Source organism: Apis cerana, linkage group LG1, assembly GCF_029169275.1.
Source record: "Apis cerana isolate GH-2021 linkage group LG1, AcerK_1.0, whole genome shotgun sequence".
Lineage (NCBI taxonomy): Eukaryota > Metazoa > Arthropoda > Insecta > Hymenoptera > Apidae > Apis > Apis cerana.
This window is the reverse complement of record NC_083852.1, coordinates 12,687,362-12,759,450: the sequence shown is the minus strand read 5'-3', so window position 1 is coordinate 12,759,450 and position 72,089 is coordinate 12,687,362. Positions and strand designations below refer to the sequence as shown.

The 72,089-nt window shown below is 20.5% G+C and overlaps 8 protein-coding genes and 1 long non-coding RNA gene across 10 annotated transcripts in view; 6 read left to right on the top strand and 3 right to left on the bottom strand.

Annotated features, from left to right (window-relative positions):
- The first annotated feature begins 10,952 nt into the window (after window positions 1-10,952).
- Window positions 10,953-12,318, top strand: LOC107999827 (uncharacterized). Its single transcript, XM_017059854.3, has 2 exons — window positions 10,953-11,070; window positions 11,582-12,318. The coding sequence occupies exons 1-2, from the start codon at window positions 11,068-11,070 to the stop codon at window positions 12,227-12,229; spliced, it is 651 nt and encodes a 216-aa protein (XP_016915343.1). The 5' UTR covers window positions 10,953-11,067; the 3' UTR covers window positions 12,230-12,318.
- Window positions 12,319-30,480: 18,162 nt separating this feature from the next.
- LOC107999825 (protein G12-like) lies at window positions 30,481-31,571 on the top strand. Its single transcript, XM_017059852.3, has 2 exons — window positions 30,481-30,603; window positions 30,840-31,571. The coding sequence occupies exons 1-2, from the start codon at window positions 30,601-30,603 to the stop codon at window positions 31,482-31,484; spliced, it is 648 nt and encodes a 215-aa protein (XP_016915341.3). The 5' UTR covers window positions 30,481-30,600; the 3' UTR covers window positions 31,485-31,571.
- Window positions 31,572-36,944: 5,373 nt separating this feature from the next.
- On the top strand, window positions 36,945-38,774 carry LOC133665988 (uncharacterized). The gene is made up of 2 exons (XM_062073768.1): window positions 36,945-37,068; window positions 37,405-38,774. Exons 1-2 carry the CDS (start codon window positions 37,060-37,062, stop codon window positions 38,656-38,658), a joined length of 1,263 nt encoding a protein of 420 aa, XP_061929752.1. The 5' UTR covers window positions 36,945-37,059; the 3' UTR covers window positions 38,659-38,774.
- A 6,806-nt stretch (window positions 38,775-45,580) lies between these two features.
- Window positions 45,581-47,401, top strand: LOC107999826 (protein G12-like). The gene is made up of 2 exons (XM_017059853.3): window positions 45,581-45,720; window positions 46,506-47,401. Exon 2 carries the CDS (start codon window positions 46,506-46,508, stop codon window positions 47,163-47,165), a length of 660 nt encoding a protein of 219 aa, XP_016915342.1. The 5' UTR covers window positions 45,581-45,720; the 3' UTR covers window positions 47,166-47,401.
- Window positions 47,402-52,385: 4,984 nt separating this feature from the next.
- On the top strand, window positions 52,386-53,267 carry LOC107999812 (uncharacterized). The gene has a single exon (XM_017059836.3). It carries the CDS (start codon window positions 52,566-52,568, stop codon window positions 53,265-53,267), a length of 702 nt encoding a protein of 233 aa, XP_016915325.1. The 5' UTR covers window positions 52,386-52,565.
- A 1,331-nt stretch (window positions 53,268-54,598) lies between these two features.
- Window positions 54,599-56,370, bottom strand: LOC107999811 (uncharacterized). Its single transcript, XM_017059835.3, has 2 exons — window positions 56,257-56,370; window positions 54,599-55,330 (listed from the first exon to the last, which is right to left on the bottom strand). Exon 2 carries the CDS (start codon window positions 55,328-55,330, stop codon window positions 54,668-54,670), a length of 663 nt encoding a protein of 220 aa, XP_016915324.1. The 5' UTR covers window positions 56,257-56,370; the 3' UTR covers window positions 54,599-54,667.
- Window positions 56,371-59,373: 3,003 nt separating this feature from the next.
- LOC133666002 (uncharacterized) lies at window positions 59,374-60,657 on the bottom strand. Its single transcript, XM_062073875.1, has 2 exons — window positions 60,530-60,657; window positions 59,374-60,152 (listed from the first exon to the last, which is right to left on the bottom strand). Exons 1-2 carry the CDS (start codon window positions 60,554-60,556, stop codon window positions 59,484-59,486), a joined length of 696 nt encoding a protein of 231 aa, XP_061929859.1. The 5' UTR covers window positions 60,557-60,657; the 3' UTR covers window positions 59,374-59,483.
- A 3,062-nt stretch (window positions 60,658-63,719) lies between these two features.
- Window positions 63,720-65,097, bottom strand: LOC107999817 (uncharacterized). Of its 2 annotated transcripts, none has more exons than XM_028667653.2 (2): window positions 64,941-65,097; window positions 63,720-64,502 (listed from the first exon to the last, which is right to left on the bottom strand). In XM_028667653.2, the coding sequence occupies exons 1-2, from the start codon at window positions 64,998-65,000 to the stop codon at window positions 63,834-63,836; spliced, it is 729 nt and encodes a 242-aa protein (XP_028523454.2). In that variant the 5' UTR covers window positions 65,001-65,097; the 3' UTR covers window positions 63,720-63,833. The 2 variants fall into 2 exon arrangements, with proteins under 2 accessions (XP_028523454.2, XP_061929848.1); XM_062073864.1 differs by having other exon boundaries at window positions 64,863-64,989.
- Window positions 65,098-68,655: 3,558 nt separating this feature from the next.
- Window positions 68,656-72,089, top strand: part of LOC133666029 (uncharacterized) — a 7,622-nt gene continuing 4,188 nt past the window's right edge. Inside the window, exons 1-2 of the long non-coding RNA XR_009829547.1 lie at window positions 68,656-68,877; window positions 69,862-70,655. This is a non-coding gene — a long non-coding RNA (uncharacterized LOC133666029). The remainder of the gene's footprint in view (window positions 68,878-69,861; window positions 70,656-72,089) is intronic.

The window sequence follows — 72,089 nt, the reverse complement described above, 5'->3', positions numbered from 1 at the left end:
ATTTATGTTATTGAATCATAATTTCAAGATTTTTAAAGTATTAGAACTATCAATTAAGAAAATCAAAAACAAAATGTACGAATAAAATTTTTTTATTCGAAATTTTTAATAGCAAAGAAATTATCTTTTATAGCAATATTTAAGCTAATAAAATTTGATTTAGAATAACAAGAATTCATACAGAATAATTTGTGATATATATATATTAAATAACATATATTTATAATATAAATAACATTCATTATATGTATAAAATAACTTAAAGTAAAAAATCAAGTAAAGTGAAAAACTATAATCACTTAAAATTGTTTTTCTGGTTCAGTTTCTTTATTGATAATTTTTTCTAACTTCAAAATTTATCTGTTTTCATTTGATAATATTTATTTTTCTATTTAAATTTTTTAAAATATTTTACTTTTATAATCATTTTATTTTTCTTAATTATCTTATCTTGAAGAATAATAACGCAATTTTTAGTTCGCATTAGAAATATTTAGGAATATTTAATAATTAGAAATAGGAATATTTGTATTTTATGGAATTTACTATAATTTAATTTTTCTTTTTAATAAATAATGTTTTTTGTTATGCAAAAATAATATCAAATAAAAAAATTTAAATTAAATTATATAGATGTGGAATAAATTAAAAAAAATTATTAAAAAAATGATTAGGATTTTTTAATTTGCTTATTTATATTATAAATATAAATAATTTTATATTTTCATTTCTCATACTTATTTTAAAATATTAATAAATCTATTAAATATTAAATTAATGAATAATATTATACTTGTTAATATAATAAAAATAACATAAAATAAAAAAAATTTCTTTTTGATTTAAAAAAAAACAAAACATTTAACTTTCAACAATTACTTTTACATGATTTCTAAAAATTAAATTTATAGTAAATTATTCTTAATGAATGATAAACATTGATAATTTATCTTTATTCTTTAGCTTATTTAAATAAAAGAATTTATCTTAAACAGAATATATATGTTTAATATATAAATAATGAATGTGTAATGTATAATAATAAGTATATGTAGTGAATAATTTTTCAATTATGAAAAATTCACTATATGAAGTAAAAATCAAACAGAAATTATTTTATTTCCTTTTAAATAAATCGAATAATTTTGAATCGAAAAAAAATTTGAAAAGAGTTCGAATATACAATAAACTGTTGTTCTCTATTCATAGGGAAATTTTTGAATTCGGATCAATTAATTAGAATGCAAAAGTCTCGTAAATTAGTTGGCCTTAATTTCTTAATTGATAGTTGATACAAATTTCGTGTGTAGGTTTTTTGTTCCGTCTTCTATCTGATGTAAAAAGATCTTGAATTCTCTTATAAATTAGTAATCTCAGATTGAATTAAAATAAATAAAATAATAAATATTTATTTTTCACTTCGTGTCATTTATAAAATTATTCTTAATATTTATTATTGTTAATTATTAATTATTAATTATTTATAGATATCTATAATCTCATTCTTTTTTAATTATTTTTTTTTAATATAAGATCGAATTGATTTCAATATTTCATATATAAATATAAATATATCTTTTTTATCTTATAAAATCAAAATAAACATAAGAAATTAATTCTATCAAAAATACATTTTAATAAAAGTTATTTAACTTTAATGAAGAACTATTTTTAATGAAGAACTATTAATTTTAATAGTTTTCAATAGATTAACATATGATGAACAGATCATTTAGATCAACTTTAATTTTTTAAATAGAATTATAATTTTTATTGTATTAATGGACGTAGACCTTATTTATTAAAAAAATATATTAACTATTTATATTGAAAAATTTTTAATTTAAAAGATATTTTAATTTATAATTTAAATCATAAAAAAAATGTTTTCATATCTTTTGATATTTTATATTTAATAATTAAAAAATATTTAAAAAATATTTAGAACATAGATAATATAGATAATTCAAAAAATAAACATCTAAAATATTTTAATATTTGGAAATTATTTAATATTTAGAAACTCAAAGTATAATGGAATAGAAAAATTAAAACTGTATTTTCTAATAATAAAAATAATGTGAATAATACATATGTATTAAAGTAATTTACATATTGTGTATTTATTGGTGTCAGATCAAATTTGTCAAATTTCTTGACAAAAATGCTATAACTGTTATATAATATTTTATAATATTATATTTTATATAATGCTATATATTATAATTTATACAATCAGTTAGTTAATCAAAACACATAGTTAAGTAAAACAATAATTTAAACATAAAGATAAAATAAAAAATTATATGAACGCTTATACGTTAATCTTTCAGATTTCGTAAAAAATAATTTAAAATTTGTGTAAAAATTATAATATTAAGGTTAAATATTATATTTAATATATGTAAAAATTATTTTAAAATTTATATTATGAATTTATTCATATTTTAAAATAAATATATAAAACAATGTACTCAATGCAAATAAACGAATTATGAATTCTTGAAAATGATTTTAATTTTTTTTAATCTATGCCAAATTACAAATTTCTTTATTCAAAATTACTTAAATATAAAAAAAAAGATCAATGAAAACAATAATTTCTAAATATTTTATGAACGATATGTCAAATAATTTTTTTTTCAATCAAATTCAGATTTTAATAGCTTATATTTCGGTAAAAAAAATAACTTTCGTTCGCTATTTGAAATTATAGATAGCAATAGCAAAAAATGAAAAAGATACTACTTTCCAATCAATATATTAAAGTATTGAATAGTAACTAATTGACGTTTTTATTTGATTGTTTATTAACGTTGTTTATTAACAAATTCTAATTCTTCTGTTTAAAATAATTTTAGATTAGATAAGATTTTTTTTTTTAAATTAATAATCTGATCTAATCTAAATCAAATATAAATCTTGAAAACAGAAATTAAATAAATGTTTGTTTAATATCAATTAATTTATATTAATTTTAAATTTAATTTTATCTCAAATTAAAATTAAATAAAAATTCATTTAATCGATTTAATAATTTGCATTGAGTTTAGATTAATTCTTTTAATTTAACTACCACGAAGAGACTGGCTATTAATTATCTAATGCAATAAACACGATTAAAACTAATTAAAAATAAGAAAAATTTTTTAATAACTTTTTAATGAACAACGATTGCTAATTAGAATCTTCACAACATGATTAAAAATGATGATTTTAACTATATGTTAAAAAATCATCAAAATTGGAGAGTATTTCTTTTTGTAAATAATTATGAAAAATTATTATTTGTTCCATTCAATTATGTATATCTATTTCAGGTTCCATTAAAATCTTCGAAACTATCGATAAGAGTATCAATGTCATTGCGTTAGTCTTCTAGTTTCATGCTTGTTCCAGTTCCAGTTTAACATATACCAATATGTTTCGTGACTATATACACGTATATACGGGATTGTTTCGTACATGTTCGACTATTCCCGATTTGTATAACAGGTGGTTGTTTATAGATTCGCGAATATTTACTTACTTCTCTTTCATAAACAGGTATAAGTATTACAAAGGATATAATAAATAATAAATTACGTAATAACACATTTTGATCAAATCTCATTTCAAATTAATTTAATCTAGTTTCGTATTGATTCATATCGATGATATAAAATGGATTTGATAATATAGGAATCAAGTCTGAAGAATAATATAAGATAAAGTTTGAAGAATTTGCATTTTGAATGAATAAAACTATAGTCTATAATCTATATCTATAATAATATAGTCTATAGTCTATATCTAATGAAACTAGACAATAAATATGATCAATGAATGAATAAGGTAAAATCAATCGATTTCGGATTCTTGAAATAACTATGGTATGTTTTGCTACTAATACTTAGTACATAGATGCTTTATGATTTAACAATTACTATATATATAATAGCTCTTAAAAATAATTTTTTTTTTAATTTTATTAAATTATTTAAATTTTATAACAATTTGTTTACAAAAAAAATTATTTTTTCAAATAATTTTGCAATTTATCAGAATTATAAAAAAAATAAAATTTATGATAAAATTTTTAAATGTATAATTTCCTCATGAATTTTAATGATTTTATAAAATTTTTTATATCTTATTTGATAAGTAAATTTTTCTTGTATTTAAGAAAAATAAAAAAATTTAAATTGTTTAATTTTAAAGAAGTTATTTAGTTTTAAAGAGGATCTTTTAAGAAGATATCAATATTTTTAACAAATGCTAGAAATCATAGAATAACAATATTAGAGGATAAACAAGTGAAACTCAATAGCTGCAACTACACAATCGAACATTTTAATTTATGCCTTGTTCGACAAACTATAAGTATAATATAGTATATAAAATAAGTATAATACATATATAAAATTATAAGTATATATATTTAAGTTGAGCATTATGATATAATGAGATCGAAAAATCAAATTTATAAAAAAAGTAACGTAAGTATTGGATAGAATGTAATGTTTTGATAAGTGTAAAGATTTTAAATTACAAAAATGTAAAGAAAAAAATAATACGTGCAACATTTACATCGCATTTTCTAATGATTTATCTTCAATATCATTTTCTAATGATTTAATTTATGATTTCGTTATAATATGATCGTTATGATTTGTATTATACTTATGTTTTATCATCATTTTGCTTTTCTTAATTAAAATATTCTATTTATCATTAGTATGTTCTAAAAAACTAAAAAATTTGAGAAATCTGAGATTATAATTTTCTTTATAAGAAGATAATTTTTATATTACTCGTTTCTGTTTAAATAGAAAAAAAAGTTATATAAATCATCTGTATATTGTTTTACTAGCAGACGATTTATATGGCGTCAAATAACTCTTGATGGCGCCATCCGTTTTTCTTGCATATAGATTTGAGGATAAAAGAAACGAAAATAGAAGATGCGATCTTAATTAAATGTTAATGGTACAAATTATTTTGGATAAGAAAAACTTTCGATTGATTTACGAATTTGATTTTTGAAGTAATCATCATAATTAAACTAATAATTTTTATGAATTGAGATTCCATTTTATTTGAAAATTATTGACTCTGAGTAAATATTATAATATTTTATGATCTAAAGTAAAATACAAAAATACAATATTATCATATAATGTAAATTCTTGTGCTATCATGTTGCATATGAAATCCATTGGAATTATTACTTATTATACGAAAGTAAATTTATGAGAATAGAAATTTTGATAATTGTTCTGTAGAAATAATTTTTGCAAGTAGATATTGTATTGAGAATGGCTGATAAAAAATCTGATAAAAACTTTCATTATTAATGCAATATTTATTTATGAAAAATAACTTTTGAAAGCAATTCTTCAATATTATAAATTTTTCATATGATAATATGATAGTGGACTTATATGAAATGATAGTAATATATTTTTATTTTTAGAATAATAGTTATAATAATAATTTACTAAAATTTTTATAATTTAATTAATTTATTTCCTTTCTTTTTGATTATTATACTACTATACTATACTATACTATACTATAAACTATAACATACAAATTCAAATGTATATAATAAAATTTAATAATATATATATATAATATATATAAGATATTAATATACTAGGATATAATATATCGTGAAACATTTTTTGAAAAATCGATTTAAGAAGCTAAACCAAATACGAAAATTATACAGAAATGTCGAATAAAAATTATTTATTAAATTATAAATAATTATAATAAGTGAAACAAAACATAGATTTTATTGCATTATTGTTTCGCTTTGTCTCCATTCTATTTTATTTAACGCATTTAAATTGTTTATAATTTAAATAATCTTTAATTGACATTTTTTATATCAATTTTTGTATTTGTTTTGATCTAATTATTATATTAAATTAAATTATTATATTATATTAGAATTCTCCAAAAGTTTCATAAAAATATTAAGATTATATATATATATATATGTATATGTATAGAGAGAGAGAGAGAGAGAGAGAGAGAGAAGAGAGAGAGAAAGAGAAAAGTTATTCATGTTTCTGACAACATTATTAAAATCAATGTATCTTTTTATAAAATCTTTTTATAAATAATTCTTATTTATTCTTATTTTATTTTATTGTTCTTATTTTATTATTATATAGTATATATATAAATAATTCTCTTTTATTTATTTGTTTATTATTCATTTATTTTTTAAAATATATATTTATTTAAAAATTAATATTTAGATAATAAATAATTATTAAGTGTTAAATGTTTCAAAAATTAAATAATTAATTACTATGTATTGTACACATAGATTTTTTATCAAAATATAATTTTATGTACAATCTTCTCAAATGAATATCTCATCACTTGTAACATTTTTCCTTTGAAATTCTCATTTAGCATTATTGACTCTTATCTATGATCATTTCATAAAGTTTTTTAAATTTATATAATTGAAATATCTTAATGAAAAGATATTTAATCGAAAGTTTCTTCTAAATATGAAAGCTATGTTATATATATACACGATATGATATACATTACATGTATTTCGTTCATAAATATATCGTTGAAAGAATTAGTCTCTCAGGAACAGAGAATATCTTGAATTTTTAGTTTTATTACTATGCTCAGTAGAAACAATGAACAATCAATCTCTATACTTATTACATACATATTATGCTATATTTCTATCTAAGATTAAAAAACAATTCGCACCGCGAAATTTCACAAGAAGATTCTTCACGTAATATCAAAGATTAAAATTTTATATATCAATTACGGTTTCAGTATAAAACTTCTAGGAAAATTCTATTATATTCTACGAAATTATATTCCTATGTTGATCTAAGAATTTAAGATGATTTTTTAATTTATAAACAGATCATAAGGTTATAATCAAATTTAAATTAGAAATAAATAAGGATATGAAATTATCTGAAGTGTTCAAATGTTGAAACATAATTAAGCTTTTGAAGTGATTAAATATGAAATTTATCAGGGACAGTTTGATTTTTTAATTATAATTCTATAGTTTATAATAGTAATATAATTTATAATAAAATTTAGGTTATAAATTTCTTATCATATGTATAATTTAATGAAGATTATATTATTATTATATTATTTATTATATTACTATTAATTATCACTTTCTTATTAAAAATAAATGATATTTGAAATAACTAAGATTGTATATACTTGAAATTAGAAATCAATTAGAAATCATAAGTAGATAACATGGATATTTATATTATATTTGTATAATAATTTACAATTATAAACTATATACTTATTCATACTTATTCATTTTTATTTTAATTAATCTATATTAATTTGATTATATCATTTACATTAATATATATAAAATAAAATATAAGATATAAAAATAAAATAATATTAAGAATTTTTATTCTTTAAATATAAAAAGTAAGATAAATTTAATTTAATTTAATTTAATAATATGTCTATATTATATGTCTATATAATAAAAATAATGTCTAATAAAATAATGTCTATTCAACTACACAAATAATTTTATAAGAAATATTTTGTGATTAAAATCTTAAAATAAATAAATTGCGATTGAAAATAAATGGAATAATTATATGATTGAAGGATTTCATAATAAACTTGGAAAAAATAACATTCATGATATATAATAATATTTCAGAACTATTTCAAACAGCAGTTACGTTAAACTAATTCGAAAGAAGCGAAATTGGTAAATAACAAAATAGTTGCAATTCTAATCGATGATCGAAACTACTATCAAAAAGAATCATCGTTAGAATATGAGGATTCCTTTCAAGAAATCGAAAACATGTTTTGATCAAGTTTTCGAAAAGTATAGACCAATGAAGTATTTGTTTCCAAATAGTGTCTTCCAAGTTAGTTGTTCATCGATATTGATAGCTTTACTATATTTTTGATGTTGAAACAACGATGATAAAGTAATTTTCCAATAGTCATAACTTGAAGAAAAATATCACAAAATTAATTTTTATTTAATACTATCTTTAAAATAAGAATTATTAAAAACTCAAATTGTATAAAAAAAATTTTTTTATTAGTTTTAAAAAAATTACAATATTATTTTTATTTTTGTATAAACTAAAAAGTCTTCAAGAAAATATTCTTTTTATTCTTAAATTTTAAAATTTTAAAATTAAATTTTAAAATTTAGTAAATTTGAAAGTATAAAATATTCTTTGTATTTTGTAATTTATAATATAATGATTTACAAAATTGTTATATATTAAACATTATTTTTGGAAAAAAATTTTTATTTTTATATTTATAATATAATCAAACATGTAAAATTCAGTTACAGAAATAGATTTTAAAATATTTAAGTTCATTACATTAGTTAGAAAATTTAACATATATAATAATATAATAATATAATATTATTTTTTCAATAACCAAAATACCTTAATTAGCAATTTTAAATAAACATCTATATCTATAAATCATAATATAAAAATATAATAATGCATGAATTTTTTTCATTTTATTTCAAATTTTTTCAAGTCAAAATGATGGTACATTAAAATTTATTAATAATTATGAAATTATTCATAATTATGATTATTTATGAATTTATTCTATGAATTAATTTTATACCATTTCTTGAAAAATAATAATTAAAAAACATAAATCTTTTAATTAAAGTATAATTTCTTATTAATTTTTTATTTATTATATTTAACTGATTTTAAAATTATATTTAACTGATTTTTTAGGAAAATTTTTTAGGAAATTTAATAACTTACAAAATATTTGATATCTTACAAAATAGAGTTTGGATTCAATCCATTATTATTTTTTTTGATAAAAGGAATTTTTGCAAATTAATTGCAACATATATTAACAGCAATTATAGTTTTCAGTTAATTCAATTAAATCTTCAAAGAAATTAAACATATTTCAACGAAATTGCAATCTGAAAACATGGTAAATAGAAACAAATTTTTTGTAATGCATTATTTTTTTATTAATCTAAAAAATTTTTGTTTATTTTAAAAATTTAAAATTATTAAAAAATGACAAAACATTATCATAAATTTATATACATTTTAAATACAGATTAATATATAATGGAAACTGAAAATTAAAAATTCTGATTTTGACAAAAAAAATAAAAAAAGTAAATTAAATAAATAAATAATATAATAAATAATAAAATAAATAAAAAATGATTGTATAATGTAATAATGTAATTATTTTTTTGAATTGAATAACTCAATGTTAAGTTTATTACATTTTAAAATATTTAATATATTTAATATTAAAAAATTCAAAATATTTAATTTATATTTACATATAAATATATAGCAATAGATTTTTCGTTGCAAATCATTTATTTATAAGTTAGTTGTAGTAGAACTATAAATTTTGTCATGAAATCGATTATTACCGAATTGTAAGTTGTTATTATGAAATAATTTCAAATATAAATACAATAATCTATCGAATAGTTTCAAATTCTATTAATAATAATAATAATAATAATAATAATAATAGTTTAATAATTTTTTAGTAATTTATTAAAAATAATCTAATGATAATAATTATAATCTAATCCAATAATAATTTATAATTATTTAAATTATTAATAAAATAAAATAAAATAAAAAAATAAAAATAAAAAAATATGAAAGAATAAAATAAAGTTTATAAGAAAAGATAAATTTTAGAATTTCTAGATGATTAGAATAACAGAAATAATTTATATATTTATAATGAAGGCAAGCTATCATCATGTTAATCTTCATCGATATATATAATTTGTAGGAATATTGTGTTCATTGACTTATTACGTTATATTTTCTACTGCAACATATTTTTAAATATAATGATTAATAAATATCAATTATTAGCGTTAGTTTTTTTATACTTATGAATAAATCAAAATAAAATACAAATATATAATCGAATCATATTTTTTTTTTATAATTGACTAAACTCATCATATTTATTAATTAGTATCAATATTATATAATATATATGCCAGTATGTTATTTGATGAAGCAAATGGTTTACTGCCTGTACCTTCTAGATGCCAATTTATCAGGAACACATCTTTTATAGATCTTTATCTTACACATATTAGATCTTATGTAAAATTTCAGATTCATTTTTGCAGATAAAATGAATGATAAAATAGTGTAATCAACGATCAAAGTGGATGAATCATTAATAATTAAAAGCATAACATCAACTATTTTTATTTTAAAAATATAACATCTTATCTTCAAATCTTTTAATTCCAATCTCTCCTATCGAATTAATAATGAAACAATATATATTATTATACTGTCAAAAAAAAAAATAATACATATCTGCAAATATTAATATAAAAAGTTAAAACATAGATAAATTATTTAATAACGAACTTTTATGAACGATTTTATAGGCATTTCTTTTTATATTTACTTTATCTATAATTATATTTTATAATTTACATTATTTTTTTTCTTAGATTTAAGATTACATTTATTTTTTATGTAATTTTACATTTTTTATTGAGCCTAATATATATTTCATCATATAACATATTTCATTTATTTATAATCTTTTTTTAATAGAAATAAAATTTTAATCCATCAAAAGAAGATTACTGAAATATAATATCAATTAATTATAAAAATTATTATTTAATTATTATATTATTTATAAATTAAAATGTAAATAAGATATAATAATTTTTAGAAGAATTTTATAAGTTTTTATTTCTAAAAAAGAAAATAAAAAATATGCATATTAAAATAAAAATGTATATTAAATATATATTATTATATACATACTAAAAATATAAATTTTTTTTTCCTTTACTGATATTTTCTATATTTATTTCTTTATTTTTTTAATTGATATTATATCTATGATATAATATCTATTACATTAAATTAATGATAATAAAGTGATAAAATGCTTAACTTGATTAAAAAAATTCATATTGGGATTTATATAAATGAATCGATTGGTAATATGATATCATAGTGATCTTGTAGTCTATTCAATTATTTTGTATTCAAAGCAAACATTGGCAATATGGTGAGTAGAACAATTAACAATTATCATTTATTTTAAATTACTTTTCAAGGAAATCTTACAAATATTGTACAGATTCCATATATTATACCATCTATAAATGATAAAATAAATTATAATTTATTATTATTTACATTAATATTTGATTTTAAAAATTAACTTAGATTAACTTGAATATAATTAATATTAAAAATATTTTTAAATTTCCATATTTTTAAAAATCTTAATCATTGTTCACATGGAATAATTCAGTATTAATATTCAATATTTAGAAAGCTAACTTTATTTATTTAAGATATTTTAGATGTGAATTTATGAATTTCTATATTTTTTATCTTAACATCGTTTATATTCAGTATTGACTTAATACATTCGAAAACTTAAATTTATCTATATTTAAAATATTTTATAAATTAATAAAAAAATTAACAAAATTTCAAATTAAAGAAATATGAAATTTAAAAACCCTTCGATTTTTTAAATATTTTAATATTATCATTATCTATATTCACAGATGAAATTCGCTTTGGTAATTTTGGTCGCCTTGGCTGTATCTAATCCTTTGGAGGCCTACAAAGTCCCAAGCATTGGAAGTGGTGCCCTTGCTAATGAATTGCAAAAATTCATTGATCTTATTCCCTTAGAGAAAATTAACGCAATCATCAGCGTTTACAAAAAAGAAGATGCTGAATTCCAAGAATTGCTCAAATACCTTCAATCATCAGAATTTAAACTTTTAGTTGCTGAGATAGAAGGTTTTCCTGAATTCATTGATATACTGAATTATGAACAACGTGCCGGTCTTGATGCATACTATTTAGTCAATGAAGTCAATGAATATTTACATTTGTCGAAGCTCACACCACCATTCTCCCGTGCCAAAACATCTGGAATCCGTGGTTTTCTCGATGAAGTAGAAGCTTTGATACCTTTGGACAAGCTTAAGAATCTATACCAGGACAGATTAAAGAACTCCGCCGTGTTCGCTGAATTTATCAACAAATTGAAATCGCCCACTGCTCAATCACTTCTCAACAAACTTTGCGCTAGCAAGAATTTCAATAACTTTTTGTCGAAAGCCAAGAGTCACGGTGTTCATCTCGATGTTGTAAAGAAACACTTAAAAAATGTTTTAGGCCTTAATGCCCCCTGCATCAACTAAATGTTAATATCTTTTTCTTTTGTTTTTATGTTTTCTTATGTAAAAATATATAACTATTAATTTTAATAAGTATATATAACTAAAATATATATATTGTTTATCATTATTTCTTTTATACACCCTTCCTATCAACTTTGCATTCTTAGAAAATTTCATGATTAACTGGATTAAATAGACTATTAATTTCCATTTGATATCATAGAATAAAAATGAATTTTTATCAAGATTTCTACTTTTTTTTAAAATTATATCAATGAATTTCATTTTGTACAAAAACTTACATTGAAAATTGATTGAGAAATATTTTAATTTAGATTTTTTAAAACTTATAAAAAAGAGAAATATGAATGATGATTTGGATTTTGTTATAAATTTTAGATGTTAATAATTGTTAGTAGATATTCTCAATGATTTCATGTAGATTCCTTAATTAATTGTATGTAACTACATGAGACAATCATCGTGATAGTTGTGTACTACATATTATGTCATACTATTTTATTTATATATATATATCACACTATTATTATTAGTCACTACTATTATTTCTTACATGTATACAAAATTAGCAAAAAATAGCAATGTAATCAAACATTTTATGGTATTGATAATGAATTTAAAATGAAATAGAATTCTTTTTTGCTATAGAAATAAATAACTTTCATTTAAGAAAGAAAATCATTTTAAATATAATTATAATAATTGATCATAAATTTATTTCATTATGAATTGAATAATTCGATATCATAGTATGATTCGTGAAAAATAAAAGTTTTATAAGTAGATATTCTGAAATACGATCATACTGTGAAAGCAGCAATACGAGATGTAGAATGAAAATAAATATAATAATATAAATAAATATAAATATATATAATAATATATAATAATATAAATAATATAAATAAATATAATATATAAAATAAAAATAAATTATAAAGAATATATAATAAATAATATCAAAATAAAATACATTGAATTCAATTGATATATGAAATCAGAATATCTATTGACATATGGACGATAAAATAGAGAACGATAAATAAAAAAATACGAGAAAGTCGTAATTTAAAATAGATAAACAAAAAATTAGCAAGAAAAAGAGAAAAAAAGGAAGAAGTTAAAAAATATATGTAGAGAAAGCAAGCAAAGAGAGAAAAGCAAAAGCCTCGAGGAGAGATTCAAAACCTTAATTTCCTAATTAGCTTATTTCCGTGAGTCACACCTTTTGTGCCCTGCCCAAGTTGCTGGATTAAAGCATTGTCGTTGCTGGTTATTATATCACAAGATATGAATGAGTAGTGTACATACGAATGAGCAAAATACACAATGTGGTTCCATGCAGATAAATTGCGCTCTCCAAAATAATCTTATAAAAGGACTGACCGGAGTCTCTCAGGATTGCCATAAAGATATATGAAAACTTGCTTGAACGACAATTATTATTCTCAGTTGATAATTTTCAGTCTAGAGAATTAATGAATATTGTTTGCTTAGAAAATGTTCTTCGAAACGAATTTTTGTAAAGTCTTTTTCAAATATTTATATAAATATTTTAATTATTATTAATTTTACTTATTGAACTACAACATACAAATAATTGTCTAAATTTATCAAAAAATGAATTCTAAATATTCGTATTAATATAAGTTCTTGATAAATGTATAATATCATGAAACATCTATTTATGATATATGATTTGTATAACGATATATTAACATAAGATAATGATAGATAAAAAAAGACACGAAAATATTTGATCAGTATCTTGAAATAATTTATTTTCCATCGACGTTCTATAGATGATGTTGAATATAAATAATTCATCTTAGAATATTTTAAAAAATATAAATATCATTCATTTATTGCAACGTAAGAACATGATTATAAAATTATTTTAAAGAAGATAAGTCTAAATATTTTATATATAATGCACTTACACTTAATTACAAATAAATTTACAAATAAATTTTCATTTATCTTCAATTTCAACAAATTGTTGATTTTATGTAAATAAATTATATTCAAATACGAACTCGTCGCGATCATAAACGAATTTTCACATAATTTAAAAATAGCATAGATGAATTATTTTTATGTATTAGAACGATCTTTTAATGTATAAGAATGACGATGAAAAAATTATAATTATAGCTATAAGTTTTATCATATTAAAAAAAAACGAATAAAAAAAGGAAAATAAAAAAATATTAATGAACAAATTGATTACAGAAGCGAATGTAAAATATTTATATATATATATACATATATTATTCACATTATTTTATTCTATGTTTAATATGCAATAAATATAAGGCAAATATTTATTTAAAATAGAGTATTGTTGTACATTTGTTCGGAAATATTAACTACAATTCCGATAATAGGTGATGCAGTCTATTATTATTGAATTGTCATCATATGTTTTGCCAAATTATATTTTTATATTGAAAACAAAAATGATTTTTTAATTTCTCTTGATTTTTCCTTAGTAAAAAAATTTGCTTAATCACATAATATAGTTATATCTTCTTCTATTTTATATCTATAATCTTTTATATCTATGAATCTTTATTTTTTGAAATAAATTGAAATATATAAATAAAAATGAATATCTTTTTAGCATCTTTTTAATTTTAATCAATATTAAATATTTGTAATTTAATACTTACTTATTTGGGAAAATTGACAAAATTATTTCGTGTCAAGAGCAATTGAATAGTAATTAATATATTAAAACATATTTATAATTAAAAAATTTCAAAATTTTTTTAAATTTATTTTTAAAAAACTTGTATTCTATGTATTCTATGAGAAAATAGTTTGAAAATCTTTTAAAAATCTTTAAAAAATTAAAATCGTAATATACTTATATATTCTATTGGAAAAATATTGAAAAATCGAAAAAAAAAAATTAAAATTATTATCAAACAGCGTAAAATTCATGTTCAAATAAATAGATTCAATTGATAATCAAATTTATTTTTCAAAAATGTAATAGTTACGTTCTTATTTTTAATAATAGATAGATAGATTTTCATGTAATTGAAATAATATTTAATGCTGGTTAGATAATAGATAATAGCTTAACCAGACATTTGCAAAAATTTTGTTTCAAAAAAAAAAATAAATAAATATATTCAAATAAATAGAATATTATAATATCATATCGCATTATATATTTTTCTTAAAAATAAAGAAACTTGATTTATTATATTTAAAAACAAACAAATTATTTAAATAATCTATTCTTGATGATTCATTCTATATATAGCAGGTTTAGTAATATCTATTTATATTTCATCGCAAAGCAGAAAAGATACGCAGAAGAATCGCGCGTGATACGTGGTCGGCTATGGTGGATCGATCGAAATTTCATTTCGTCGCCAAAGACCTGAGAAGACTTTCGACCTTGTACTGAGGAAGTGGCGTGCACTGGCTTCTTGCGAACCCGTTCAAACTTTAATGCATGCGAGAAGGTCTGCTTGTTTGCTCTCGAGAAAATTGCTCCCGTAGAAGCGGATGTATCGAAGTAAAATGTGATTTTGCCCGGTGACCCAAGGGATTTCCATTTCCTCTTTCCATTGACTGCTGCGTTGGACGCCTTGTCGAAAAAGCGACTCACCTGTGTGCATATCCCGTTAAATTCGGCAAAGATCGCACTCCATAACTTATAGTTTTATTGTCTTTGAATAATATGATCGAAAGCAAAAATTTTTCTCGGTTTTTTCATATAATTGATATATATATATATTGATATTGATATTACAATATCGAAAATTAAAAAGTTTTAATTAATTGAAAATAGAAATATGTAGTAGATATTACTAGCATTTTATAATGATCTTTCGTGCGGAATCTGCGATTTCAGTTATGCGACCGTCTATAGAAAAAAATGAATCATGTAATGTGATCGAATCGCCATATTAATAAAATAAAAAGATAAGTTCATTAAGAGATATAAATAATAAATATACAAATAAAATATAAACTATGTTTATTAATAATATTATAACTAACTATATTTTTATTAATTACATAAGAAATGAATTTTTTTTTATAAAATATTTATTGTAAATATATATATAATGTATCACATTTATTTTTTGAATTACAAAAATATTCTTACAATTTATGATAAAATAACTAAAATTAAAATTTGTTATAAAAGTTAAGTTTTGATTTTGATATTTTTTGGAATTTAAATTTTTAGAATTTATAATATATTTTAAAACATAAAATTATTATTTGACAATAATTCCATTTTTATTGATAAATATCATCACTTTTTTTTTGTGTGTATTATTATTTTTTATGTTTATGTAATTATATGAAATTCATCAAATTAATTTCATATTTTTGTTTCGCAATGCCTTTGCATTTTTAATTAAAAATTTGTCTTTCTTCGGTTTATCTTATAATACTTATCTTATAATACAATAAATCAGTAGATTTTTATATTTGTTATCTATATTTTTTATTATAATATGTTTTTATAATAAATATAAATAACCAAAAAAATGAAAAATTTATTAATTTATGTCTGAGTAATCTAAAATAAATCAAAGAAAAATAAATTTTAATTAATAAGAACATTCACATTATAAATTTACTTGATCAGATTAATATGAATTTTGTATAATTATATGAATTCTTATATATATGAATTCTTATTAAATTGGATCAAATTGGATCAAAATACATACTAAAGAAAAGTAATATAAATATGTTCAAAATTGGAATAAAATATAAAATATATTATTAAATGTATTATTAATACATGAAACATTCTATATTGTTTAAAATGTATTACGAAACTAACAACAGAAAATATCAAAACCAAAATTCAATTTTTACAAAAAAGTGCTATTATTTATTTTATTACAAATTTTTAAAGTGTGAAATTTTTTGTCCGTGAAAAATAATTATAATTTAATTTTTATCATATAATATCATTTTCAATATTAAGTCAATTAAATAAGTTGTATACTTTGTAAATAAATATATAAAAATAATATAAAAATATATATGTTATTATAAAATTATTGATTAATTGATTGATTATATAATTTTATAATTTTCTACGAAAATATTAAATTATTATTATATTATTATAAAATAACGAAAATATAAATCATTAAGTATATATTATTCAAATATTATTCAAATATTTTTATAATATTCTTAAAATTTTTTATTATAATACTATTGTATATAAATATATTTCAATTAAATTTATGTTAATTTTTCATAATACTTTATAATCTATTGCTTTGAAAACGGAATTTTTGAAAAAATTCTTTTTTGTTTTTATAAAAATTATAACATTAGGATTTGGAAAGTTCTAAAAAGATGATTGATCGAAATTGAATTCGTATTTAAAAATATATCAAATGTTAACATATAATAACATTTGATAATATTCATATCGATTATCACTTCATCTTATATTCTTTAAGATTTTTTTTTTAAAAAAAAAAAGAATCAAGTCTTAGAAAGCTTCTCGTAAGCAGCAGACGAGTTTTCATCATGACCGCAGCCAACGTTAATTAATGTAACTCGACGAAGTATACGAACATAATTACTTTGCTCGAGTGGCTCGACTGAAAAGTTTGCTCATTATCACGGGATGCGTAAGTACACGCACATGATACAAACATACATCTAACGTGGCATTGACAGTAAGAATTATTATATTATTGAGTATTATTTCACGTTATCTTATATTATAAGCAGCGGAATTTTTTTTCAATTTTAACTGTTAAGATATCGAGATGCAAAGATATTTAGAATAAATAATTAAACATATATAAACAATTAATCATGCTTTAAGTTAGAGAGATAGAGAGATTTTTAACGGAATAATAACGGAATAATTGCGTAACATTTTAATTAAAATAATATATATTAAATTTTATTTAGATAAATACAGATTGTGATAATATCACAAAAAAATTAAAGTATTATATTAACAGTCCGATTGTGTTCAATAATTATACTATCAATTATAATTTATAAATTTTAATTTACAAATAAATTGTAAATATGGATCTAAATTATGTCTAATTATGTCTAAATAATCTAAAGATGTAGTAATTTACTTAATAATAAGATTTTATATATAATATATATCAATAAGATTTTTTATATTTTATTTCATAATATCTAAATAGTAAAATTTAGCATAAATTTATATAACCTAACCACTTTTGTTCCCCAATTATTAATATTATTTTTGAAGTTATAAATATAAAATAATAACATAATTTAATACTAAATATATCATAAGTAAGGATTAATATTCTATTAAATTATGAAATATTTTTATTCGCATAAAATTAAAAATTTTTTAAAAAAATTCTACTGGATATATTAAACATAATATAAATATTACTCACAAAAATAAAAAAAAATGTAATGAATAGAATAATATTTTATCAAAATATGAAATATTTTTATTCATAGAATTTTTTAAAATTTTAAACACATATTAATAGAAATAAAACGTTATAATTACATTTTATTTTTTGAATTTTATCAAAATCATTTAATCAAACGAATATAATGTTTCATGATACAAATTCAATACAAATTTTCTTATATTTCTTGTTTATTTCTTATTTATTTTTACTTTTTTTTTATTAACAAGAAATTCAAATTTACGTGTATATATTTGTAAGATAGTTTCATACATTTCGTTAGAATCTAATTTCAACAACAATTCCATTTTGTTGTACATTTCCATCCTAAACAATTCCTTTGATCTTCTCAAAATCTTTCTTCTTCAATACAATTTGACATATTCTTCATCTCTGAAAGAAAGCCGCAAATATTTCAAAACGCTTCGATTTTCGATATCACGTAAAAGATACGAAAAATATCGATTTCTCGTCCTCCATACACATGATTGAAACATATATTTGTTCTTAACCAAACCGATAAGTTTAAGAATAAAAAAATTTGAAAGTATACATCGTTTCGAAAAATAATAAATATTTTCAATGCTATATTAAATAGAATTCGAAACTAGATGTACAATTGGCGAATAACTTGCATTTTTCTGTTTTCTGTATTTAAATTTCTCTAAAGTCTTTGAAATGGACACGGTTAATATTTAAAGGAAAATCATGTTAGGATATAGCGTTTCTAAATATTGCACATAGTATCATTTGATTTTACGATAATTTACTATAAATGAAATAACAAAAAATATTTATAAACAATAAAAATAATAATATTATTATTTTATTAACATTCATATTAATAAAATAATATTATATAATAAAAATAACAAAAAATATACATGTAGATTAAGTAAAAATAAAAATATTAGACTTACATTTTGAAAATTCCATAATAATTATTATAAAGAATGAGATATATTATTATGGACTAAAAGTTTATAGAAGTTTATAGTTTCTTGTTTTCTGATATTAACAATATGATAATATTGTTAATTTATTATATAACTAATAATGTAAATAATTAATTATTGATTCAATTTTATGATCATATTTTATAGTTTGTATATAATGAAAATTTTAATGGATATTTGTTTCTAATCGTCATTACAAGTGAAATAACGTTTTATTATGAAGGAATAATGGCATAATAATATGTATATAATACATAAAAATATAAAAAAAATAAAAAAATATTACAATTGAAAACATTTAAAATCTGGTAATTGATACTAGCAGTATAGTCTTCCATGATGTTCTCAAAGTCCTCTGAACTTTCTATATTGAATTACATTTTTCTGAAATTGTATTCTCTATCAATTGTTAATATCTTTAGATTTCGATTCAGAGATTTTTCAAATGTTTATATTAGATTTCAGAGTTTTTATGAATTACAGATAAATTTTACTTATAATTGATACTAATTATTCCAAATTTTGTATGAATATCATATCTATCATAAATTGAATTTTACAATGACGAATATGAAGTTATTCATATTATTTATTTATTGCAACAATAATATAATCAAAAATTGTATTTTTATATTTTTCTACTTTCAAAAATATAATCTTGTAAATGAATTTGAGCGAAATGTATATTTTCAATAGATATTGTTTTTATGCATTTTTATAATAATTCGAAATATTCATGATTCAATATTCCCTAAAAACATAATTTTTTATTTATTTATTAATTATTACAATTATTTATTTTATTAATTATTTATTGTTATCACAATAAATGAGAATTATGAAAATTTATAATAACATTATCGAAAAAAAATAGTTTAAAGATATTTTGATTGAAATCGTTTATTAATTGAAATCGATAATTCATATATCTATTTTTGTATTTATTTATTCTTTGTGCACATCAATTAATGTTATCTAAAATGTACAAGTAAAATATCACTCGTCAACAAATGTATCAAGATATCGATTATATATCGTATATATTTTTTGTTATTCAATTTTGTTATCATTTTTTGATCTGACATCGTTGACAAATCTGAAGACTTTTCAAAGGTTTTTTTCAAAGAAATCAATTTTTTTAAATAGTTAAAATTTGCTTTCGATAAATTGAAAATGAAAATTAAATAATATAAATAATTAATTGACAAAATGAATTATCATTTGATTTAAATGAATTATGAATGATGATTTGAGATGATTTAAGTAATTTTTATTAATCCAGAAAATATATTGATAGAAAATAAGAAATAAAACATTAAATTATATAATAATATTATATAATTATCTAATATACGATAATTAGTATAATGAAAATGATATTTAATATGCAATAAATCAAAAGCAGAAACAATCCATTATTCCGAAATCATCGATCGTTTTATTCAATTATCAAAATATATTAATTTCAATTCAATTATTGTTACACAATTCAACTTAATATCAAAAAATTTTGAAGAATTTCATAGAATATGCTGTAATATAATATAATAAAATGCTATGGACTTTATGTATTTTTTGATTTTTTGAAATTTCAATTATTATAATATAACTTACATTTTCTGTTTTTTAAAAATCAAAATAAACTAAATTAAATTTTACTTTAATAAAAAATATTATTTTAAACATTTATTAGAATAATCAATTATTAGAATAATTTATTCAATTATTAGAATAATCAAAACGTAAAATGTCTATTAAACAAAAGAAATATAACTATTAATATAAATTCCAGAAGAATGTTTTAATAATATTTGAAAATATACAATCAAAATTATTAATATTATATCAAAATGTTGCTGTCTATTTTCACTCTTTTCTTCATATCAAAGCAAATAACATTTACTATACAACAATCGAAATAAGAAACAATCCATTTTTCCAAAATTATGGATCGTTCTACTTAAAAAAATATATATATATCAATTTAATTTATATATTCAAATTCATCATATCATATATATGTCATTCAGATTCTTAAATATTTCATAAGGTATAAATTTATGCCAAAGAATATAACAATTATTATACAATAATCTAAAATTATAATGATCTACTTCAAAATCTTTGATTTAATTAGTATTTATTCAATTAAAATTAATTATTTATTCAGTTAAAAAGTTCCCGATTCATTACCATTATTCAATTTATGAATTCGGTATCGAGATTCGAAATCTTCGTTCGTTTTTTTCGAATATTTTATCATGTCATTACTTGCAAGATTTTCATGTACAAGAAATCAATCATCTAACTATCTAGTGAACGTGGATTACCAAGAAAAAAAAATGAAAACAAACCTCTCGGAATAGGAATGAAACGGTAGAAGAGAGGATCAAGGGATAGAACAGGAAGATCTCGCGCTTTGGTAGAGAACTGGCAAGGAATCCAATCGCAATAGAGTTAAGTGTTTGAGAGTAAAACCTGGCCAAGACACGACCTCGATTACTCGCCGAGGATTTGTTACGGCCACCTTTTCCGCCACGTTTCCTTCCCTCGATCCCTTCGAATCATCCAGGACTTTTTCTTCGTTTTCGATTCGTCTGAAAGCCGCACGGCCGTTCCTCGTACCAACCAAGGAGGACCAGTTCCGTCTCTTTTCCGTATCAAACCGATTCCATCCGTTCTTTTTTTCGATCATCAAACCAAGGAGATTTCCAATTGGCTGTCGCGTTTGCTTCACTATCTATCCTTCTCGTCGAATTACACCTGTTCGAACTGATTTCTTTTTGAGCCCTCTTGACCAGTTTTTTCGAAATATTAGGTTGATGGAAATATTTTGCCAAAAATGTTTTCGATTTAATTTGACAAACAAATTTATTTATTTTGAAATTTATTGATTTATTTAATAAGGAGAATTATAATTATAAGTATGAAAAGAAAAATATACATTTGTTTGTAAAAGTTAAGAATCAAAATATCTAAAATATAATTTTTGAAGATTGAAAAAATGAAAAAGAGAATCATATAATATTAATTGTAAGACAATATAAATTTTCAATTTGTATTAAAAATTATCTGAAATATTGATCAGTATATGAAATATACAAATTATTATTATCAATTATTTATTAATTATTTATCAAGAAAGAAATAATATTATCAGCAAAGATTTAAAATATATATAAACTGTTTAACAACGAATCTAATATTTAATGAAGAATACAAATTGCGTAAATTTATTTTTTTGCGTTTATCATAGTACACATTCAGTGCCATTTAACGTACTTTTTTTAATTTTGATGTTTAGAATCTTCATTTTGATAAAGAAAAAATCTTAATCTATCAAAAAAAAATTAAGATGTAATATTAATTTAAATAAAAATCATTCTTTCATAAAAAATAGCAAAGACATAGAATAAATTGAATAATATACTTTTTTATTTTCTTCCTTTCTTCTTGAAAATAAGATTTTAATCGTTCTAAATCTTCTTAATTTTTAATATCAAAGATTAAAAATATTAATTCTAAAAAAAAATTAAAAAAAATATATTATATATATATATATATATATATATATATATATATATATAATATATTTTTTATTTTATATATATATTTTATATATATTATTTAGTTTAATATTCTGTCTAGTTTTTAATATTTTCTAGGAAAAATAATTTAAATATTAAATATTATATAATAATATTATATAAATAATTAAATATTAAATATAATATTATAATTTCTTATAATTTATATATTTATATATTTAATTGATATTACAGGTATAATTGATATTATACCTATCATATAATATTATTATATCTAATAATAACCTAATAAAAAATGCGAGAACTCGATTAAAAAAAATCATTAAATACATAATATGAGTTGAATAATATCTTATTATAATTTTGTGATCTATTCAGTGATTTTGTATTCAAAGATAACATTAATAGAGGCAATATAATAGAGCAATAATATTTATTTTAAACTGCCTTGAATATTAAAAAAATGTTATAGATATTCAGGCTTGATGACAAGAAATTACAATTTAATTACTACAAACAAATTATTATTTCACAAAATTATTAAAATCAAATTGAATGTATCTTCTTTATAAAAGAATATAATATATAATTCAAATAAAAGATAATTCAAATGAAAAATGGCATAATAAAATACTAAGAGAAATTTTAAGCATAATAAATTCATATATATATAGTACAGACTTTTAGTACAGACAGAATTAAAAGTTTCAAGTTTTGAAAATAAGTAAAAAATAAGTAAAAAGATAAAAAATAAATTAAATAAATAATATAATAATTATAATATAAAATATTATAACATAATATAAAAAATTTTTTATTTGAGTAACACAATATTAAATTTATTAATTATTATTTTAAAGTTTTAAATATATCTAATATTAAAATATTTATTTATATATAATGTAATAGATTTTTCATAGCAAGTCATTTATTTATATATATTGTATATTATATATATATAAATAAATGACTTGCTATGAAAAATAAATATATATATATATATATTGACTGAAACAGAACAACTAACTCCATCATGAATGAAACTAGTTCTTATCCTGTTGGGATAAATTATGAAAAATAAAAATAGAATTTTAATGAAATGAAATACAATTTTATTGACAATACACATCTTTTAAGCTTCAAATCTACAAAAACATATTACTTAAAAAAAAACAAAATAATATAGTAATCATAAACATTAAATATAAAAACAATAATCTATTGATTAACTTGAAATTTTATTAATAATAATTTAATAATTCTTTAATAATATATTTCTATTTCTAATAGTCTATTAAAAATAATATAATGGTAATAATAATAATCTTATCTAATAATTATTTAATAAAATAATAATAATAAAATAAAATAGAAAATATAAAGTGTAAAAAAATAAAATGAAATTTATTAGAAAAGACAAAATTTTTAGATAGTTAGAATAATTTATACATTTGTAATGAAGATTAAACTATTGTCATATTGTCTCGAATTTGATAACAATTAGTCATTATTGATATATATAATTTAAGAATATTCTGCTCATCATATGACTTATTATATTATATTTTCTATTACAATATATTCGTATAATTACAAAATGTAATCTAATTTATAAGCATCAGTTATTAATTTTTTTGTATTTATGAATAGAAAATAAATCAAAATAGAATCATAGAAAAATAGGAATCAAAAAATGTATATAATCGAATAATGTATATATTAATATTTAATATTTTGCATACCTTATCTTATTTAGACTTTTGTTAAATCTCAGATTTTTGTAGATTCATTTTCCCATTTTACCATTATGACAGAGTAGTATGATTGAGGATCAGAATGTGATTATATTGATAACAATTAAAAGCATAACTATTTTTATTTTGAAGATATATTTATCGTAATATCTTACTTTCGAAACTTTTAGTCCCAGTTTTTTCTATCGAATTGAAAAAATAATATATTGTTATTAGGGAAAAAATAATCCGCATTAGTAAATATATTATTACAAAATATAGATATAAAAAAATTACTAAAATATAGATAAATTATTTACTTGTACAATTCGATAGTCTTCTAATTAAAGGTATAAACTCCATTCACATCTCTTCTTACTTTTATTTATATTTACTTTTTATGTAATTTTATATTTTCTTAGACTATTGAGCGTAATACCATGCCATATAACATATATCAATTTTTAACATATATTAACTCAGTATTTTAATAGAGATAAAATTTTAATCTATCAAAAAAAAACTACTAATATATAATATCCATTAAGTATAAAAATTTTTGTTTATATATAAGTTAAAATAAGATATCCTAATCCTTAAAAATATTAAAATTTTATTAAAAAGAAAGAAAGAAAATAAAAAAAATATATATTAAAAATATATTTTATTTTTTTTTTATATTTTCTACGAAGAAATAGTTTCTATATTTAATTTTTTATTTAATTGATTATTATATCTATCATATGATATCTATTAGATTTATGATAAATAATAATAGTCAAAAAATGCTAGAATTTGATTGAAAGAATTAATATTTTATATATATATATATATATATGAATTTTTTAATCAAATTTTAGTATATATATATATATATATATATATATATATATATATATATATATATATATATATTTAATAATATTAATAATATATATTATATGAATTTTTAATTCTTTTAATTTAGATAGATTATCTATATATAGATTGATTATGTGATCCCAGTAATCTTGTAATCTATTAATTATCTTGTATTCAAAGCAAATATTGACAAAGGCAATGTGGAATAAATTATTTCTCAATATGAAAGATTTTAATTTCGATTGTAATTTAATATTACATTTGATATTTAATTAATTTAATATTTGATAAATATTTTATATTTATAATAAATAATTTTATTTATATTTAAAATATTTTTAAATTTCTATACTTCTTAATATCATCTAAAATATTGTCTACATTTATAATTTAATATTAAAATTAGCTTCATCTATTTAACATGTTTAAGATATTTCTGAATTTTTAAATTTCAATAACTTTTATATATATATTATTATATATTATATATTATATTTTATATATATATTATTAATTCACTATTAATATTCAATACATTTAAAAATGTAAATTTATCTATATTTGAAATCTATCTATATTTTGAATTCATTCTATATTTTTTAAATATTTTTATATTATCATTGACGTTCATTATATCTTCACAGATGAAATTTTCTTTGCCAATCTTGACTGTCCTGGTTGTATTTAATAACAACTTTAATAAAAACTTTGTGGTTTACAAAGTTCCAAGCTTCAGAAATAGTGTCCATCCTTAATGAATTGCAGTTTTAATAATCTTATTCCCATCAAATTATCGCGGTTATTCGCTTTTAAAAAAGACAATTTCAAATTCTATTATAGAATTGTTTAAATATTCTTCAAATATTAGACTTTTCATTATTGAAATTGAAGTCATTCCCGAATTTGCTATAGAATATTCGTATATACATTCGAATATACAAGATATGTATGATCTTGACATGTACTATCAACAAAATTAATAAATACTTGTACTTTTCAATACTTGTATTAATTTTTTATTATTTTCTTCATTTTATCAGAATTATTAATGGAATTTGTTGTCTGTTTATTGAATTTGATACCTTTGGATTTAATAGATCTATAACAGGATTCTGCTATATAGTTCTCATATATTTTTCAAATTTATCAAGATGCCTCATTTCTAAACATTCATCAATAAGATCTGCACAAACAGGAAATTTTAACGTTATTTTGAAAGCCAAAAGATATCTAACAGCATCTTGATATTATAAAAAAAAGCATAAATATCTTAAAGCTCTAAAGTTCCTATTAAATGTTAATCCTTTTTTATAAAATATAGATATATATTTTTTCAAACATAAAAAGAAAAATATATGATAAATATTTACAAAAAGATATCATTTACTGATCTCGATAATTTTTTAATTTCTATTTATATATTCTATTATATAATTTCTATTTATATTTAAACGTAATCAAAAATTAAATAAATTTTTCTTTAGACATCATTTAATTTATATTAATTTTAAGTTTAATTTTATCATAAATTAAAATTAAATAAAAACTTACTTAATTGATTTAATAATGATTTAATAATGATTTAACTAATTTTACATTGAATTTTATATGATTGAGAATTTATATGATTTAAGCTAGTTTTTTAATCTCTTCGTGAAGCCATCAATTGTGTAAATCTTAAAACTAATTTGATTTAATCTAAACTGCATAGAAAAAAATAATTTTTAATAAACAACGATCAAATAAGATTTTCATAACACTATTCAGAATGATGACCTTGATTAAAAAGTCACCAATATTAAAAAATAATATCTTTTCAATAATTAGCAAATATATATATATACCTATTAGTAAAAGTTACAAAAACAAAACATTTAATCATGTGTAAATTTTTTTATATTTTTTATCTTCTGAAATCCAATAGATTAGAATTAAAAAAATAATAATTGATCATCAATATATCAATAATCTTTTTTACTATACATGTATAAAAACTAAATGAAAATAAAAGGTATTATATAAAAAAAATTCGTAAATGATTAATTTATTTTTCATTAATTATTTTAAATTATTAAAAATATAAGTTAGATATACTATTGAATCAATTTGAACTTGAATAAATTTATGGTCATAAAATATTCGATTTTTGTTTAAGTTCAGATATTATAATAGATTCAATTATTCATATTATATGAATTGAAAAATATATAAATGCATTCTAAAAAATATTTCCTATATTCTTGAAATAAATTTTATAAGTAAATCATTTATTTTGGATTGAATTTCGAATTTCGAATAATAATATTATTTTAATGTACTAAATCTTTATATATAAATCTTAATGTAATAAATCTTTATAAATCTTTTAAAAAATATAAAAAATTGGATTTTAATATTTATATGAAATTCAAATGATTAAAAAATTAAATATATAAATAAGAAAGTGTTTTAATTTAACACTTATAATTATAGCAATATTATAGCACTGACATTATAATCAATTAAAATTTTTTTTAAATAATTAGTGGATAGATTGATATTGAATTAAGTGTTTACATGATTTCATATGTTTTTCTTGATAATTTTGTCATTTAGACGTATAAAATAAAATTATTATTAATTATGTTTATTATATATTATATAATATTATAAATTTATTAATTATATTTATATTATTTATAAAAAGAATATTACAAACATAAAGAAAACTTAAAATTAATTTAAAATTTTCAATAATATATAAAATCAAGAAATGCTATTTTATTTTAATTATATTTGAGTGCTATTTCAGAATAATCATTATGTTTATCAAAACAATTATGTTTATTAAAACAAAAGAATAAAGCAAATTCAAATATATCTTATTTTCATAATTTTATCTCATATCGTATGCTCTTCGAAAATGACCAATCGAATAACACATTTAAATGTTCTCAATAATGGCTCATTTTGTGCTTATCCGGTTCGCATATAAATAGATAAGCATGTAGAACACTCAATTAATGATGTTATCGGTTCTTATGTATTTAAAAAAAATCTTTTATTACATAATAATTGTTAATTGTATTTGTTAACTATATTTATGTGAAATAAAGATTTTTTAAAATTTCAATCAATTTCATTTTTTCATTGTTCTTAATTATTAATATGAAATAGATTAATCAAATGATTTCACAATTAAATAAAAAAATTTATAAAAAATTTTTTAAATGATAATAAAAATCATCACGAAATCATCATTTTACAAATAAATCAAAGTCGTTTTGGTAAAATACTGAAATTTCAGAAAAATGGAATTTCAATATTAGATTATAAATGAATAAAATTTTATAAATGTTCATTAAAATATATAAGTATGTTTCATCATGATCATTAAAAATTTTTTTGAGAAAATTAAATCAAAAGTTTTAAAAAAATAAAAAAAGTAATAAAAAAATGTGTTAAACAAAAAGAAAACAATTCTTTTAATTTCAATATAAATATTAGATATTATCATTATATAGATCATAGATTATAGACATTTTTAATACACGTGTACACGCGACTTTCTAATACACATTCGAAATCATAATCTGTAATCCGTAAATTCGAGTTCATTTCTTAAAAATCATTAATCATTTACTTAATTGATTTTTTATGAGAAATTCATTTTTTATGCAACAAGTTCGATTTCAATAAGAAATTGTCTATATTAAAATATCAAGATCTCTCGAAAAATCAAAGTAGATCTAACGGTGAACATATTTTTCTTATTGTTTCTTGTTTCGTCATGAAAATCTTCAAAGCCATTATATCGATAACGATGAGTCCGCTATAGGCTGTTACTACCATGTGCTACTATAATATCGAACAAAAGTTTGCTTGGACAGCAATAGAAAATAATTTAATATAACTTTCTATTGTAACACAGGTGGAATGTTAAAAGTAATATTTGTCTTTGGAGAACAATTATAATAACATTTTTAGATATCCTTAGATTTCCTGTTATTGCTATTTTCTATGATATAATAATTATTTTTTTTTTTGAACTTTTGTCTATAATTATTTTTTATAATATAGAATTAATTTTGAAATTAATTTTGGAATTATTCAAAATAAAGATATTGAAATTAAGATTAATCACAAGATAGAAAATAATAGTAATTATAATTATAGTTATTATAAAGATTAAATACTTATACAAAAATTATATATAATTTTATTATATATAATATTATATATATATTATATAGTATTATATTAATTTTATTTTTTTTCGATTTCAATTTTTGTTATAACTTCTTATATTATTCTTATATTTATCTAAATTAGTCAAAAAAAATTCTATATACTAATTACTCAAAAAATTATTAATTTTAAAGTTGTGTCAAAATCTAGAATATTTATTTTTATTTCATTATCTCATAATGTTTACAAAATGACGTTTGTCATCAAAAACAATTTTTGAGAAACATTTCTTTTTTCTATTTCTATCTTTATTAACAAATATTAATATTAATATAATTTATTAACAAATCAAATATCAGAATCTATATATATCATTTCGTTTATTCCTTAACGTATCTTTAATATTTCCTAAATGAAATTACTTTCTATATTGGTAATTAGTAATATTTGCTATATTTATCATTTAACATAATAATTTTATTAAAAAGAGTACTATTATACAATATATATTCAATCACTATATCGATATTATTTAGTCAATTGTATGGTTAATTTTGAATGTGTCTATAATATCACAAATGATATAATCTTATCGTATGAGTATTAGGTTAGTGTTAAAGGAGTATATAAACTGACTGGTAGGCTAGAGTAATCAAGTATTCAAAAGAAAACATTTGCAGAGGCAACATGGTAAGTAGAACAATAAACAATACTTTAAAATATAGAAAAATACAAAAGAAATATAAATATTATATAAGTATCAAGAACACTATACTTATTTGATAAATTTAGATAATGATTCAATATTAATATTTAACATTTAAAAATGTTAACAATATTTAATGTTATTAATAATGTTAATATTACTTAAAATATTTATAAATTTCTATCTTTCTTAAATATTTTTATATCGCCATTATTTACAGATGAAATTCGCTTTGACTATTTTGGCCATTCTTGCCGTAATCAGCCCTCTGGAGGCTTTCACAGTTCCACGCACTGGAAACGGTGCTCTTGCTGACGAATTGCAAAAATTTGTTGACCTAATTCCTATAAAAGAAATTATCGAAATTGTTCACCGATACAAAACACAAGATATTGAATTCCAACAAGTACTCGAGTACTTCCAATCATATGAGTTCAAAACCTTGATCACTGAAATTGAAAGTATTCCTGAATGGATTCATATTCTAAACTACGCACAGAGCGCTGGTCTCGATGCATATTACCTGGTCAATAAAGTCAATGAATATTTACACTTGCCATCGCTCAAACCAAGTTCCCATGCTACCAGAAATATTGGTGGAATCCGTGGTTTCCTCGATGAAGTCGAAGCTGTGGTACCTACAGACCAGCTCAAGTCCCTCTACCTGGAGAGAGTGGCTAACTCTGCTGTTTTCGCAGACTTTAACAGGATGTTGGGATCTCCTATCGCTCAAACTCTCGTCAATAAGCTCTGCGCAAGCATAAACTTTAACAACTTCTTGACGAAGGCCAAAAATTACGGTGTCCGTCTTGATATTATAAGGGTAGACATGGAAGAACGTTTGGGTCTCACAGTTCCTTGTTAATTACATATTAATAGTTTCTTTCTCTTTTTTTTTAAATACCTTATTAAGTATGAATGTTAAGTTTAATAAATATGCATTTATAAAATATATCTCGCGTTATGTTATATCTCTCTTTATTCTTTTCAATTTTTTTTTGCATTCCTAAGAAATTTCATAATAAATCAGATAAAATTAATTTCTTAATGATATCGCAAAATAAAACTATCTTTTCTTTTAAAGTAAGAACCAATGCATTGTTTCATTTTTTACAAATAAATATCAAGATTGAAAATTAATATGAAAGATATTTTGACTTAAATTTTGACTTAAATTAAGACTTATCATGTAAATATAAGAAAATGGATAGAACATGATTATGATATATGTATATATTTTCATAATTTTAAGTAGAGTCAATATTTCATTTTTTTTTCTATAATATATATATATATATATATATATAATTTATATATATATATATATATATATATATATGTCTAAATTATCATTTTGAAATTTTTTTTCTATATATATTACCACCATTCAGTTTTAATTTTCAAAAAATTTGCAAAAAATTTTTCTTAAACTTACCTTACGAATACATTCATCGTGATACGAATTCTGGTATAGATGGCTATTTAACAGTGATCACATTCCTATATAACCCTAACCTAAACAATAAAGAAAAAAATTAATGGGTTATAGGTTAGATTAGATTACGTTTTATTGGTTTGTTGTTTAATGGTGATCGCATTCTTAATCTAAACAATAAAAGAGAAAAATTAATGGGTTGTAGGTTAGATTAGATTAGATTAATTTTCATTGGTTTATTGTCTAACGATGTTCGCATTTCTATATATAGCTCAATCTAAATAATAAAAAAAAATTAATAAATTATAAATTAGATTTTAATAGTCTATTATAGTTTATTGTGAATTATTATTATTTTTTTTATTAAAAAACTATATTAATTTATCATAATTATTTATTATACTATATATATTTATTATATTATTATTTATTTATTATACTATATATATATTTAAATTCATGTAATTTTATTATGATTATATTTTTTAACTTTTTAACAATTTTATTAATTTTACTTATGTGCTACATATGTATTTTAATTATTCACAAATTATTGAAAAAAAAATTCATTTGAAAAAAATATATATTTGTATATATAAATATATAAATATAAATAATTACATATATATTATAAGAAGCAAAATATGATATACATTATTAATTACGAATCAAAGTTTATTAAAGTTTATTTTTTGTAAATATCTTGAATATCTAAAATATATATATAATATATAATATATAATATATAATATAATATATAATATATAATATAATATATAAAATATATTATATATAATATATAATATAATATATAATATATAATATATAATAAATATCTAAAAACTAAAATAAAGAACTAAAATAAACGGCAATAAGATGTATATAATGGCGAAAGATTCAGAATAATAATCTTGATAATATATTTTAAAGTCATTGAAATCGATGAGAAAGTCATATATTTAAATAATTTGTAAGAATTTTTAAAAAATCGAAGTAAGATTTTTTTTTATTTTTTCTTCTATTTTATTTACTTTAAATAAAAAGTACTCCCGGCATTGAAATAACTTAAAGTATATCATAAAAAAGTTATTATTGAACTTATGTTTTATGTTCAATATAATTATGCTTGTCATGTGCATGATTGCTGTATATTTAATGCGTATTTTGCATATTTAATGTTTCTAGAATGAATTAAATGATTATTTTTTCCATGCTTTATTACTTTCTAGTATTGTTCTTCGTTCATATCTAAAAAATATTAATCATATAGTATAAAGATAAAGCTTATAAAATATATACTAATTATATATTAAATACTTACATATAAGTTATGTTTCTGATTATTTTACATACGTTATAATTATTTTAATGCCAATAATACACATATTTTATTTTATGTTTAGTAAAATGGCGGAAAAAATTATATGTTAATTTCTTAGAAGAGATAGAGAGGAGATTTCTCTCTATAAAATGATTTTAAAACAACGTCTGAAAAAAATTTTTTAAATTTTGAAGTCTGAATTTATAAAATTTGAGAAAAAGTTGAAGTATAAAATTTAAAAAAAAATTAATTTTGATTTTATACTTTTTTAATAAAAAAAGGTCTTTGAAAAAATAAAATTCAATAAAAATAAATAAAAATAAAACTTTGCGCTTTAAAATGAATCCAGACAAAATATCATACGATTCCTCTTTACAAAGTTATAGGAATTCAAAAATCGTAAATTGTTCAGCCCAAATTTATTATTTTTTTTATCTTTTGGAATAGTATATAATAAATTATGACAATACAAACTAAAATTTAACATTTTTAATTATACAAACATTTCGAAATATTATAAAGTAAATTAATAAATATCATAATAAATAATAGTAACTTTAAATAAATACTTTAGAAAGTACTAGAAATAATAAAACATGCAGAATTTATACCATTATTATATTGTTTGGACCATCCTTTTGTTAAACGAATATCTGCTAAACTGTTATAAAAACTGATATAAAAAAATATTTCTGAAAATTTAATAATTTTAGAGATCATATACAATATGATATAATTAATTTTTTGTGCATATATAGATAAGGAAAATTATGTTTTTCAAATTGAATCATATTTTTTTATTTCGTCATTAGATGCAGCTGAAGAATAAATTTAAAAAATAAACTATTTAAATCATTTTCATTAAGTTAGATATAATTTAATGTTTTCAGAAAGAATATTAAAATTTTCGTAAAATATAAAATTATTATTTAGAAGATGTTTTGATTTGAATTTTACATATCTTTTTAAAATCAATGTTTAAATATATTTTTTATATTTTTTTAGTTTGGATAAAAGGAATTATTGTATTTTTAATGATCTAACAATTCTTTTTAGCATTTCTATAAACATTTTTTAATGATGATTGATTTCTAAATGATTTCTTGTTTCAAATTATGAAACATTATATTTTAAATATAGGAAAAACTGATTTTATTGAATTTCTACCAAGATTGCTTGATCTGATATATTTTGATCTTTATATATTTTTTATAGCAATATTTAAAAAATAGAACTATTAAAAGAATAGAAAAATAGAATAATTAAAAAATAAAACATCGCTTAATAATTTGAAACAAAAGATTATTTAGGAGTATAAATTTTTTAAAAATTTTATATTTTAAAAATCTAATATTTTTTTTTCACAGAAAACATATAGTTATATATTTCTAATATAATAAAAATATATGATATAAAAAACAAAATTTGTTTTTTACATATCCTCTATACATCCGTTCACAAAAATTTATGTCAAATTATTTGTTTCTTGAAACTATTAAACTTTTATTTCAAACATTTTTTTATAGTTTCAGATTTATGAATGAATTTAAATAGAATATTATATATATAAAATTACTAATGTATGCATATGTATGCGCGGATAGTTACATATTTTAAAAGTTCATAAGTTATTCAAAAGGTATTTAGATTAAATCTAAAAAATTAATTTTATAATAAAAATTAATAATAGAGTTAAGATTATTAGTATCTTCATATTAAAGAAAATTCATATTGTATATGCTGCTCGAATAAGATCAAGACACTGATAAAAAAATAACAAAAAATTGTGAATTCTTATATAATAAGTAAGATATAAGATTAATTATAAATTATTTCTATTAGTATTAACAGAAAATGAATTATATTGAAAGTGAAAATTATATGAATAATTACTTTTAATGTTTATACTATTCTCTAATGAAATTTAATAACATATTTCAATAACTGAAATCATGAATAATTGAGAACTAATCTTGGATAAACATAATTTCACTATAGTACTACATAATACAATAAACTTAATAATTAATAAATTAGTAAGTAATTAATAAATAAATGTTATAATAATTACAAATATTTTTTACATCTTTTATAGTGTACATTGAATGATATTTCTTTTTTTATATAATTCATAAAAAACTTTATAAAAAACTTTGTAAAATTCTAATGATTTGAAACAATATAAATTTGCACATGATATAAGTTTCAGATAAATTTCAGATGAATTTCAAAACTATCAGAAATGATGCAATAAATAATATATATAATTTGAAATTATATATATCATTTAAATAAAATAAATATATTATTATAATATATATTTTTTAAAAGAATAATAAAGAAAAATTTTATTTTAAATTAAATCAATCTTCAATTAATTTCTTTTCGTTTCTTTTCATTTATTTCTTTATTATTTCATTCAAATAAAGAAAATAGAAATTTTACTATTAAATTTAAAAAATATTAATATTATGTAAAAAATTTCTAATTATATGATATAATTTTAATTTGATATCAAATTCTATACAATTTTATTTTAATTTACTTATCTAATATAAAACATCATATTATTTTCTTATTTAATTATAAATCTAAAAAATTTATAATTAAATAAAATTTTGAAATAATATTAAAAAAAAATTGTGGATGAAAATATGGAATATTTCGTGATAAATATAATACAGTCTCTTCAACAATCTTTTTAACAATCACTTTGCAAATCAAGTTACACTATTAAGTGTAATTTAAAAAAATCCAATTATTTCAAATAGAAATAACAATAAATAAAACTTTTTAATATTATTTAAATTATTTTAATTCTAATTAAAAAGATTAAGAAGATAAAGATAAATATATGTTGTATGTATATATATAAACACAACAAATAGAAATATTAAAAGAAAAAACAGAATAATAAATTATGAAATATTATGAAAAATTTGAATGCATAGTCTATATGTTGTTAGCCCGAGAGAATTACATAAAATAAAAGAATTTATTTTATAACAAATTAAAATAGAATAATATATTTTATAACATCAAATATATAACATCAAATAAACATGTCAAAGATCTGGCAACAAATACATTTTTAGATTGTTGTAGATATTTTATGTTTAACCGAAATGCACAAAATGAAAAATTTACTGTATCAAACAAAATGGTATTCATAAAAATATTGCATTGTTTGTGAATGGAAAGAGAAATAAGAAATGAAAGAAAATATTATTTTTTAGATCATAATAACCTTATATAATATAATATTATATAATATAATAACCCTATAGTAACCTTATGCATTTATTGTTTTAATATAAATTACAGGAACAGTTATTATAAATGTAATAAAAAAAAATATAATTATAATAAGAGTAATTTTTGTTACTAATTTTATAGTAAATATGAGAATTTAAAAAACAATTGTTTATTCTGTTTTATCGATTAATTGATCGATGAGAGTGATAGAAATAAAAATTACGATGTTTATCTGGAAATTTTAGAGATTTATTAATTTTTTTATTGATAATCAATCCTAACGAGGTACTAATCTTTGCAAGTGGCTTAGAGTCAAGTGCACAAATAATGAAATCTTATCTTTCTTTCAGGTGACTCGATGCCATCTTTTGAACGGGATATATATAAAGCTGAGGGAAAGTTCATTGGATATTATTGTCTACATTTAGAATGATTAAGGTAAGTTCAAGAATTATAATAAAATATTATTTCATTTTGTAATAAAATATTATTCTTTTATTATATATATTATTATACATAATAATATATATTTATCATTCAAGTAATTTTAATTTCGAATTTCGATATCAATGAATTTAATTTCAACATATTGAAAATTTCTCTAAAATTTGTTCGAGATTGTTTGAAATAAAATGAATTTTGACACAATCAATTAATCGGTTCTCGTTAAACGTGTTGACATCGTTCCCTCTTCCTTTTCCCTCCTCCCCATATTTTTAACACCGAAAATAGTTTTCTTGTTTATCATTAAATCGATTTTATTATCCGTTTTAGATGAAACTCCAAGCGGTATTATTTACGACGTTTGTTGCGTTTGCAACAGTTAATTGTCATTTCCTTCCGGATTTCGGTAAGGGACCACTATACGAAGATATTCAATACTTCCTGGACATGATTCCCATGGAAGAAGTGATAAATACTGTTCTGAAATACGCTGCGGATGATGCCGAATTCCAAGATTTTCTCAAGTATTTCTCAACAACTGAATTCAAAGATATGATTGTCGATGTCGAGGCTATGCCCGAATTCCGTAGATTCGTGAATTATCTGGAAAACAACGGTATTTTCATTTACGACGAATTGAATAAATTGAACAAGGTAATCGGAATTCCAGCTATTCACCAGTACAATTATAAAAAAATCACGGGTGGAGTGAAAGGTTTGTTCGATGATGTCAAGGCACTTATCTCCTATGATAAATTCATACATGGTTATGTGTACAAGATGAGGACCTCCGAAGCTTTCCGTGCTTTCGTAGCTGAATTAAAGTCTAAAGGTAACCAAGAATTTGCCGATGCTCTCTATGTGAATCAACGTTATTTGAATTTCCGTGCATTGATAATCAAGAAGGGCATTGACTTCGTTTTGATCGAAGACATTATTTACACCGTTCTTGGCGTTGAATTCCCAGTAATCGAAACCATGGAAACTTTCGCCTCTCAAGAATTGTCCAAAGATCTTCATGACTTCATGAATTTAATTGATAAAGAGAAAATTTTAAAAATTATCACATCTTATTTGGAAGATGATGAAGTACAGAAAGCTCTTAAATATATGTACAGCGACGAATTCCATGATTTGGTTCGTGTTGTTGAAGCTATGCCTGAATATCAAGATTTGGTAAAATTCTTGGAAGATTCTGGTCTGAATATGACCGAGCTGATCAACAAAATTCATCATTTGTTCGGTATGGAGGACTACGTGCCACCTAAAATTAATATCAAATATTTATTCATGAGTACATATTCTAATCTTGGTGGAGTTAAGGCTTTGGTTGATGCTGTAAAGGCTGCTCTTCCATTGGACAAATTCAGAGCTCTATACGAGGAAAAAATGAAAACTTCAGCTGCCTTCAAAACCTTCATAGAAAAACTTCGCTCGGACGATTTCCAACACATTGTCAAAACCGTTTACAGTTCGCCTATCTTTTTGGAAATGAGACAAAAGTGTATCGAAGCTGGATTGAATCTCGAACCACTCAGAGATTTAATTGAAAATGTTCTTGGCATTCATCTTCCTAGACCTTGAATCCATTCTAAATTTGCTGTACAATGATAATAAATTTTTAATTTAGTTTTGTTATAAAATTGTAAAAAAACTCTAATCATTTGAATATTAAATCTCAAAATTGTTATATTGTTTAATTATTATATTTATTTATCTCCTTAATTTTAACTTTAAGATAGAATTGTCAATTATAAAACTAAAATATATATATATATATATATATATATTCTATTTTATTTAATCTAGAGATAGTGAATTAAATTTTGTCTTGTAAAATATTGCAATTTCATTTTTTTTCTTTCATCTTTTCAGTATCTTTATTTTTTCTTTTTTCTTTTTTTTTTGAAACATATTTAATTTTCTTCAATTATTTGTCTTTATATTCTCTTCTTTAAAATTATCTTCATCTGTTCTATATTCTATTCAAAATATTTTTTATCTTTTTTGTTTTTATTCAAAATTATATTTATTTTTGTCAATATATTATCCTTTTCTATTTTATCATAAATCACAGACATCATTTTTTTTCTTTTTTTTTCCAGAACTATCTTTATTTCTATTTTTTTTATCGTGTCTATACCATTCCTGATTTCTTTTTTTCTATTTAAAATTATTTTATTTATTCTTTGTATTTTATCTATTTTCAACATTTATTTTTCTCTTCAAAATTTCGTTTCCATCTGCAATATCATTCATTCTCTTTTATTTTCTTATTTTTTGCTTTATATTTATTTGATAATATTCTTTCCTTCATTTCTTTCTTTTCTTTTCTTCGAAATTATTTTTACTTTGTTTCTTTTGTCATATATACAATATTTCATATCTTTCCATATCTTTTTCCTTTTTTAAAATTATTTTTATTTTTATTTTTATTTTCTATTATGTCCATCTGCAACATCTTTCATCTTCTCATTGTTTTTTTAAAAAATATCTTCTTCATCTTTGTTTCTTTTATCATATCCACTAACAACATTTTTTAAATTTTTATTTCTTCTATACTTTTCTTTCAATATTTCTTTCCTTGATCAATTTTTCGATTCTCAACCTTCATACATCAGAACATTTTTTTTATCTTCTTTCTTCTACACCGTCTCAGTCTTCTTATAATTTTTCATTCTGACACGCCAATGGCGAGTTCCGAGGCTTATTAAATTGTAACAATTTTAATTAGAGAAGCGACGTGCACCGGCTTGTTTCTCCCCTTGTTCGTACTTCTCTTGGTTATTACCTAAGAAGAACGAAATGATAGGGATTCAACCCCGGTAGTAACAGGAAAGATGCCTCGGTTAAGATGCCCCTTTACTTTCCTTTTAAAAGTTAGCGCCATGTGCTCCAACATGGTCCTCTTTTATTTATCAAATCGCTGCCGTTGCCACTCGAAGCTATTTGCTGCACACGGTACCCGTTTGCTTTCTCATTTAATCGGTGAAATTTCCGTTGTGTTAACGAACTATCTTTCTTCCACGAAAGATGATCAACGTTCAAAAAATTCACGCAATTTAAATCGATCTTAAGTTATTTAAGGGATGAAGCAAATCAAATAAGAAATTACTAATGGATTAATTGAAATAAATCTGAATAATAGATTTCATATGTGAACTTTAGTTATGAACATTAAGGAAAACGCTAATTTTGATAATTATGTTTTTCTTATTGTTCTTATTATATTTCAAAATATTATTTTATGATAAAATTAATTAATTTATTTAAAAAAAATGATTTTATTTAAAAAAATAATCTTAATTTTTAATATATTACGTTCATTTACAAAAAAATTAATAATATGATATTATATCTTATTATACACTATATTTTTTGAATGAAACATTTTTTGATAAAACGAATAATTTATTTATTTGAATTATTTAAAGTTGTCATTATGTTAGGTTGTCATGTTATCTAGTAGAAAAAAGTGATTCAATTTAATTTGATTAATCGAATTTTGCTAGAGTTTTTTTATATATTTTTTTTTTTTGTTAAAACTTTTATATTTTAGGATTTTTAAATTATTTACTTTTAAATTAATTTTAATAATTCGTTCTTATATTTTTTACAAGCAGATTTCGATTTGAAATCTTCTGTTCATAATGAAATTTATTTATATTTATAATTATTTATATTAATTAATATTTTATTTCATTCTTTGAAAAATTTTCATTACTGTTTTTGAAAATTTTGAGAAGATCATTTTTTCAACTTTTTTTAAATTCAAATTAAATCAAAATTGAACCGTTGGATTGTAAAACATTGCAATATATCGTAGAATACATATGTCTTTAATAAATTATAAATAGATAAATATTTGAATTAAATTTATTGTCAGGATATTCTGCAAAAATACGCTTTCTAATTTAAAAGAATAATAATAACTTTATATATTCATTATATTTTTTTATATATTTTTTTTTAAATCTTTTCAACTATTTTTTTCAAATTATATTTTTATAATAAACTTCATCGTTCTTTTTATTCGGAGAACACTTATATTTTTTAAATTATTTCATCTCAAAGAATTTTTCGAGATATATAAGTGGCCAATAATATTGCAAATTTTTATTTTTATTGTATGATCTTCCTAACTAAGAAAAATTTTTTGAATTGAAAAGAAATACCATAAACATTGTTTTCGGGAAAGTTAATCTGCAAGTATTTGTTATAAATTTCTTCAAAAGAATGTTGATATTAAAACTGATATGGTTAGAAAATATCGTCTCAAATCCAAAGATCAAGTTCAAACTTCAGCCATGCCAAAATGTTTCTAAGAAATATATACAATCTCAAAAAAAATATTCATGCAACATTATCATATATCTTTTGTTAGGTTTCTTAATAATGTATTAGAAACTTCATTTTCCTTTCTTTATTTTAAATAAGACGAAAATAATCTTTAATATGAAGGTTGCTAATGTGTATTAATGCTAATGTGTATACGAATTGTAGATTTTATATTTAGAATTAAAGACTAAATTGAAATAATAATAAACTTTATATTATTGAATAATGCAATAAGAGATTATGTATAACTTATCATCGAATTTTATCATAGAAGTATATATTGTAATTAGTGATTTTTTGCATAAACATAATCTGTGTGTAATTCTAATTTCATAATTATTTTCCTTTAATATTTTCCTTTAATATTTCTTCTCAGTTTCTTTTAATTTAACATGTCTTAAATTTCTTTCTGATATTCTAGCTTTGCAGATTTATTTAAATCCTAATTTATTTTTTAATATTATTTTCTATATTTAATATTTATATTTTAAATACTTAGATTTTACATTTTACATTAAATCCTTTTTTAGATTTTACATTGAATTCTTTTTTCCTGTTTCAAATACTTCTAATTTAATATTTATTTTCATATTTTTTTCTTTAATTTTTTCAATTTATTTATATTTTTTTTATATTTTAAAGATTTTATAATCTTTGTTTTTTAATTTACATTAATATTTAAAATTTTATGTTCAGACTTTTATATTCTATTCAACATTCAAATTAATTATGTTTGTTATATTTTTCATATTTTACGAATTTTATACGTAATTTTTTTCTTCGTGTTGAGATCTAAAAATAGCATCGTTTTCTAAAACATAATTTTTGAAAAGAAAAAATAATACATATTGAAAAGATTATATTAAAAGCATACTTTAAAAACTAATATTAATTGCAACAACTATATATCTATAATATTTAAGTTTTACGAAATTCTTTTAGGGATTTAAGTAAAATTATAAATATTATATTATATCTTTATGCACTTGATTAATAATTCTCAGACACTTAGATTGATATAACAATTGGAACGGTGACAATATTTATATATTATAATAAATATGTACATATTGTAATTGATTTTTTTAGAATATCTTTTTATGAATAAATTTCTAAACTTCTTACGCAATCTTATGAAATGTAAAATAATATATTGGTATTAAATAATTAGATTTTCTTATTTCAAATTAGATCATGATCGTAGATCGGATTGCATTTTTGACATTAATCCAAGTTTGATAATCGTAGCAATAGGAATATTATTTTCAAAATTTTTGAGTTTTATAACCATGGAATTTGGCAATGAAATTAGTTCAAGTAAAATGAATTTGATTTTTTGTTATTGAATAACAAAATTATTTTTATTTATAAAGAAATTGATGATTATTCATAAAAAGGAGAAAAGCAATAATGAAGATAGAGATGAAATAACAGAAAGTAAGAATAACAGACAATGAATGTGACAGCATGTTAGACAGAAATTAAGAAGGAATGTAAGAAGTTTGCTCTTAACGAAATAAGAAAAGTGAATCAACATTTTATTGTGATGCCCTAACAAGGATGCATTTTGGCGATTGCTTTATAAAATATTACACAAAACAATAATATAAAGTTTAATATTCAATAAATTTTCTTTCTATGTAAAGACACATCAAATATCAATACAAAAATATAAAATATAATTCTATATGTTAATTTGTATGTGAAATTATTTTAAATTAACTGTTAAAAATTCATTGAACATGCAGAAAATCGACTCGAATTGTTAATTCGACGTTAAAGCGAAAAAAAAATCTCGAGCGCAAATATATTTTCACTTAGATACCTATTTTTATTAATAGGTATTATTTTATTAATATTATAATAAAAATAATTAGATACTTATTTTTGATTAATTTTCATGTTAAATTTTCTTTTTTACGTTTTAATTTCCTTTTATATTAAATTAATCTTAATAATTTATTCATAATATATTCTTTATACATTATGAACATGAATCTTATGTATATTCATATCATTTCATTATAGAAAAATAAGTAAGTATTTTTATAATATATTGTTTAAAAAAAAAATATTAATCTTTTTAAAATAATATCAAATATTTCTTGAGAAATTCGAATTTATTTTTTTTTTTTAATTAAATTTATTTTAAATTTTAAAAAATTACTTTTAGAAATTCGAGATTTGATATAAAATTATTTCTGAGAATTAAAAATTTCTGTTGATTCATTAATAATAAAAAAAATTTAATAAAGTCATATAGTTTATATTATATTGTATTAGATATATGTACGTTTACTTATTTTTAAATGTACATATAAAATGTATATGTAGGACTTTTTTTAATTGATAAAATTTTTATTGAATAAAATTTCTATAATGTAAATATTACAGAAATATTTAAATGTAACATATATGTTAATAAACTGTTGATAAACGAAATTTTAAATTCACCATTTCAAATCATAGAGAACATATCAAAATCTTTGATTTCTTGCGCGATCGGTATTTCAGAAGATTAAATAAATCATTGATTCACAGATATACAAATCTATTTTATACTGTAATTTATGAGTTTTCATTTGTCGATAATTATCGATTAGTTAACCAATAATATATGTGAAGTAACATTAATGAAATTTTAAAATTTAGAAATTCTAAATTATGTTAAATTATAAATTATAATCAAGATTAATTATTTAAATATGATAATTATTATAGATTATTTAAAAAATATATATTTATTAAAATTTTAAACACTTTTAATTTATTGGAATTTAATTTAATGAAAATTAAATATTAAATATTTTAAAATAAATATATAATTAAATATCTTTTATTATTAATTTCAATTTAAAATCAGATAATTCAATATAATTTAATATTCAATTTACATATTAATACAATTGATACTTTTCATTTGTAATATTTGCATTATTTGTCATCTAAAATTTTCGTATTTTCACAATAATAACGATTACGTGATTCATGAAATATAATATAGAGGACGCCACAAATACAATTATATGTTCATTATTGATGTTTATCATTCCAAGACGAAGCTAATTTATCAATTTTATATCAACTATCGATATAAAATACATTTAGAAGATTTGTTTCATTTCAAAATCATCAAATTTTCATTGTATGATATAATTTAACAATTCAATAAATATAAAAATTTAATTTTATATTAATAATTATTAAAATTTTACATTAAATTTTTCAAGCTGACTTATTGATAATACACAATTATAATATATTTTATAAATTTTCAAAGTTATAATTTCATTTAAAAGATAATAATGATATGTTGTTTTCATCTTTCGAATGTTATAGTTTATAATAAATAACATAATAATATATAAAGTTAACTTACACTTGTATAATATACAAGTGTATAAATTATACATTTATATTGAATATAATTTACTAAAAAAATTATTAATATGTTTATATATTATATATATAAGTTTAGATTATATCAACAATTTAGCAAATAAATAATTCAGTAAATTAAACTTAATAATATAAAAATTCATTCTATTTACAATTTTTTTGTTTACAATACAATATAAAAGAAATATGTTACATTTAAATATTTCTGTAATATTTACATTATAGAAATTCTATTTAATAAAAATTTTATCAATTAACTATTTCGTAGATAAAAAGATTAAAAAAGAGAATATTAAAAACATTAAAAAAGATGAACATTTAAAAAGACTTTAATATGTTTCTTTTTATCATTTCTATTTCTATTTTATCATTTATATATTTCTAATTTTATCATTTCTATTTATAAGAAAAAATATTTAAATATTATATAATTTTTGCATATTATGTAAAAAATTAAAGAAGCAAATATAATTATCATTTATTTTTATATACATAATTATCTTTGCAGAATATAACAAAATTTCACGAAAATTAATAACTAATATTTGCTATAAAAGATATAAGATTTCACATATATGAGATATATGACATATATGATATGAATAGTAGAAATAACGAATAGTATAAATTTAACTTAAGTAATAATTGCATCGATACAACAGCAATAATATGAAATCATGTATATTTTTCGCAATTCATTTTCGAAAATTTCTTGTCATGAAATGAATTATTTATTATCTATTAGACAATCAAATTTGGAGACTCCTGTGTCTGATTTTCATCGATTAATTCAAATAATCTTATCAGAAGAAATAGGCCGGATTCATAGTAGTATATAAAACGCAATGATGAAGTATTTTACATTAGAATTTTATCAATATTACTACCTAAAAAAGCGCACGTCTAAAGGTAAGCAATCTATACTACAGATTATCATAATAATAATTTACGTATAATCAATTTATTATTATAATAATTAATTGTATTATTATATATATATATTATTATATATATTATTATAATTCATATCTCTAATTATTAATTAATAATTCATATTATTGTGATGTTAATTGAAATTTTTTATTTCTATATTACTCTATGTACATTATGCTTCAGAACATTTCAGTTAATCAACAAACATAAATTGATACAAATGATAGTGTGTAAATATTAACAAAATTAGATTTCATTAATGACAAAACATACAATCAACAACAAAGTTTTATGAAAAAATTTATTTAATTCAAAAATTCTAATTTTAATGAAAGTTTATATATCATAATGAGATATATGTGCAATAATTTTTTTTTAATGGAAAATCTCTCTGAAGGCAAGAAATCAATCTGTAAATTTTCATTATTTTGTATTTTTTTGAATATAATTTTTTCTAGAAATATTTTTTATTTATGTGACAATAGACCATTAAAATCTGAACATTTTCATTCGAATATAACAAAATTATGTTTTAAAAAAACTGAAATTTTAAGCAATTCGAAACGAAACGATATTTTACTAATAAAGAAATTATTTTACAAATAACTCATTCTTTAGATAAAAAATTTTTATAAAACAAAATTACTTATTATTGGTTTTTGTTACAATTATTAGTTGAACAAGATTTATGAAAATTTGTGCAATTGCTATAACGATCATAACCATTGAATAATGTTAATTATTTTTCAATTATATTACAGATGAAATTCGTTTTCGGAATTGTGACTTTAATCTCTGCAATCGGTCATCTTAATGCCTACGTAGTACCAAACCTTGGCTCAGGTGCACTGGCCCAAGAATTCCAATATTTCCTAAACATCATACCTATTGACAATGTGATAGAACTTACAAAAGCGTACCTAGTCAGAGACAAAGAATTTCAATGGATTATGTCCTTTATACAATATGATGATATAAAAAATTACATCGAAGATTTGGAAAATATGACGGAATTCAAGAATCTCATGAATTATTTGGAAAACAATGGTCTTGACGCTTACACTATTTTGAAAAAATTGAAAGAATCCTTAAAAGAAGAACAAGTGATAGTTTCGTCTGATTCTCAGATCAAAATCACTGGAAGTATCAAAGGTTTCATTAAAGATCTCTCGACCATCTTGCCAGTATTCGATTGGATGAACATGTATGAATACAAGATTGAGACCTCTGAAGTGTTTAGAAATTTCGTAGAGGAACTTTTTGATTCTCAATATGAGGTTTTATTCACGAGCACATTTACAAATGTCCATTTCCAGAAGATGTTAGAACTACTTAAATATCTTAACGTCGACAACGAAACATTCCACGTAAACTTTGTCACCTTCCTCATTATTAAAGGATTGATTCATCATTATTTTTAAATAGGAATAATAAGAATAAAAATATATAAATCTATTTATATAATTTGTACACAATGTGTTGAAGCTTTATTGACAATATATAGTATTATTATGTAATTATTATCTACTAAATAAAAAAAAGTAAAAAAATAGAATAAAATTTATTAAATTTAATACAATATAATTAATAAATTTAATTTAATAAATAGTGTGTTGTATTTTGATATGATAAATGAATAAATGAATTGATTAATAAATTATTATTTTTTTTAAATTTTTATTTTGTTATAGATAGAAAATATTTAAAAATACACTTTTAATTTTTTATGAATTGAAATTTTATAATTTTTTGAATAATAAGTTTTTTAATTTTAAATTAACTTTGAGATATATAAGTTTGAGATCATATATCTTGAAAATTTCTGTAACAATTATTTAATTGTATGCTATTAAAATATTTATATATTTTTTTAACATAAGTTATATCATAAACAAAAATTGAAATGATATCTATAGATATCTGTCATATCGATGTCTAATCAAATTAATGTTATAGATGAAAACAATGTAATCATAAACTTATCAGATAATAGAATTATCAGATAATAAAATATCGAAATTGCAAAAAAAAAAGATAACAGAATCTTTCAGAATATAAAATTATATGATAATTTTTAAATATTTTTAATTTATATTTTTTTCAAAATTTTATTTCTATACTATACTAAATATTTATAATTTTTTAATCTTAATAATATAATTATTAAGCAATAAAATACGAATGATATTTCTTATCATTTTTCAATTAGAATAGAATAATAAGCAAACAAAAATTGAATATACATATAAAAAAGAATTATATGAATTATATTCTTAATAACTTTTTTTAAATTTAAAAGATAAACTTATATAATAAACATTTCTTTTACATTTTTTTCATTTACACATTTGCAAATAAACATTTATGACGTTTTTTGTATTTAAGATACTTATATATGACGTATAAGATACTAATTGGAATAAAAAATATTTAGAATTTCAAATGAAATTAATTGATTATATGAAAAAAATAGTAAACATTTATCATTTATTATAAAATATAAATAAATCTATTTATTATTTATTATTGGCTGATTAGATTAAAATTAGATAAAATAAATATTGTAATGAATCATTTCAATAGCCATTACTTAATATAATAATTCTAAGTAAAATAATTGAAATAATTTTTTAATTTGAAAAACTGTAATATATTAATATTATATTAATTTTAATTTAAAAGCTTAAAATTAAATATCTTTTATTAAATAAAAAGTAAATATCTTTCATTTTAAATGAAAATATTAAATAAAAAGAAGAAATAATTTTTTTAAATGAAGTAATAAATAAAATTTGAAAATAAGCATTTTTAATTATTAAAAATAAATTAGCGAAAATTAAATTAATCAAACTATAAAATTTACTTAAATTTGACTTTTATAAAATTAAATAATAATCATTTATTCGCTATGATTATTGTAATATAATTAAGAATTATTTTTTATAAATTATAATTTATATTTTATAAATTATAATTGAGTTTTGTAGTTATTTAAATATTTCAAATAATTTATTTGAATATTATAATAATTAAAAAATTTTATAAATCGATAAAGTAGAGATTTAATTATTTAATATTGTTTATTTAATTTAATATAATTATTAATAATTATGCAATCTCTATATATAAGTGAAATTTTAAAATAAATGTTATATCTTTTCCTTTTTTGCAATTTTTCTTTTTTATTTTTATTTGATAATCAAAACTTCAAAGAGCAATGAAATATGCATAAAAACGAATAAAAATTTGTACTAGTGAATTTTCAAGTAAATATATATAAAGAAATAATATTTACTATATTTTCTAATAAATATTTAAAATACGCAAAACAGGTAATAATATTAAAAATTTCAAATAAATATTAATGTAATCTTAAGTTTATCTATGATTTATTTTAATTTCTTTTTAATCATATTCAATATTGTTTATGCAAATTCATACCTTCAAGATTTATAAAAGACGAAATTACAAAAATATTGGATTTAAAAAAAATTATGTGATAAACACATTTTTGAAGAACATGAGCGAAATCAAAGATGCAATCTTTTAAAAAAAAATGGTCTTTCAAGAGAAAATGGAGATATGTTTGAAATATACAGATGATTCTGGATTTCAAATAATTATTGATGAAGATTTAAATGTTTCAGAGTATCTTCAATCAATAAATAATTGAAATCATAAATCCTATATCAAATGTCAATACTGAATTTATTGGTTTGATATTGGTTTATTTTTTAATAACAACATAAAAGTGTACTAGTCTCTTTTAAAATTCATTTATTTATTTAATTATTTAATTTGAATTAAATGAGAAAATAATGAAAGCAATATTACAATGATATTTATAGTATATTTATATTTGGATATATAATGGATATAAATACATTTTATATGTTTATATATTTGTATTCTAAATCCATTTAGCGGATTAATAATAAATTAGAATATTTATATTCATTTTTTTCGATTTCTGTGACTTTTTATATATAAATATATACTATATTGTGTTCTCTTTTGAATATTATATGATAATAAATATATTAAACATTCAAAGTTTGTAGAATAATAATATGTAAGTTTTCTAATAATAATTAAGTAATTAATTTTTATGATTAATGATTTCGAATATTCCAACAAACTTTAAAATAAAACAAATATTTGAAACATCAAATAAATATTAGTATATAGTTATGATAAAATTTTTTACAATTTACTAAAAAATTAGTATAATAACTACTTTTAGTATTTTTAGTACTTATAGTACTTATAGTAATTATTTTTAATACTTATAGTATTATATATTTATTTTTATTTATTTATATTTAGTAATTTACAAATATTTACTTATTAATAAAAAATAAAATAATAATTTAATTTATATACATAATAAAATATAATAATAATTATATATATATATATATATATATATATATATATATATATATATATATATATATAATAATTTGAATAAAAATTTTGATGATTCCCAATGTTGAAGCATAATATATACGACAATATATATATATTTATAATTTTTATAATTTTGTTTCATATTATTTTATAATTTTATTCTAAATTCATTTGAAGAATATCGAGACATATTCGAAAACTTATTAAATTGAATTGAACTCAATTGAATTCAATAAATCAAATTCAACTGAGAGTTTTTTAAAATGTATTTTTCGAAAATAACGTCAATATTTTATTATAAAAGAAATATGTGCACGATAAAAAATGATAATAAAAAAGTAAATATTATTATTAAAAAAAGTAGAAATAATTGCGATTTCCACAATTGTATTTAATAAATTATGATTATTCTTCAAAGAATTCGTCATTTGCTGACATTGTCTTCTTTTATGTAATCTGTCAATGTTACGCGATTAAGGTTATGTATTTTTTTAATCGATAATAAAAATATTCAAATTATATTATATATTGTTTACGTGAATTTTTCAATATTTAATAATTTTTTATAATATATTTTTTATGTTAATTGGTATATAAAATAGATATTTCATTGAAGTCATGCGACTTCTATTTAAAAATTTTAAGATATTTATTATATTTGTTTGAAATGTAAATTGATAAAAAACAATAGATAAAAAACAATAAATACCTTTCATTTTATTCAGATAACTTTTTAATTAATATTAATAATAATTATAATTAAAATAATAAATAATTTTTGATCAATTTTTTTAATATTATAAATTGTATCAACAATTTCTATTAATTTAAAATGAGAAAACTAGTTAGATATAAAAAAAATAAATAAGATTGTTAAGATTACAATATTTTGATTAAATATTTGATACTTCAAAAAAATTATCTGAAATTAAAAATTTAAGAAAATAACAATTTTATATATAATATAACAAAAAGTTTTATATATCATATTTCAATTTGTCAATGAAAAAAAAATCGAAATAAATTATGAAATTCTCTATATAGTTTATTAATATTGCTTTGATATTATATTATTATATTTATAATTAAAATAATTAATTTTCAAAATAATATATAAATATTTTATTATATAGACATAAGAATAAATCTCGAATTTTTTAATCAAAAAATTCATATTATTTTGTTCATCATTTTTATAATTTTCTTTTCTATAGTCCTAAAATTTCGAAAAATAATATTGACATCTTTAACTATTTAATTTATCAATTAAATTCAATTGAATAAAAAATATATAGATATTTTATCATATTACAAATTTACGTCATAATACGTGCACGATATGAGATGATAGCTAAATACAATATTGTAAAACGTGATTACTTCAATACAGTTGTACTATGTACTATATAATCGATTAGAATTATTTAATTCTTCATATTATCTTATTATTAGTACTTAATCTGTCAATATTACGTGATCAATATATTTTTTTAATTTTTTTAAAGAAATAATTGTATGCATATCGTACATTTTTGCAAAAGTTTGACGTTATTTACATATAAAAATATAAAAACAACTTCCGTGTGATTCTACTTAAACTAATTTTATTGTTCCACATTCTATAGAATGAGAATATTCTTTAAATGTTATTTTCATAATATTTTCACTTCAAATAATAAAAAAATTATATAGATTTTTAATATAATAAAAAATAAAAAATATAAATTTTAATTGTAGATATTCGTTAATTTAGAATTTAATTAATAAATATTGTTTCTCTCTCTTTTTCTCTTTATTCTAAATTGCCTATTATGTTTCTCATTTCACTTTATAAACATGAATACAGTTTTGAAAAAAATTATTACGAAATTCAGTTGACTTCGTAGTCTTACCGCACATAACTATGACACGTGCTTATTAATCCACTATGTCAGTTCCAGTTAAATTTTTGTCATAAAGCAAATTAAAATTCCTCATAACTATATTCAGAAATCTTCTATTCCACTAAATCCCTTGTCAAAGAGATAATATCCAAACGTCATAACCTATTTCATTCTTGTGTTTATCAAAGAATGCATAAAATTTAATAAAAGGAACATTTATCATTATATGATGGCCCGAATCTACTCAGTCATTCTAAACAAGATCCCTCTTTCGTTACCTTAATCACACACTTTCCCATCCGTAAGTTCTGCTTGAGTGTTTAAAATTTTAATATAGCCAAGCAATTTGTTCGAAAATTCAAACTTATTATTCGTTTTTCTCTGCATTATATCCAGACTTTGATCAACGAACCTTATCGCTATATACTAATATCGTGCCTCAAACAAACTGTATCCGAAGAAACAAATTTTTTTCAAATCATACAATGATTTCTAATTGAAAAGTGAAGGATTAATCTTCCAAAAGAGATGAATCCACAAATCATGCTGGTCAGTGTGGTGGCAGCTGCTTCGATCGTTTTTTTCGGATTTCTCGCTTATCGGATGAGACTACAATCCAACTATCCCGATCTAGCTAATGTGCCACCATTGGAGGATAACAGTTCTCTAGATGAAGATCTTAAGGATATTTTGGCTTTCATCCCCATGGCCGAAGTACAACGAATCATTGAAAGATATATGAAATATGACGCTCAGATCGGCGATACAGTGAGCTTTGTAAATGATCAGAAAAGATTTATCTTACGCGAATTCCAAAATATGCCTGAAGCCCATAAATTGATTTCTTTCTTGCGTCAAAACGGATTGGACGTAGATTCTTGGCAAGATAAGATACGATATTTTTGGAAGATGTCACCTAGGTTCATTAAATACGAACCAAGTCTAGCGAACGGAGGCCTGACTGTAATGATTAATAAAATCTTGGAGACTATACCTATGGACGAGCTGCACGAACTATTGCGACAGAAAGTGAAATATTCGGCGAGTTTTCGCAGATTTCTACTTGCATTGCGGTCAAAAGATTTCCGGGAATTTTGCACCGCGCTCGAATCCAACGATGTGCTGCATCATCATTACTTTTGGGCGAAGGAAGGAGGTTTAGAAATCACGTTCGCGATCGAGCTGTTCAACGAACTGTACGTCTATCTTACACAAACTTTGATCACTTAAGAATTGTTACGAATTCGATTATTGAATAAAATAATGATAAACTAATATGTTATTTAAGTCACGAAAAAGTCAAAGTGATCAATCTCATTGGGATTAATCGTTTGAAAAATAAATCGTATAAAAGAGAAACAAATTCTTGTTTGTAAATATTAATATTGAGGAATTAATCAGAAAAAATTTTTGTAGAATGAAGTTGATCATTTGATCTTTGATTTGTCGTTTATTTTATTTTTATAAAAGAGAGGAATATATTTTTTATTTCTATCTTTTGTCTATATTTATAAAAATTTAATTTCTTTAATAATTTATAAAAAAAATAATAATATGAATCTTAATTTTCATATAAAGATTGAAAAATTTTTAGAAAATGAAATTGATAAGTTTGAATTTTAATTATATCATTTATAGATATATATGTTTATGAAAGAAACGTATGTTTTTTAGTTTTTCTCTTGCCTGACATTTTATTTAAAATTTAAAAAGAAAAAAATTAATCCCAATTTTAAATTGAAAATAAAATTGATAAAAATTGAAAAATTTTCTAAAAATAAAGTTGATAAATTTGAATTCTAATTCAATTATTTATTAAAAAAATCATTTTTTTAAAAAATGGAATATTAATAGTTAAGTCAGATATTTTAATAAACATTTTAAAAAGTACAATTGAAAAAGATAAAATAGTAAATATATTTTCATATTATATATAATGCAGATAATTTTCTAAAGGAATCATTTCATATAAGAATATCATTATTACATCATTATAAACAGTCGATTTATTACTTTATTTCGCCATAGATATACATTGTAAATGAATCGATATTTCACTTCAATTAAATAATCAATGCTTATATGTAGCAAAAATATTAGATAGAAAATGTTAAGATTATTATATATTATATAAATGATATTTTAATTAAAGTACTTGTACGAATTGTTACAAAATTTTCCATAATTGTTTTTCTCAGATTATTATACAAATGCAAATTCATATTATCGAGAAGTTTTTAAAAATTTCTAAATTATGTTTTTGAAATTATTATATCATATTATATAAATCAAATATTAACAACTATCGAGAAAATATAAAAATTAATAAATTTTAATAATTTTAATAATTTTTTGATTTCGAATCTGAATATAAAAGTTATGGAAATTTTTTTAATAATTTTTAAGTAAAAAATTTTTCTTTAAAATGATTTTCAAAATTATTGCTTTCAAAGATATTATTTTTAAAATTTTATAAATAAAAACAGAATAATTTCTAAATCAATTTTCTTCAAACTCAAACTTAATTAACAAAGAAAATGGGACGAACAATCAAGATCATATTTTAAATGCAAAATAAATATATTTAATTTTTTAATAAAATAAAAATCTCAATCATTTTATTCATAGATTTAAATTATAGAAGCTATAATTAATATAGGTAAATAAGTACGGAAAGAATCTTTGTTAAGACCGGCATTTATAGCATTTTGCTCAAGATTTCGATAGTAAAAATTATTGAATATGTAATGATAATAGCCCTCATATTTATCTGACGTAACTTCATCCACAACGCTTTTCCACACTTTCGAAGTTTTAAGTTTATCATTGTACAATTTCTTCAAGGACTCTATTGGAACGATAGATTTGGTATCTTTTATAAATCCATCAATTCCACCGGTGATTTTAAGATTGGATATATTAGAAAAGAATTTTCTAAAAATAAATGGTATACGTGGTATGCCCACTTTTTCGTTTAGCTGATTCACCAGATTATAACTATTTAAACCGTTTGCCCACATGAAATTCATCAGCACCGTGAATTCTGGATTGGATTCAACGAATTGCACCCATTCTTTTAATTCGATAGATTTCATCAGGTTCATAGCTGTCTTAAACTCTTTATCTTGAGCAGTATATGTTTTAGTCAGATTGACGAGATCTGGAAATGGTATCAAGTCAACGAAATCTTGCAAATCCTTAGCGAGAGCGCCGGAACCCACAGCTGGAACTTTGAAAGCATACGAGGGGTTGTTCGCGACTAAAGCGATAAAAATAGCCAAAAGAAATTTCATCTGTGAAAAAATTAAAAAAGCAAAATTAAAAGAATAAATGGAATTTTTAACCGAATAAGCAAAAAAATTAATCATTATTTCATAATTTTTTTTATTCTTTTTCTATAATAAACTGTAATTAAGAATCATTTATAATAATTAACAATGAATTTTATAGAGAAATTCAATTGATTTAAAAATCTTGATTTTAATAAAAATTTATATATTTGTAGAACATAATACATATGAAACAATTTTTTTTCAACAGAAATCTATTTTTAAAGTTTCAGGATTTTTTTATATTTTGAAAAAGCACTAAAATTTAGATATTTAAAATTTGATTCTCTTTCGCATCTTTCCTACATTCTTATTATGAAGTTATACTTAAAGAAAAAGAAAAAAAATTTTTTTGAAACTTTAAAAATTTATTTCGTCCTCTTAAAGTAATATCCCATTAAAAAATATTTCACATATGATTTCGATACACACACACATACACACACACACACACACACACACATATATCTTGATTGATTCATTATTTTATAAGAATTATAATATAATATTTTCAAAACTTAAATCTGACATGAATTTTTATTGTTAGCAATTTTATTATAAGAAGAGTTTCAATATTTTCGTATCATTATATCTATATTCAATATATTTTTTGATAAAGTTTTAAGTAAAAGAAGTATTTAAATAATTCTAGAAAGATTCATATAAGATGTTGAAATAAAAAATTTCAAAAATAAATTTTATAAATAACTTATAATATAATAAGTTAATTATAAATTTATATTTATAATTATAAGTATAATAATTTAATTATATAAATTTTTAATTTAAATTTTTAATTCAAATGTAGAAAAAATAATTTAGATATTCAATAAGAATGATATATGGGTGATATGTGTTTAATTTAATATAAGTTATAGTTTCTACTGTACATTGTGATTTATTTTACAATTAGTTGTGCTTCTTATGTTTCTCGACACGAACTATCATTGAATCACTTTTCAAATTGCATTTTATATACATGATAAGAATACGATAATATGTTTCGATAAGATCAATTTTTAATCAATTTTTATTAATTAAATTATTATATGATAAATTTATCTCATAAATTCTAAGTAGTTGATAGTATTTATATTATTTTTCATTTAACAATATTATTTCTAAAAATTACATAACTGATTTTGAAAATATTTTAAAAATATGAAGATAATCTTTCAATCTAGTAAATCGTACACCTGTTCGATAAACTTTTATTCAATTCTATTTAATTTCTAGTTTTACGATAATCAATCACTTAAGAAAAATAAAAATTTTAGAAAGATATTTTGATGAAAAAATTGATATTTGTATTTGTTTTAGAAGCAATATTAAGTAAATGTAAATTTATATTTGATAAAAAATGAAATAAATATTTTTTAAATCAAAAGCTTTGGGTAGCAATAATTTTGGATATTGCACAAATGTGGTACCTAAACTGATGCTACTGCTCAAAGGACTACTTGCTACCGTAGGACTGTATAGTCATTTATATTATGAGCTCCGAGTGAACGAATGGTGATGGAACTTTAATTCTTTGTGGCTAATGTAATGATTCTAATTGTGTTTTGATGTAAACTGTATCGTCGCTGAATTCTATCTATCCCATCTTCTATTTCTATTCTAATTCAACTGCAAAATTATTGTGAGCCTCGGTTTGTCCTCCAATCTTTGCTTTTCGTAAAAATGTACATTAAGAAAGAGTTGGAAATCGTCGCATTGAAGAGAGTTTTCGAAAAATGGGTTCTTGCGGATTCGCATCGCAGCGCGTGGATTCAAAATTCTTACGCTCGCTTCTGCAGTGGTCCATCATATGACATGCAAGTGTGGCTTATGAAGTGACCATTGCTATAGCATCTTTGTTTAAGTTGAAGATCTGGAAACCCATGTCCGTTTATAAATTATTATTAGGCTATTGGAGGTACTCGAACTATTGAAAATAAAAGCCAAATTACCCAACCGCTTCACAAATCCTATTCTTAATAGATATGTTATTATAAATTTTATTTTAGAAAATGATCAAAAGACCTAAATCTAAACCATCTATTCAAAAAAAATTTTCTTGTCTTTCCCTATTAAATTTCTATTAACTTTAAAATAAAAAGTATAAATTGTTCCTAGAAAACAATGTCATTTTAAGAGAAATATTTAAAGGATATTTAAAATTTAATTGAAATTCTGAGACCTATTATGATAAATATTTATATTTTTCAACTATGAATATTTTATCTTAATGATAAAATAATCATTATATCATTTTTTAAGAAAATTTATAATAAACAAGCACGAATTATTTCTGAATGCAATGAGTTTTTTTTTTCAGACATATGTATAGTATATTTTATAAGTTCAAAAAACATATATATAATTGATATATAATTGAATAATATAATTGAAAGAATTGTTAAAAATTTATAACAATAAAACGAAATGAATGACAAATAATGTATATGTTTATGAAGTATAATAAAATCTACATTTATATTTATGTGTAATAAAAGATATATGTAATTTTAAAAATGGAGATGATTTGAAAATCTTTCTTGAATGAAGCAAGTGATCACCAAAATATTATAAATTTTTTAATATTTGAATCTCTCAATCAATCTTTGTCTTTTATTAGCTCTTATTTTGTAATTGTTGGCAAAAGTTTGAAATTCATGTCTATTGAAGATATAATGTATGTATATACTCGCAACTGATTCTTGTGAATTTATAACAAATAAATATTATCATAATAATATTTTAATTAATTACAGAATTAGTAAGATAATCAATACAAGCGGGAAAAATATAATCGAAAATATTATAAAAATATTAATTATATCGAAACCGTTCAGATTATATATTGTCATGATGTTTCCAGTGATTCAATTTCAACTAATTATATTCAATAAATGCTGAATTTCGTTGAAATAATGGCCTATTGAGTACTGATGACAAGTAAATGAATCTGCTTGAAGATGATGTTGAAAGGCGATCTTGTTGTGATGGTTGAATTTGTTCCTCGATCTCGTCTCGTTAGTCGTTCAGTTCACTTATCTCGCAGCATCCCTGATTGATGATTTCTATTTTTTTTTGAAAAATCAATCGAAAATCAATCAATACATTGATATTCATATCTGTTCCATTCGCATGATGAACGTTCTTGATGAAAGAAATAGGATGATGTTTAGAATGAAACCAGCAAGATTTCCAGATCGTCGTTTGAATAAGATTAAAAAGACTGTCACATATTGTCTGTTAAATTAATTTTCAAAACGCTTAGTTTATAACTAAATATAACTAAATTATAACTAAATTATAACTAAATTATAACTAAATATATCTAATATTGAATGAAAAGAAAAAATTTTGATTATCTGATTTATTAAAAATTTTCTAAAAACTTTTATTCAAAAGTAGCCTCATATATTTGTGTTATAAATCTATCTCGCGTGTTACATTAGAATTCCATGGACGAATAATCTGGAATATACTGATATGTCGCAACATAACAAGTTGCTTATATTCTTATTATATAATTTTTATTCAATAAATAATTGCTGTTTACTTTGTTTAATTATAAGATTCATAACAAATAATTTTTTATATAATTTATCAAAGCAATTACTTGATTTAAGCAGTGGAAAAATAGGAAAAAAGAGAGAATTTTACACTTATATATTCATAATAAAAAAAAAGATATAATTATATAAAACAAATTAACATATTTAACAAAAGTAATGGAAAGATAGATCTTGCTAAATATAAAATTTCGTTAATCATTAAATAATTAATTAATAAATAATAATGAAATTTTTCTAGAAAAACAGAATTTTCAAAATTTTCTAAAAAAAATAAATTTTGTAAAAAAAATAAACTTTTTTCGTAAAAATATGGAGAATATATTATTTATTTTAAAAAGAAATAAAATATATTTATTTTTATTACAAATAACTGGTAAAGCAAATTTTTCCTTAGATTCCAAAAAATAAAGAAAAATAGGACAAAGAATAAAAAAATTCATGTTTTCTATACAGTATACACTTTATTTGTTTAGAAAAAAAATATTTTTTACATAAAATAAAAATAAATTAATTAATTTATCAATTAATTAATTAATCAAAAGTATTATTATTCACAAATCGAATGCTGCCGCAACGAAAATAAAAATAGGAGAAAAAGTATGGAAATCATTTCTAGTTACGCCTAAACTTACAGCCTCGTTTTCCAAATTCTTATAATGTTTATCCTCGAAAATATTGTTGTAAAAATTGAAATATTTAGACGAAGTTACTTCTGCTACGAAAGCCTTGAATACCTCGGAATTTTTGTTTTTCTCAGTGAACAAATCAGACAATTTTTCTATCGGTACAAGAGCGGCAACGTCAATCAAATAACCTATAAAGCCACCGGTGATTTTATTGTCGAAAGAACCGAAAAGAGCTTTGATTCCACTGACAAGAGGTGGAAGTTTCAAAGATTTGTTGAATTCATTAACCAAATAATAAATATCGAGACCGTTCTTCTGAACGTAATTTATCAGTAACTTGAATTCGGGAGCTGATTCGATGTCTAGCATCCATTGTTTTAATTCTTCAGTTTTCATCAATTGAATAATGTTACGGAATTGCTTATCTTGGGCATAGTATGTCTTCGTTACTTCGATTATTTTGTCGAGCGGTATCAAATCTATAAAGTCTTGGAATTCCTTGGCGAGGGCACCTGAACCAGTGGCTGGGATTTTATAAGCATTCAGGGGACTGGCTGCAACCAGGATAACAAAAATTGCCGAAGCGAATTTCATCTGTGAAGAAATTACAAGTGCGATGATAAAATTTTTATAAGATAAAATATATTTTTAATAAGAAAGCAATTTTTAATAAGAATAAGCAAATAAGAAAAAATAACAGAATAACATCTCAGACAAGATTCTTAATTTAAGATTTTAAAATCTCAAAGATTTTAAATTAATTTAAACATCAATATATTATAAATATCAAGTATATATATATATATATATTTGTGATTAATAATGAACTTAGGTTTGAATTAAATTATAAATCTATGTATGATTTGTATACATAAGAATTCTATTTCTAACACATAGGCTAACGAGTATGTAAACATATTTAATTAACATATTTATTAACATATTTATTAAGAATTAAATGTTCTACTTACCATGAAATTTATTTTGCAATTAGTCATTTCTGTTATACTTTTTAATGTAAACTGTACCTATGAATGGTTTTTCATTGCATTTTATATACTAGCTATGAATATGATAAAAATTTTTCGATAAGATTAATCAATTTTTGAGATTACATGCGTTATCTCATCGTGTATGTAATCAACAGATATTTTTGTCAAATATCTCATCTAATTATTACATCATATTGATTTCAAATATCTTATATTATAATCAACTTCATACTGAAAATGAAAACATTTCCGATTTACGTATTATTCTTGCAAAATACTCATAGATTTTTTTATTTATTTCATGAATGCATATTATTTTTGTTATACGCATTATCGTTCAAAAACAAAAACAAAAAAAATTTTAATTAATATTTAAAATCTGCTTTAAATTTTTTAATTTTCAATAGTACAGTATGTAACATTTGAAAAATTTTTCAAATTCAACTTTAGATTGAGATTTAATTTATTTTTGAAAAAGTTCACTATATATCGAGATAATAGAGAGAAACATTTTTACAACATTAATATTACATTTTTTCTTCTTCTTAAAAAATATTAATTCATATATGCCTAAAAATTATTAATTTAAAAAATATTTTAATTTAAACTTTGTAAAATTTATTATGAAAAACATGAAATTAGTAAAATATTCATGCTTTCTTTTAAAGATTTTAATAATTTTTATAAAATTTAAATTAAAATATTTGCCAAATTAATAATTTTTAAGTATATATGAGTTAATATTTTTCTTATAAAAATAGAATTATCGCATCAATTAGTACAATTAAGAAATATATTCTATTAAAAAAGCAAAATTGATTTTTATATATAATAGATATCTTTACGTATCTATTCATAATTAAATAATTAAAAATATAAAAATATGTATGTTTTGATATTTAATTTTATTCTGAAATATTTTTTAATATTAAGAAAATCAAGATGTTAAAATGAAATAAAATATGCATAGAATAATTCCATGGGATGACTCGATCGTAAAAACTATAAAGTGTACTGATTTTTTATTATTTTTATTTATTGTATATTTCCTAATATACATATTTCATAATATACACAATAAAATATATTAACTGTTGTTTTTGTTTATTTTCAATTTAGAAATTAGATAAATTATATGTAATATAAAAATGATATTACATATTATGCCATATATATTAAACTATAAATAATATACTTGAAAATACATTCGAAAATTTACGTATCTTTTAAACTACAATTTTCTTACATTTTATTAGAAAATGATTTTTTTCAAAATATATTAATGTGTTATAATATTTAGAAATCATATTTATGTTATGATGGAATATTATTATATGGTTATTATATGGTTATTAAAAAAAAATTGAATAATTATTGATTTTTGAATCGATAGCTCGATTTTTATTTTATAAGATAAAACTTATAGGATAAGAACAAATCAAAAAATATAGAAAACAAACTGTTATTATTTTAATATTCTGTGAAAACATTGATAAAAAAAGAAATATCGAAAAAAGTCTGTTGTCAAAAAATTGAAACGATTTCAGACAAAATGTTTAAAAAAATTGAAAGGATTTCAAACAAAATGTTTAAAAAAATTAAATAAACAAAAAATAGTTATTATAGTTAATATACAAATTTTAATAGGTAATGTAAAATTTATTTCCGATACAAATTTTTTAGATTTTTCAAGACAAAAAAATTATAATACTTCAGAAGAAAAACATAACAATACAAAATGCGTGAAATATCGGGTACATTATATACAAAATGAATATTTGACTTGATTTCACTAAGGATATTCAAAATTTTTTAATATATTGTGAAGAATATGAAAATATCATACAAAAAGAGAAAATAATTTTTTTATTATTTTTTTTATTAGACTAATAACATATATTTTTTACATAGATCATTACATTTTGAACAGAATCGGATATTTTGATAAAAACAAAATATTTAGAATTCATGATATTTCATATAAAATTCAATTATATTTTTTTTTTTGAAAATCTATTTTAATTATTTTTTTTTATTCTTTAATATTTTAAATCTTTATATTTATATATTTACAAATATATTTTTTTTATTTAAATTGTATTTTCAATATACTAATCATTTTAAGAAATGTGAGCTATTTCATCATTTCATCATTTTACCTATATATATCAATTTCACAATTTTCAAATAATAATTAAGATATTAAAAATATTAAAAGTAGTATGAAAATTGAAATATTATAAATAATATAAAAATTGAATCAAATTTATAAAATTCAAAACCGAATCTTTATAAAATTTGATTATTAAAAAACAGAATGCTTATTTTTTCTATTTTTTTTTTAAATCGTTTATATAAGAACTAAAATTTTATAGAATTTCTTTTGGTATTTTTTAAATTATATTTTAGAATAAGATAATAATATTTAAGTAAGTAATCATAGCTTTAATCTGAAAACAATTTAATTTTTGCGTTTCATTCTAAATTATTTTATTTTAATTTATTAAATAATTATTTATTAAATAATTATTAAATTATTTTATTTAATTTATTTTAAATTAATGCAATATATATCAATCTGTATTTATTTGTATTTACAATATAATTTACATAAATTTCTATTCAGATATAAAAAAGTAAATTAAATGAGATTATTCACAAAACACTAAGAATGTCTTAGAATTTTCAATAAATTTATACATTTTCTTTTCATGAAAAATAATTGTATAAATATATTTTTTTATTTAAAAATTTCTAATTTATCAATATTTCTAATTTTTAATTCATGTATCAACATAATTTTTAGAATTTAAAATAATAAAAAAATTTCTATAATATAGTTTTTTAAGTTATTATAAAATTTTTCTGAAACAATTAATTTTCAAATATATATATGAGATTTCAAAAAAAACAAAAAAGTGAAAAATGTTTATTAATAACTCTACAATTTTTTCATATTCAATTTTCATATTCAATTTTACATATTGCATATATGTAATATAGTATTCAATAATTAATTAATGAATATATTTTTCAATAATGATATCTTAATTTTCCAAATAAATGATAAAGAAAAATAATTGTAAACTTCTAATCTTAAAAAAAAATTAATTCTGTAAGTATAAAAAAAATAGAATAGATAAATAGGATAAATAAAAAAAAATTAACATTTTCAATCCAACATAAATATATTTTATTTTTTTTAAGAAAAGAAAACAACAAATTTTTTTATATAAGAATTAATTAATTTATCAATCAATTAATTAATCAAAAGTATTATTATTCACAAATCGAATGCTGCCGCAACGAAAACAAAGATAGGAGAAAAAGTATGGAAATCATTTCTAGTTACCCCTAAATTTACAGCCTCGTTTTCCAAATTCTTATAATGTTTATTCTCGAAAATATTGTTGTAAAAATTGAAATATTTAGACGAAGTTACTTCTGCTACGAAAGCCTTGAATACCTCGGAATTTTTGATTTTCTCAGTGAACAGATCAGACAATTTCTCTATCGGTACAAGAGCAGCAACGTCAATCAAATAACCTATAAAGCCACCAATGATTTTATTGTCGAAAGAACCGAAAAGAGCTTTGATTCCACTGACAAGAGGTGGAAGTTTCAAAGATTTGTTGAATTCATTAACCAAATAATAAATATCGAGACCGTTCTTCTGAACGTAATTTATCAGTAACTTGAATTCGGGAGTTGATTCGATGTCTAGCATCCATTGTTTTAATTCTTCAGTTTTCATCAATTGAATAATATTACGAAATTGCTTATCTTGGGCATAGTATGTCTTCGTCACTTCGATTATTTGGTCGAGCGGTAATAAGTCTATAAAGTCTTGGAATTCCTTGGCGAGGGCACCCGAACCAGTGGCTGGGATTTTATAAGCGTTCAGGGGACTGGCTGCAACCAGGATAACAAAAATTGCCGAAACGAATTTCATCTGTAAAAAAATATATTGCGTATAAGTTATTTTAGAGAAATGGTTGAAGAAATAAAATTATTTCCTTTATTATTTTTATTCCTATATTCCTATAATTTGAATCATTATATATAGAAAAAAATTTAATTTCTGAATTTTCTCTAAGAAATCTTTATTTGTAAATCTTTATTGATAAATCTTTTAAAAATTTGACGAATGATTAATGTAAAGATTTTAATATGTGTTAAATTTTTTCTTAATTTTTCGAAAGTCTAGAATGGTAAAAAATAGTTATAAATATAAATGAAAAATGTAAATAAAATATTTGCTCATATAATTATTAAATTTTGATGATTTATGTCTATTTAAATACTTACTTACATTGTTTAAATACTTATTTTATAAAATAATAAAAAAAAGTGTAACTATGCTATTAGGCAAATATAATTTGTTACTCACTTTACAAGTTTTTGCAACTAGTTTTGCCAATATATTTTTGATGTGAATTATTTGTAGCATTGCGAAGAATGCTTTATATACAATTTGTATATGAATGATAAATATAAATAAGATAAGATTAATTAAAATTCTTCGTAATAACTCAAGTATCAAATATGTTATCTCATAGATTCTGTTTGCAGATAATCTTTTCTAGTTTATATCTCTATATAGTTATATTAAATCATTCAAATATTAATTTCGCAATAGCATAGAAATTTTTTAACATTGTAACATATAAGAAATATCGTGTTAATTTTTATTATATAATTGTCAATTTGTTGAAAAAAATTTTATTTTTCAATTCTATCTATACGTCTATTTAAATTAGATTAATTTGGATTTTAATATTTAAACAAGATTTTAATGTTTAAAAAAATTTAATATTTTCGAGCATCATCAATGATGAAAATCTATTGCAAGAAAATAAGTGAAATATTATACGTTAATAAATATAGTATATATATATATTACAAAAAAAATTTTCATAAACTTCAATTCTTAACTTCAATTCAAATTAAAATCAATAGAAGATCATAGAAAATGCAATTAAATTCATAATAGTATTTAATTACAAGATTAATTAATTGAAAAATTACAAAATGACAAAACATAAAATTTATAAAACATTTCAATTCAAAAATTTTTTCCCAATAATATCATTCTTAGAAATGAGAATTTAAGCCGCTACAAAAGGAATTAATTCTATTAAAGATGTCACTCTGCCATATAAACACGTCACATCAACACGGGTTCGACGAGTTCGTAGACCGAAGGACCTACGACGCGGAGAAACAGGGACTGTGCTAAGGCAAACGGCTCGCAGACTCTGCGGCAAACAATTCCAATTAACTCAGCGGAATTGGAATAGGGCTCTCGACCATCTCCTAAATGCAAGGATGTAGAGGGCGACGTAACGCGTTCCTCATCTTTTCTCACTCTTTCTTCTTTTCATCTCATTCCTCGTCCAGAAATTATCTGTCCATCCAGAAAGTTTGCGAAAACGCACTCGAATTAGAGATTACGTTTGACGATGCGAGAATGAAAAATGAAAAAATTTAAGAAGAGATCTTTCAATTTTTCTATCTTTATTTATATTTCAATTGGGAAATTTATCGAAAGAAGCAGATTCGAAGATTGTGCTTTTGCAAACTAATAACTATGTTGTCATGAAATCTCTTTTTGTTTTTTTCGCTATATAGATTTATATTTTTCTAAATTTTTCATGATTTTATTTTTTAAGAATAATGATCGAACTGGAACATACATATTTCAATAATATTTTATCATTTATATAATTTTATATAAAGAAATATGAAGTTTCCTATGAAGGGAATATCCTAATACTAAAATTTTTACTATTCCATTTTTCAAAATACTGATATCCTTAATGAGAAAACAAATATAAGCAATAGAAATTTACTTAGATGAAATAAAGTAAAGATGAATAAATATAATGAATAATATAATGCATAAGGGTCACCTCGTTTAACAAACTTTATTTATAATTGAACAAATATATTTTAATCGACATATCATTTTTTATATTTATTAGAATAAATTCTCCAAAAATTCTGGAAATATATTTCTATAACGAATAATATCTTATTTGAAATATATAAAAATTTTTTCTTTATGATTAATTTTAATACAAAGCTATATATAAGCATAAAAATAAGCAATGAACAAATATCCTTATAAACAATTATACATCAAATTATGACCATTAAAATGAGTAAATAACAAAAAGAGGTTTCGCAACAATCTTATATATTCACGTGGCTAACGTCGACATAATTCCTCGATCTTTATCCATGTCTCTCTATGTGTTTCGGCTGGATGGATGAAAGGCGGAGTCGACATGGTTGTATCCGGAGAGGCATAATTCAATCAGGATCTAGAAAGGGGGATGTTTGTCAAGTATGCTTTCTTTGCACGTGCACCGGGTGAATGGCGACCCGTTGGACCATTATCCGCCGCATAATACTCGTCATCGTCTCGTGATCGTTGGCCAGGGATAGAGAAGTAAAGACAGAGAGAGAGAGTCATAAAGCACTCTCAGGGGTTGGGCCGTCGCCCTAGACAATGCGGTTCTTGAGCTGCTCAGATATTGAAGACGCCCGAAAGCGGTGTGTACCAATCCCGGTGTGTACCTAGCGTCTAGCCCGCTACTCTACATTATTAAATCTCACCCGTGTGGACCAGACATACAGGACGATGCCGTTCTTTCCACGGTTACCGTCGACATCTCGCGACGTGCGTCGAATTTTCAACAAGGACTGATCAGTCCAACCGACGCATACAACGGCTCGAATCGCCGATATAAAACAAAATCTCATTTTTCTATCATATATTTCAATTTTTACATAAAATTAAAAATTAATAATTATATAGTAATAGTATAATATAATTACCGTAATATATTAGTCACCTTATTGTTAGCAAATCTTCATAATAATATTTTAAGTTCTTAAGAAAAAAGTTTTTCAAAATTTTTTTTATTTAAATAGAATTGATATGAAAATAAAAATTTCTAATATGAAAAATTTATTATAGAATTTTATTAAATTGTTCATCAATATTAAAAAAGTTATTATATTAACAAATATTTAGTGAATAATATTATAATGATGTCTAATATATGTCTTTTATTTTATATATTAATAATATATATTGTTGAATATAATAATTTAAAAATTTTATTTAGAATTCTTACGGAATCTTTTCTAATAAACATTCAAATATAATGTTTTATATGTGATAACAATGAAAATTTTTTGGAACTTTTTTAATTAAATTTCAAAGTTATTCTATAAAAATATTCTATAAAAATATTCTATAAAAATAGTTGTTAGTGAAAACTATTTTTTTTTAAAAAAATTCACAAGAATTCATAAGAATAAAATTATATATTATATTATAAAATTATGTATTATATTCTCTTGAACAAAAAATATAAAAAACAAAATACATAAATTTGAATAAAATTTTTTTAAAAACAAAAGAAAACTATTGAACAAAAATTATAAATAGAAATTTATTAAAGATATGCGTAAATATTTTTTATATTAAAATGGAAATCTTTCTATATCTATAGTCTATAGCAAATATTTCATTCTATATTATTATTTAAAACGATATCTAAATATATCTATTGGATTCAAATAGAATTTCTTCATGCTATTCATGAATTGTTAAACATATGTAGCACATTAATATAATATAATGACACAAAGCATAAGATATCGAAATCTTCTTCATGTCTCAGATTTACTATAAATATTTATTAAGATAAAATTTGTACTTAAAATAACAGATTTATAAATAATAACAAGTATTTCGTTTTGTATACTTTAAAAAACGGATAAATTACTGTATTTGAATGCAATTATATTCATGTATCATGAAAATATTATAACTTTGGAACATTTTTATCATATCTACAAATAATAAAATTGTATGTTATAATTATGATACAATAATCTGCTGTATCTTAAATTTGAATTATTTTTAAATAGATATTTAAATATTAGTAATATATTTTTAATTTTAAATATATTGAAATAATGAAATGAATATATTGAATTAATGAAAAAAATAAGATTTTTTCCGTTAGATTAATAATTGGAATCACTATATAATGTAATGGAATCTTATCACTTATCACTGCGAAGTTAGCGACATAAAAGTTTTAAGGATATCTTGCAGATCGGTGGTAGGAGTCACGGCGATAATCGATGATTACCTGGTAAATGGTGGATTACGTTGGAACAAACACTTCTCTCGAATGCACGTGAATATTTTTTTTTTATTACACAACTTCCCATCCTGTATTCGAATTAATACGTAGTAATAAGCGAAGATACCTGCGTATGTCATTCTTCGATCGATTCTCAAGGTTAGATGTTATTTATTTTATTTTATATTAATTTTTTTTTTTGTTCGTGAAAGTTTATGTTCCACTTATAGTTAAAATATCTTTGTAGAAATTAGTTTTTCAGATTAAAATGAAATCTATTGATAATTCCAAGAAAAATAATTGTTTTTTTTTTAAATTAATATAATAAGATTATTATATATATTTTAAAAAATCGAAGTACTTCCTGCGTAAAATTATTATCAATAATGGAAAATAATTCTAGAAAATAATTCTTGTTTTATAATCTTGAACAATTTTACATTTTAATGAAATTATTTCAAACAAATTTCATATTTCTCCTTAAATTATATTTTTTAATTTTTATAAGAGAGTAGTTTTAAAGTTATACTTCATAAATTATTTCTATTATAAAGAATTCCTTGTAAATTATATGATATAAAAAAATTGAATTTTATGAAATAGTCTTTAGTTATAAAAATTATTTATTTATTCTAAGTTTTTGCAAAATATTATCGATATTATTCAAGAATTTTTTATAAATAAAATTTCTTTTTTTTACTGAAAAGAAGGAGTTTTAATTGATCACAATTTTTGAAGCGATGAACAAACAAAACGAAGTTATAACAAAATAATATCGTACTCTAATAATATCCTACTTATCATTTTCTTATTCTTGAGAATATATTTAAATATTTCTGCATGTTTCTTATTTTCTAAATGAATAAGTAAATGATTAAGATGTAAATAATTCATATTCTTCAAATGTTTCGAATTAAGTATAATATATAACTTAATAATTGCTTAAAATATAAATCAACTTTATTTTCAAATGGGTCAAAGTCATGTTGTCAATGTTGTCGAAAATAATAAGGCAGAAAACTAGTTTTAAGTAACAATAAGAAAAATTCAATTAGCTGGTAAGAATTACATATATGTATTCCATTTCTCATTTTCGATGGGCATAATACTACCTGTTTGACGCAGAGCCACGTATAATTACAGACTAATTCCAGAGCGTCCGCAATCGTGGCAGGTGGCACATAATCGCGGCCTCGTAACCCTCGAATGAGTTAATCCATGAGACGTCGCGCCGTTTCACGCGACGACGACGACGACGACGACGACGATGGCTGCAACCAGTGTCATCTCGTCGTCCTTCTCATCGTTGTAGACGTCGACAATGTCTACGTGGTTGTCGTCGCCGACGCCGGTGAAATCGTCGAGCAAGAGAGACGACATTTAAAAGTAGCTATATAGGACTGATCCGCTTACCAGGTTTAAAAGTCAAGTGCTAAAAGCGCAATTCATCCCATCTAACCGGCCAAGAGTGGGAGAGGAAATCGGCCGTAGAAGTTTCTAGGAAGACGATAGAGGAAAGATAGTTGGTTACTCGGCACGGGTGTCTACGTCCGTCGTTCCGACCATTTTGCTCAACGATTCATTTTATTTCCAGACGCGAGAGAAGTATCGTTCGTTTCTCGTATGAAAGTCTCTACCTTCATTTTTTCTCTTTTTAGGTCTCTTCTCTCACTCTTTTTCACGCTTTTCCCTTCTCTCTCCCTCTTTGTCTCGCGCGTGTGTTCGTTTCACTGGGCCCGTCTCGCGTTCTCGTTTCTGGTTCCTGAGTTTCTATTTTTCTGCCTCTTCCAAGATTGGAGGGTCGACGAAGCGGAAACAAGGGGTGACTGCGTCCTTTCTCTTCTGCAATGGAAGTTTTTCTTCTTTTTTCCCCTTCTTTCTGTTTGCACGACGCTCGAGTGGCACCGTTTACCAGTGCAGCGTTCGAGGTATACGTGGTAAGTAGGTATTATTGCGACGGTCGTCGGTATGATAAGCTATGAAATTTCGGAAGCCAAAATTGGCTCTTTGAGAAACCCTCGCGCACGTTGTTTGGATTGAGTTTTGTTTGTAGATAGCGTTTGTCATATTTTGTGCTGTTTAAAATGTGCATTATATGACTACTTTTACGTGATTACTTTTCCGTCTCGTAATTTGAATAATGAGTGATTGATATGTAAATTCGTAAAAATAGATTTCGGAATTTTTATGTAAAAATGTATTTATTTTCATTAATTATATTAATATTATATAATATTTTTTTGTCTAATATATTCAAATAAATGTTAGAATTGAATTATCGAATTAGCGAAAAATAAAACAAGCCAAAAGTAATCAATTGGTATAATTTTCGAAATTTTTGCATTTCAATAAATAATATATAAATAAATATATAAATATAACATATAATATATATAAAATAATATAATAGTATAATAATATAATATAAATAATAATAATAAATATTAATATATAAATAATATATAATAAATAAAGAAAAGATATTGCAAAATTAAAATTTGTTTAATTGATTATTTCAATACTATATAAAGAGAGAATTTATAGAACTTTATATTATTGATCATATTATTCAAATCAATATGATGGTTCAATTTCGTTAATAGCCACTTAAATAAATATCACTATTTCCCTAATAACTTATTAATACATTGTCAAATACAATATGTTAATATAGTACAATTTGTATTAAATAATTCTAATAACAGAGAAAACTATATTTTTTTTACAAATATATTTATTTATCGCAATTATTTATCTAATTTCATGTTATAATTATTTATATAATTCATGTTATAAAATGAAGAAATTCACATAAAATTTATCAACAGGTAAAGGACATTATTTTTTCCGATAATAATTTATATTTATCTTATGTATATATATTTTATATTATATATTTATTTATGTTATATATTATGTTATATATTTTTATATATTTTTATATATTTTATATTATTACATTAGGTATATTAAAAACTTATAATGATTATATTATATTATAATGATAAAAATTTTTATAGTATATTTCTTATAAATCTATATGATTAATTCATTTTATAATTTCGAGAAAAGGCGATTAAAGAAAATAGCAAATGATTTGTACTTCCTGTCTCGATATCGAGGAATAATGTACGCGATGTGGATAGGCTATCATTCACAAACTCCTCCTCTAGTGACTTATCAACTTTGAGATATACATTTATACGATGAACCATGATAGAAATCTTTCTACATGAAATGGTCATATATCGATTAATAAAGCAATTTTTAGATAAATTTATTGAAATTCTAATTAAAATCAATCTGGCAAATTTGATAGATCGAATGTTTCCGTGAATTGAGTAGCGCGATCTTGCACGAATAATGATAAA

Coding starts and splice junctions, on each gene's coding strand:
- LOC107999826 (XM_017059853.3), top strand. CDS start 46,506: ATGAAATTCGTTTTCGGAATTGTGACTTTAATCTCTGCAATCGGTCAT.
- LOC107999812 (XM_017059836.3), top strand. CDS start 52,566: ATGAATCCACAAATCATGCTGGTCAGTGTGGTGGCAGCTGCTTCGATC.
- LOC107999811 (XM_017059835.3), bottom strand. CDS start 55,330: ATGAAATTTCTTTTGGCTATTTTTATCGCTTTAGTCGCGAACAACCCC.
- LOC133666002 (XM_062073875.1), bottom strand. CDS start 60,556: ATGACTAATTGCAAAATAAATTTCATG. Junction 60,153..60,529: donor ATTGCAAAATAAATTTCATG/GTAAGTAGAACA, acceptor ATTTCTTCACAG/ATGAAATTCGCTTCGGCAAT.
- LOC107999817 (XM_028667653.2), bottom strand. CDS start 65,000: ATGCTACAAATAATTCACATCAAAAATATATTGGCAAAACTAGTTGCA. Junction 64,503..64,940: donor TAGTTGCAAAAACTTGTAAA/GTGAGTAACAAA, acceptor ATTTTTTTACAG/ATGAAATTCGTTTCGGCAAT.